The 60948-nt window shown below is 35.1% G+C and overlaps 5 protein-coding genes across 7 annotated transcripts; 1 reads left to right on the forward strand and 4 right to left on the reverse strand.

Annotated features, from left to right (window-relative positions):
- Positions 1-13425: 13425 nt before the first annotated feature.
- LOC123702269 (zinc finger protein 26-like) lies at positions 13426-18694 on the reverse strand. The gene is made up of 5 exons (XM_045649962.1): positions 18474-18694; positions 16996-17140; positions 16124-16231; positions 15575-15715; positions 13426-14533 (listed from the first exon to the last, which is right to left on the reverse strand). The coding sequence occupies exons 1-5, from the start codon at positions 18627-18629 to the stop codon at positions 13440-13442; spliced, it is 1644 nt and encodes a 547-aa protein (XP_045505918.1). The 5' UTR covers positions 18630-18694; the 3' UTR covers positions 13426-13439.
- Positions 18695-19689: 995 nt separating this feature from the next.
- LOC123702382 (zinc finger protein 431-like) lies at positions 19690-24734 on the reverse strand. Of its 3 annotated transcripts, XM_045650122.1 has the most exons (7): positions 24718-24734; positions 24497-24596; positions 23688-23814; positions 22985-23122; positions 21691-21852; positions 21042-21107; positions 19690-20807 (listed from the first exon to the last, which is right to left on the reverse strand). In XM_045650122.1, the coding sequence occupies exons 2-7, from the start codon at positions 24521-24523 to the stop codon at positions 19708-19710; spliced, it is 1620 nt and encodes a 539-aa protein (XP_045506078.1). In that variant the 5' UTR covers positions 24524-24596; positions 24718-24734; the 3' UTR covers positions 19690-19707. The 3 variants fall into 3 exon arrangements, with proteins under 3 accessions (XP_045506078.1, XP_045506077.1, XP_045506079.1); XM_045650121.1 differs by lacking the exon at positions 24718-24734 and having other exon boundaries at positions 24497-24709; XM_045650123.1 differs by lacking the exons at positions 21691-21852; positions 24718-24734 and having other exon boundaries at positions 24497-24709.
- Positions 24735-24943: 209 nt separating this feature from the next.
- Positions 24944-31265, forward strand: LOC123702381 (zinc finger protein 25-like). The gene is made up of 5 exons (XM_045650120.1): positions 24944-25247; positions 25943-26084; positions 27272-27403; positions 28616-28864; positions 29890-31265. Exons 1-5 carry the CDS (start codon positions 25092-25094, stop codon positions 30993-30995), a joined length of 1785 nt encoding a protein of 594 aa, XP_045506076.1. The 5' UTR covers positions 24944-25091; the 3' UTR covers positions 30996-31265.
- Positions 31266-39771: 8506 nt separating this feature from the next.
- On the reverse strand, positions 39772-44905 carry LOC123702251 (zinc finger protein 155-like). The gene is made up of 5 exons (XM_045649944.1): positions 44682-44905; positions 44242-44386; positions 42944-43072; positions 41859-42020; positions 39772-41477 (listed from the first exon to the last, which is right to left on the reverse strand). Exons 1-5 carry the CDS (start codon positions 44823-44825, stop codon positions 40348-40350), a joined length of 1710 nt encoding a protein of 569 aa, XP_045505900.1. The 5' UTR covers positions 44826-44905; the 3' UTR covers positions 39772-40347.
- Positions 44906-47338: 2433 nt separating this feature from the next.
- On the reverse strand, positions 47339-60738 carry LOC123702253. The gene is made up of 13 exons (XM_045649945.1): positions 60528-60738; positions 59492-59651; positions 57467-58860; positions 56392-56510; positions 55585-55715; positions 55053-55160; positions 54307-54424; positions 53768-53903; positions 52968-53127; positions 51911-52013; positions 50599-50718; positions 49820-50031; positions 47339-48938 (listed from the first exon to the last, which is right to left on the reverse strand). Exons 1-13 carry the CDS (start codon positions 60695-60697, stop codon positions 47706-47708), a joined length of 4164 nt encoding a protein of 1387 aa, XP_045505901.1. The 5' UTR covers positions 60698-60738; the 3' UTR covers positions 47339-47705.
- Between the last annotated feature and the right edge of the window lie 210 nt (positions 60739-60948).

The following is a 60948-nucleotide window of genomic DNA, read 5'->3' on the forward strand; positions in this document are numbered from 1 at the left end:
TGTTAAATGCAATGACATGTGATACAAGCAGCGAAAAATGTATGCTGAAAGATGACAGCCCAGACTGCTTTGACGTCACTTATATATTGCCTGTTAATTTGGTCACAGACATAGAAGTTGACTGGAAGAAATGAGAGAAGTCTGAATCCCAGTATACCCCAGTGTCTCGTCAAGGCTCATTAGATGAATTGATTCAAGAGATGAAGAATCAAACGCCAACGTTCAAGAGACACGTTTTTGTAAACAGACAGCAGTCTAACCATTTTGAGTCCAAGAAGAAAAACAGTACTGCATCAGAAATTGTACTGCAGGTTGACTTTGCAGAAAATTTTTCTATTTTGTGCCAAGACGAGATTCAAAGTGCACATTGGTCTCACCCTCAGGCAACAATGTTCACTGGATGCGCTTGGGGAAATGCTGGAAATTCTAAACATTCATATGTTATAATGAGCAATGAATTAAACCACGACAAATACGCGGTGTGGGCTTTTATGCGCCAAAGCGCTGTTTTTGTGCAGCATTTTGCTGAGGCTGTGTCCGTTTGCTAATCTTAAGATAAATTTAGTTATGTTGTTGGCTGTGTTTTTTGCAATAAATTTATTTTCTTTCTTTCTTTCTTTCAAATAATTCAAGACCTGAAGCAAAAGTATCCAGAGTTGAAGAAAGTGTCTGTTTTTTCGGATGGTTACGCTGCGCAATTCAAGAATAGATACACATTGCTCAACCTTTGCTACAGTGAGTCTGACTGGGGTGTAGAATTGGAATGGTGCTTTTTTGCGTCCAGTCATGGAAAAGGGGCTGTCGACGGAATTGATGCAACAGCCAAGAGGCTATTGTGGTCAGCCATCATGACCAGGCGTGCAGTCATTTTTCACAGCTACGACTGCTATTCCTACCTCAAGTCCAAAAACATTAGTATTTGTAAATGTTGCAAGTGCAAGTTTGAAGTCGGTTGTTTTTAAAGCAGTTATTGACTTGTTAAATCGACTGCCGACATTTGGTTCTTCTCGCTCTACCTTCTACGTTTGGTTCTTAAGAGGATAAGATACTAGCATTTTGAGAATATCCATAGACTATATAAAATCAAATCAAATCTCATACTTTCTAAAAATTATTAAATGAAATAAAAAATTCTTCACAATATTTTAAAGTATTCAGCTTTTACATTTAATACGAAAATATTGGTGTTAAACAACTATGAAGTGAGCCTCGTTCAGCGGTGTGGCGGCAACACCGGTGGCACCGGCGGCAACTTCACGTTAATGTGAAACAAATTTGCTTAATCATGTAACCTAACGTCATTCCTTTTTGTAATCTTGTAACGGCACACACAATGTAATCGTTTTAATTAAACCTAATATTTTTCACTGCAAGTCAGTATTCTCGTTTCATTTAATCACATCAAATTAAAAGGAAGAATCAACAATCAACCGCATAATATCAAACAATAGGTATTACAAATATAACTTTTAAGCTACTCCTAAAGTCAAATAGATCAGTAGGTATCCAATTAATTAATTTTAATCAAAAAATAATAATATGTCAAATTTCAAAACAATCGTTATGTAGGTACCTACAAAATTGAATTCGAATTTATTTTAAAATCAACTGTGTTCTAAGTTGCGACGAATAAATTATATTATAAATATATGCAATTATATACAATTATGTACTATTGGTCAAAATAAATTCACTAGAATGTGGTCGACGTGATTATTTAATGTTCTAAATTTCTATTTTAAGTGTTTATTTATAAGTAATCAAAATGGATAAGAGTAAGTGATATCCATATGCGCTTGTTTCCCTGAATAAATAAATAATAAAATATTCTCGATACAAAGGCAATGCTATAAATGATGACAGCTCTGACGACTATTCATCAAAAGATGAATATGATCATGGCATACATGTAATGCTATGGGGTAAAACCTGTTAATTACTTGTTATGAAATAAATAAATGGCGGGTATAAACTATCCAAAAACTAGAATGTATTGAGAGACAAGGTATCGTGTCGATGTGATTGCTGAAAACATGACACGAACCAGATTATTTGAAAGATACTTTGAAAAGTGCGTCCTTTACTCAAAAAAAATTGATTGGCGTCTAGTTTCCGCCGCAGTAAGGTTATCTACAACCTTGGTGCTATTAAGTATTAAGTATTGCACATAGCAAGTACTAAAAGTGTATTCCGTCGGTATTTTAATAATAATACTTGAAAATATGAGTAACTCTTTTAAATCAACGGTATAACCGTTGCACTTAATTTCAAATACTGCTGCTGCTCAACAAAATTGGTGGGTGCAAAAAATAGCACAAAAAAGAAGATCTCTCAATTGATGAAATGATAATAATTAATCTAGTTTTATATTCATTACATGTTGATGCAGGAAAGAAGTTGAACATGCAAAATTCATCAGCAATACGACATCTGAAGGTACTCCAATGAAAGAACGGAAGCCTGTTGAAGTAAACGTTCATATGGCATTACGAATTACGATGCTCCTACGGGATCCGCGGAAATAATTGGCTAGTGCAGCAAAAAAGTGCTATTCCGTGGAGTAAAAATAAATATTTATTTATTTATTTATTTATTTAAATATTGCACGATATGTTCGAGATCTTGCTACAACGGAATTAAGGCACCTGCGCATACATGTTTTAAGAACTTCACCGATCCTTCAAATGCAATGCAAGCTGCAATTATTATCGAAGTGTTCATAAGTTAATTATCTTGGACTTATTGACTCTCATTTAATTCCTGGTGGAGATGCTAATACCTCTGCATTCATTATAAATGCTCGGAGAAGAGTAATAGAGATCACGTTGGGGTGTGTACTCTTCTATATACTAGTCTAAGCAAAACATTCCCTTCGCAGAAAAGACCGACAATATAAAAACAAACAATTTAGTTGAAAGTTTTAATGCCACATTTGCCAAATAACGAGGACGCAAAAGAATAAATTATTAATGAAAATGTTCTTATAGTAGAAGATGCACGGCTGCCGTCATATCTTTCAACACTACAATCATTTGTGCGTAAATTTATTTTCAAATGATCATGAGGCTTAAAAAAAGCGCAAAAATAATAATTTGAATCGGAAAAACGAAAAATCACCTAAAAGTGTTTCCGGAAAAAACGCCCAATATGGTGTGAACTGCCAAAAACCCGTTATGGATGCAACAACATACTATGAAACAAAACAACAATTTTTAAAAAGCTTAGTACTCTCTACAGACGAGAGAAATTATTTAGGAAGAAGCGCTGTCTTACAAAATGCAATTCCAATGGAACTCGTAGTATGTATTTTTTTTTTACTTCATTAAAAATATTAGAAAGATTTTTTTTTTTTTCGAATCTGTGACTGTCAAGAACTTATTTCGTGCCAAACATTGTAACCGTACAAACAATCCGCTGATCCGGTGATCCGCATCGAGTGGTACTCAATCTCATCTCATCTCACACAATTAGTTGGTTTTAGTAAAAATAACCTATCAGGCTCCTGAGACACAGTTTTAAACTAGTTCGGGAGCCAAAGGATTCATTATCTAGACCTGTATAATTATTATGTCAATAAAGATTTTAATTATATTATTTTTTATCAATCTCAAACTCATATTATCTCCAAAATCCACCTATTAGTCTATGTAGGACAGAAGCAATTCCAGCATACTATCACAGCATCTACGATTCACTTACTTGTATTGATGGTTCTGAAGATCATGTACATGATTAAGACGACGATGATCAGGAAGACTGATTTTATTCATGTATTGTGTTTCTTTAAATAAAATAATCGTTTATTACTCTAATATTGTTTTATTAAATATCCCAGAATAAACGTTCACGGTTCTATTACCGAATATTGCACGTTCAATATTAACGAGATTAAAATTGTAATCGATTATGTTTTTCGTATATTTGGCCCAAACTATCTGTTGAATATTATTGCAATGCACTAAAGCATTATTTACGGTATTATAAAAGTAACGAGAATTAAATGATAAGTGTATATTAGGCAATTTAGACATTAGTCAAATGCTACCAAATTTTTAAATTTTAATTATCTTCAATTTGGATAAAGTTGAAACTGATGAATTTCTTTCAAAATGCAAAGTACAATTTTTGAAAGACTTGCATAAAACTAACAAAAAATTACAGGCAATCGAACGAAACACCGTACTGCAGCGCGACTCAAGCGAGTGTTTATAGGTACGACGCGACGTAAGTAATCTAATCACTGCTTCTAATTTTGCCAAAGTGGTCAAAAAGAAAACGGTCTTCGAGTGCCAAAAATCTTGTTAAACAAATAATATATCGACGAGATATTAGCCATGTTGACGCACTAAACCAGTCTCTAAAACTCAAATGGAAGTGGGCGGGACATGTAGCGCGACTTCAAGACCAGAGATGGACAAGGAGAGTAACGTCATGGACCGGCCCTCTGGGCAAGCGCTGTAGAGGAAGGCCGCTTACGAGATGGCAAGACGAGATTGTCAAGACGGCTGGCCATGACTAGATTCATAAAGCCCTGAATAGGGAAAAATGGAAAACGTTGGAGGAGACCTTCACCCGAGGAGGGGTTCTGGAAAACAAACCAAAATACTGAACAAAACATTAAAAACTACAAATATATTTAAATTAATATAATCAAGACAAGTATAGGTTAAGTTTAGTAAAAAAACAAATGTTATTTAAGTTTCTTGTTTCCTGGAAATATAAGGTTTTTTTTATTTTTATTTATTTTATTATTAGCCATGTTGCATCAGTGCAACATGGTATCGTCTATGAAAAAATTGCTCTTCAGCAACTAGAGCGACAAATTGGTCAACAAATCAGACCTTGTGGCCTGTTTATCGATCCATAAATTCCATTTTTGGGTGCAACGCCTGACGGCTTGATAGGGGACGATACCATAGTGGAAATAAAATGCCCGTTTTCAGCGTTCAAATCTAGCTAAGAGGAAGCAATTGCCAGTGGAAAAGTGAATTTTTGGAAAAAAAAAACTAAACTCTCACGATTTAAACGTAGCGATGCTCTAATTATGAAACAAAATCATCTGCTGTTCATACAAATTCAGAGTCAGATGCACGTGACACGTAAAGCAAAATGTATCTTTGCAGTGTGGTCTGGAGTCGAACAAAACTTAAAAAGTCGAAATAATATGTCGTGACGATACATTTTGGGAAACAAAAATGAAGGATAAACAGGTGTCATTCTATAAAAATCATTTATAACTATGTGACCCTCGACATACCAGGAACATGCCTAATTGTTGATCGAAAAATATGAGATAGAATATTTTTATCCTAGAAGTGTCCTCAGTCCATCAGGATCCTCTAGAGTCTAGACACTAGACTTTTAAACTTTCTAATAATTAGAAAGTTTTTGTTTTTTTTTTTCGAATCTGTGACTGTCGACAACTTATTTCTTGCAAAGCGTGCAAGGTGAGTTTCCCTGGTAACTATGCTTATAGGAGAAGATGATGAATGGATGAGTCAATACAGAAATGAACCAAACAACGACGAACATCATATCGCTCTTGCAATAAAATTGACTAAGATGATTGTTTAACTTTACAAAACATTTTGCACTTTTGAAATAATATTTTTTCATGAAACCATTGATTTAAAAAAAAACTTCCTAAAATCTGAAAATACACACACCGGCACAATTAGCGGAACGGAAACCGATGCGCGAGAACTTCTTCTGGGATTTGAACGAATGGCAGCAGATTCTCTTTACTGATGAGTGCAGAGTTCTTTTAAAATAGATCGATGGGATACAGCGAATATGGAGACGCAAAGGAGAACTCCACATACAGTCTAATTTTGAATACACAGTGGCCTATGGTCGCGGCTCGATTATGGTTTGGGGAGGAATATGTTTGGGAGCTCGCACGGAGTTAGTGATAGTCACAGGAGGGACCATGACAGCAGATCGATACATCAGAGACATTTAAGAATAACATGATATACCATTTGCCCCATTTATTGGCGACGACTTTATTCTAATGCAAGATAATGCTCGTGCTCATAGTGCACAATCGGTACAGGCATATCTGAGCCACGTAGGTATACCGGTGATGCAGTGGCCAGCAAATTCCCCCGATATGAATCCGATAAAGCATGTCTGGGACTTAATAAAAAGAAGGGTTAAATCCAGAATGCCACCCCCCAACAATGTGAATGATCTTGGAAACGCATTACTTGAGGTGTGGGAGCGGTTGCCTCAAGAAATCATCGATAACATAATCTGTAGCATGCCCAGACGAATGGAAACCGTAATCAGAGCAAGAAGGGGAAACACTCGTTATTAATTTTGCTTTAATTTTATTGTTAAATCATTTAAATGCTTACTTTTTTATTTTTTGTGATGGTTCAGAATCATCTAAAAATTTCACTTATTTTAAAAATTTCTTTATTTTTCAATAAAAAATAACGAAGACTTTTCAAAGTCGTTGTTAAAAGATGTTAATCAATTTGTTATTTTGTGTCTAATTACATTTTCGTCAAATATATGCGTTATTATCTCATAGTCTCACTTTTTTTCTGTTCCGCTAATTGTGCCGGTGTGTATATATTTAATTGTCATTAATTACTTTTATTTAAAATATTAATATTAAACATACTGAACATTTGATTGATGTAAAATTTTACTTTATTTTTTTTTAATTACAGGTATTCTGCCAAAAGACCGCCGGATATAAATGATATTAAAATAAACACATAAAAAAATAGGTAAGCTTAAATGCAACCATTTAAATCCGCAAGATATAAGAAAATTTCATCAAGCATTTTTTGCCAAGCCGGATAAAATGTATCAAGACAATTTCATTTAAAATTCATGAAGGTCAGTACACCACAGAGACGCAGACGTAAAGTAAAAAACCGTGCTGAAGCTCAATTTTTTACGACATACCATATTCGTACATTCACAAAACCGTACAAATGAGTGAATTGTCAAAAATCTTTTGAAAAAATATTAGGTGTTGGTACCCATAGACTCCGAAGGATAGCAAAGAATTTTTTAGTATCAGGTCAAATGCCACAAGATCGTCGAGGCGGAGATAGAATATCTAGCAAAAATTTAGCTAAAAAAGAAAATGTGATGAGATTCATCGAGACATTTCAATGTATAGAATCGCACTACTGCAACCCTCTGCATCGGGTTGCATCAGCCACGTCAACAAGAATATATGTATCTTTTTTTATACGATATTACTTGACAAGAGTCAAAAATAAGCCGGGGCGGTTTTTACTAAGAGGCGAAACAAACTACAACAAGGCCAGGTTGCATGAAACCAAAACCGCCTCTATTTGTATTGTCGATAAAATTGGCAATTCGAGCAATTTTTCGATGAAGAAGTTATAATGTTACAAACAAATAAATACGCAGATCAACTAAATGCACGAAACTGGAAAACTGTAACCGTAACTGAATTGAAGGCATTTCTTGGCATCGTAATACAGATGGGTATTCATGTACTTCCCGCCACCGAGGACTGAGAAGTGAGCCACTATTACATGTAGTAGAGATAGCTGAAACTATGACATTGCAAAGGTTCCAAAAAATATTGTGTCAATGACAACATGACAATGCCGTGCCGTAACGATGAAAACTACGATAAATTATATAAGTTGCGCCGCTTATCGATCGGTTGAACAATCTATGTCAACGGAATGCGACGACATCAAACTCACAGTCCATAGATGAGTGCATGGTAAAATTCAAAGGTCGCTCTAGCCTAAAACAGACCAGTAGTGGCAAGAATATTGCCACCATGTTTTTTTCTTACTGTGGATATGTTTAATTTTTTTTTTTTAACAAAAGTTATTAAACTGCCCATAATGGTTCTATAAAATCAATTTTTATTTCTGTAACATAAAAAAATGTATCTACCAGTTAAAGGGTTGGTCTATGTAGGACAGAAGCAATTCCAGCATACTATCACAGCATCTACGATACATTTACTTGTATCGATGGTTCTGAAGATCTTGTACATGAGTATGACCACGATGATCAGGAAGCCTGATTTTATTCATGTATTGCAGGGTTTCTTAAAGTGGTGTCCTCGGACCCCTAAGGGGTCCGTAGCATGTATACCAGGGGTCCGCAGTAGTAAGGTGGTGACGGGCGCGGGCGCGACCCGGACAGGTTCACGGAATTGTCCGCGGAAACATTAATGAAGCCTTGCGCACTGGATATTGTATAACTTGTGTGTGGTAAGAATGAAAGAAAGAAGGCTGAAGCTGTTCCCTTAACAAACGATATTATTCATTCTAGAATTGTTGAAATGTCGTCAAATGTTTTAAAGCAGGTTATTGAAGAATTGAATGCTTCACCGTTTCCGTTCAGTATGCAATTGGATGAAAGCACCGATGAATCACAATGCAGCCAGCTCTTGGTGTTTGTCCGTTATGTAAAACGTGATACGCGTAGTATCAAAGAGGAGTTTCTTTTTTGCGACTCACTTTTAGAAACAACGAAGGCTTCAGATGTCTGAGAAATGATTAAAAGATTTTTCATCGAACAAAATGTAGACTGGAAATCTAAACTTACTGTAGGGTTGTCTACAACCTTGGTGCTATTAAGTATTAAGTATTGCATATAGCAAGTGCTGCTGCGCGGCTGCCATTATACTTACTGGAGGGTGGTTTAACAATAATTCTTGTCGGTAGTTATCATTGATTGAATAAACCAGTCAGACTCCACACCCGGTGTTTTATTGACGTTACATTGGCGACGAGTAAGAACTACGCGTTACGTGAAGTACTAAAGAGAAGTATTAAAGTATTGTCAACATGCCTATCGGGAAATTAGAACCTTTTGATATAAATTCCAAACAATGGCCGGCATATAATCGCCGCGTCAAACAATTCATATTATCAAACGAAATTAAGCAGGAATTGCAAGTGCCATTACTAATTACTATAGTTGGAGATACAACATATACACTAATGTGCGATTTGTGTCGCCGGAGCATTCAGAATCGAAATCACTCGAAGAGCTTGTTCACCTCGAAACACAACATCTCGAACTAAAGCGTTCTGAGATAGCTGAGCGCCATGTTTTTCGCTTACATCGACAACTCGTCGGCGAGCCGCTCACATAATATTTACATAATTTAAAACATTTGGCGACTACGTGCAATTTCGGCAGCAATTGCAATTGCAAGAGAATTTACGTGATCAGTTCGTCTCTGGATTGGCGAGTGAGGTGATGCGATACAGACTCCACACCCGGTGTTTTATTGACTTTACACTTACGATGAGTTACATATTTCCAACCAGCCAGAACGCCTTTATAACATAGATGAGAAGGGCTGTCGCCGAACACTGCACCACCAACGGAAAGTCCTTACAGCAAAAGGAACTAAAAGAGTTCACTTCTTCAGTCAAGAACACTCAGAAAATGTCACAATTGATATGTGTGTTAATGCAACCGGAAACACCTCCATTAATCTTGTTTAAACGCACTCCACGTTCCTTTTGCGGTAGTGTGGAATGAAACTGTATCGGGCAGGAACCAGGAAGATATTATTTCTACATTTCAAGCATTTCTAATTCATAAACGTGACGCAAAAAATTTTACCCTTTGGCTAGACAATTGCGCTGCACAAAACAAGAACTGGGCGCTTCTATCTTCCCTAGTACAAATTGTCAATAGTGATTTGATTGCAGCAGAAATTATCGCCTTGAAGTATTTTGAAACAGGGCACACTTTTATGTCAGCAGATTCATTCTACCACCAGGTTGAGATGGCCCTAAAACGAATGAAAAAAGTACATGATTTTCACGACTTTGTTTATTGCGTTCGGTCCGCAAACTCAAACTGTGTTAAAATATTCATCGATAAGCATCGACGCGACTGGTGGTTTAGTAAAAAGACTAACTGAATCTGGTGGTAAAAAAAATGGTTACATTTTGATGGGACAACCATTCAGTGTCAACGAGTCAGCATTATTAGCTAGCTACAAAGTCGCATATCGAGTTGCTAAAGCAGGGAAACCACTTACAATTGCCGAAAATCTTATTTTGCCAGCAGCACTTGATATGGTTGAAATTATGGTCAGTAAGCAGGAAGCAAACAAATTAAAAAATTGGTTGTCTGTAAAGTCGGTTTACTGACGATAGTTGAACGTGACAATGTCCGATTGTGCTTCTTTGTCGCTCGTTCTGCGCTCTCGCTTGCACTTCACTTTGCGTATAAATTAAGCGCGGCAGCCGCGCGAGCCAATGTTCGACCAGAGTTGACGATCATTTGCTGCGCGAGCCAATATGTAGATATATTTTAAGTTGAACGTAGTTGCCGCGCGCGGCAGGCGATCCATCACGAACATCTCTTCTGTAGGACGCCAAAAGTATAGTCATTTTCTTTTTCAAGTCAGGAATAGGTATATCTATTTTTTTACTGATTTCTACCCACGCATCATACCTTACCGATTTATTGTGGTATTGGGAGGAAATCTGTTCCACAAAAATTCATCAGCGCCATACAATTGTATTAGTAAACGGCATTTTTCGTTGTCTATTTTTACGTATACGCCGCGCGAGCCGAATCACCAAAATTACAAAACGTCCACACGGCGCGCGAGCGAACGACTGAAGCTCCTTTGATGCGGTCTCAAAAACCGACAGAGAGCGGATCGCCCCGCGGCACGTTCGAGCGCGGCAATGTTCGGGTCGCCGCGCGCGGCGATCCCGTCTACATAGTGCGCGGCCGCCGCGCGCGCCTATGTTCGATGGTTTGCCGCGCTTAATCTATACGCGGCTTTACATGGAACGCCTCAGAGCGAGGTAACGCCGCATGAGTCGTTTTTTCGTGCGTGCAGCCGGCTCTATCGAATTATAAGACGTTGTCACGTCAAAAACATACCACTTTTTTACAATACTATTTCACGAAGAATAAACGATATGGCCAAGGATATTCAAGAACAAGTAGTCGAAAAATTATAGAACAGCCAACATTTTGCTTTGCAGTTTGACGAATCTACAGATGTTTCCGACTGTGCACAGTTTGTCGTATTTGTGCGCTTTGCGGCAGATGACAGTATCACGGAAGAAATCATATTTTGCAAAGCACTTCCTGCCATCACTTCTGGCCAGTGTTTGTACGATATGTTTTTAGAAAGCACTTGCGACTACGATATTGATTGGAAAAAATGTATCGCTATTTGTAGCGATGGCGCTAAAGCTATGACTGGCAAAAATAGCGGACTCATTGCAAAATTAAAAACGATAATGCCAAACATATCCTCGACACACTGTTTTCTTCATCGACAGGCTCTAGCTGCTAAGGTAGTACCTTCTGATTTAAATGACGTGCTCAAGGAGGCTATAAAAATTGTGAATTCTATCAAAGGTAAAGCTTTGCAAACCCAGCTATTCAGAATCGTTTGTGAAGATATGGGCTCGCTTCATCAAAATCTCCTTTATCACACAGAGGTCAGGTGGCTATCCAAACGAAAGGTATTGACAAGAGTTCTGGAATTGAGAGCTGAATTGTTAATGATGCAAAATCTGAACATGCTTATCGTTTTTCTGAGCCTATTTGGCTCTTGAAATTAGCATTTTTGGCAGATCTTTTTAGCCACCTTAACAATTTGAACAAGAACCTTCAAGGAAGAGAAGAAAATATTTTAACAGCTAAAGATAAAGTAAAAGCATTTCACGCAAAACTTCATTTGTGGTCAACCTCTCTACAAAACAAAATGTTTGAGCCTTTTCCATGTGTTCAGAAGATTATTGAAGATAATGCAACAGACCAAAGTTTTGCAGTATCGGCTCACATTCCTTACATGATACAGAGCTTGCATAATTTACAAGAGAAACTTTTGACATACTTTTCAGTCTTGCACTCTGAAGCTGACAATGGGCGTAGATGGATTTTAAACCCTTTTTTGGACAAATCAATAGACCTGGCTGATATCACCACAAAAATGAAAGAATGTCTTCTAGATTTAGCTGCTGATGGCATGCTTAAAATGGAATTTTATTCGCAAAGTGTCGACGTATTTTGGATGAAAAGAAAACACGAATATCCAGCGCTGGCAAGGGAAGCTCTTAAATTATTAGTGCCATTCGCCACTTCATACTTGTGTGAACTAACATTTTCTTCAATGGTAGACATTAAAACTAAAATGAGAAATAGGCTGCAATTAGAAAATGATTTGATTATTAACGTTTCAAAAATAGCACCACAGTTTGATAAACTTTTGAAAAATAAACAAGCACATCCTTCTCCTTAAAATTGTTTTAGTTGTGTAAGAACCTCGACTTTTCCTTTCAGCTGGCGACCCCCCGATTAAGGCTTTTGGACCCATAGATTGAAAAACCCCTGATATGTCATAAAGTTAATACAATATTTTTTATTAGTACAAAGCTGAATACTCACTACGTTCCAGATTTGTACGGTAAAGTTGTTGATAATATGAAAGATTTCCCACTTTGGTACAATGTGTGCACACCTCAGACTATGGTACGACCTACCTCTTGTTACGTAGAAACAGATTTTAAAGATCAAAAAATGTGTTGTGATCGCAAATTCATTCGAAGACTAATTTCAATGTAATTTCACTACTTTGCTTATCTTTCTTAATAATAATCAATAACTTTTAAACTGCTCGCATTCGTTTTGTTTCAAAATTGCACGCGAGCCCTGCTGTTTAAAAAATTCAATTACTTACCATATTCATTATTAAGCTAATTAACGGGGGGCTAAATTAATTATAGGGAGGGGGGGGGGGGGGAGATTTCATTCAAGTATGAGGAGGGCGTGACTATAAAAACGTTGGGAACCTCTGTTCCAGAAGAAGTCTAATTGAATAAATAAATGTTTGAGTTTGAGTCGCAATGAAAAAAAATGTATTGCTTCTTATTGTTGTTCTAAAATTTCTGATTATAAAAGTAACGTTTTGTAGTAATATTATTAGGATTATCGATTGTATTTCTTATGTGGTAAATAAAGTAATCACTTAAAAACATTTTTTTTTTATTCAGTATTCGGCCGTATAGTATTAAACCCGCTGGATAAGCCAGATATCTAATAGTTGCCGGGTATCCGTTTCATCTCTATTCTAAACATACTGTCAGTTGAACATTTCATAATAGTACCCTCAAAAATTTCAAATAATACATTCTTTTTATAATTTTTTTATAATCTAATTAGCTTCGATAGCATTCTCATGGCAATATCATGAAAATATCTCCATGGTATTGCCACATGGAATGAAAGGATTTGATACTTTAAAGAAAAAGCGTATGTGCAGAGTACACGTGTCAGAAGTGAAACTTCTTTGGCAAGATTCAAAGATACCAAATTCGTCGCCCTCCATGACGTGACAGTATTGCCAAGACGCGACTTAAAATTTTACTCTCAACGCGCAAAAGAAGTTACACTTCAAAATTGATTTCCAAACACAAATGTTGTTTAACAATTTAATTACACTCTTGATAACCCTCACTGACATCTAACCCTTGGTGTTGCCGCTTGATGTGATTTTTCAAATTAACATTCTGCGTAAAGGCCGCGTTACACATAACACATTTAAATTTCTTATCACTATTATGCGACTGCATGTGCACTTTTAACCCTCGCAATCTCGGATAACTCTTACCACAGAATTCGCAACGAAAATTCCGTTCCCCAGTATGACTAGCCAAGTGTTCTTTCAAACGAGACGGCAAATAAAACCGTTTATCGCACAAATGACACTCGTGTTTCAGTATTTTCAAGTGAAACCGCCTGTTATGTTCCCGTAACGACTTCCTACTATCGTATGTCCGGTCACATTGATCACATTTGAACAATCTCTCTTCCCCATGATAGTCTATCATATGCCGATACCGGAGGGTATACGAGAAAAACACTTCGTCACATTTACTACACTGATACGCCGCTTCTTTTTTATGATTCCGCGCAATGTGTATATACCTAGTGTATTTCGATTTAAAATTCTTCCCGCACTCTTTACAATTGAAAACTTCGTCCACCGGTTTATGTGTTTTTTGGTGCAAAACAAGCATTCGCTCTTCGAAATAATGCGCGCCGCAAACATCGCAAATGCAAGTACCGAAATGTTCCGCCATGTGCTTTTTGAGCGCGTGAAAAAAACTGAACGTGTTGCCGCATTCTAAGCAATACAACGTTCCCGAAGTTAGTTTGAATTTTAGAAAATCGTTCGGCGCCTCGTGCACTTCCTTCCCGTGTAACGTCACGTGACGTTTGAAAACGTCAATGTCACTTATCACTTCCGGGCATAGACGACAGTCTATCCTGTCAATGTCAATTTGAATTTTTTTATTGTTCGTGTAGTTTGACAGGACCTCTTTGAACGTGTTCGGATCGTGTGTTAGTGTGTGTTCTCTTAACTTAATAGGGTCTGTGAAAACGCGTCTACAGTATATACAGAAATAATCACTGAAAGAGGTATCGAAGGGACAGACATACGAATTTTCTACTATTGTTATGACGTTCGCGAACGCTTTGATGTCCTCGCTGGATTTCTTCTCCGGCTTCTGTGGTGCTGGTTCTGTAACAAATGTCACAATTATTATTAACGCCGTAAGTACACCGACGCATTCGCTAGCGGCAGCGAAACAACGAAAAATCTTTTTCGCATATGATATGTCTCACTCTAGCACATGGATAGATGAAATAGTTGCGTCCTTGTCAGTATTGTTTCGCAAGGAACTGCGAAATGGCCATTACACAGACGCAAAAAGAAAAAGTTGCGAAAACATTGCTGTGTACTAACGTTCCGCAGATATTTCGCTACGCAGTAGTTTCGCAGGGATTCGCTGCCGCACGCGAATGCGTCGGTGTACTAACAGCGTAAAGTGATTAATTTTGGTTTTATTGACGTAAACAACAATGTATATGTCACCGTCATCTGGTTGAATCTGCTATTTGATTGAATGGCTACATTCAGTAATATTCTTTATTTGCTATGTATATATGTATTAATATTTGTATTTATGTATCTATTTCCTGCTTTTATTTGCACCTTTTATAATGCTTCGCTACGCTCCTTCTACTATCCAATTGTTCATTTTCTTCAAACTTTTCCTATATCCTAAGGTTGCCTGGAAGATATCGCTTCTTAGCGATAAGGCCGCCTATTTGTACCGCTCCAGTGTGTATTATTATTGTTTGATTTTGTTTTGTTTTGTGTGTGCAAATAAAGTGTTTTTTTTTTATTTACTAGCTTCTGACCGCGACTCCGTCCGCGCGGAAAAATTAAGAAAAATGAAGATTTATTTTTTTTCTACGTATTTTTCCGGGATAAAAAGTATCCTATTTTATGCCCAGGATAATAAGGTATAATTATACTAAGTTTCATCAAAATCGAACCGTTAGTTTTTACGTGATGCCTTCACATACAGACAGACAGATAGACAGACGGACAGACAGACAGACAAAAAAATTTTTAATCACATATTTGGGTTTGGTATCGATCCAGTAACACCCCATGCTATTTATTTTTTCAATATTTTCAATGTACAGAATTGCCCCTTCTACAGATTTATTATATGTATAGATTTATTTAATACTGGCTAATACTCCAACTTACCAACATACTGCATCTCTTCCAGTTTCTCGCTCATCCGCTGCATCTCGGCCAACATCTCATCAGTCACATCTAGTTTCTCTCGCTTGCGTTTGCGCAGTTTCTTTAGCTTTCTCTTCTTCCTTGTTATTAGTGGTTTTTCATCTGTAATGTTGTAAGATAAATAATTTACATTTAAGAAAAAAATAACGAAAAACAGTTTTACAGTCCTATTTTATTTGAGATATTATAATTTACGGTATAACTACTTGGTTGTATGCATTCATGAAGATTAAAAAAACATTCAAATAAAAATTATAAGTAAGTTAATACGAAAAAAATAATTTCACACTGCATTTGAAATTATGGATCATTTTAATAATAAAATTATGTACTATGAGTGCGCAAATCTCAGGAACTACTGGTCTGATTTGAAAAAAATTTTCGGTGTTAGATAGCCCATTTATCGAGGGGGGCTATTGGGCATAGGCTATATAAAATCACGCTAAGACCAACAGGAGCGGAGCAACGCGGGTTTAACCGCGGGACAGCTAGTAACTTATATTTTCTTACCATCTGAATGGTGGTCATCCATTGGCTCCGCGTCATATTCAGGTTCAATCAATATATTCACCTCTTCTTTGATAACTGTATCACATTTTATTTCTTTTCCTTGATCATCTGTAATGCAAAATATAAAAATGTCATATTTTTTGTCTATGGTCAATAAATAAATACTGTTATTATAATGCTGAAGAGTTCATTTGCTTGAATGTGCTAATCTCTTTGGAAAATTCTTTCGGTGTTAGATAGCCCATTTATCGAGGAAGACTATAGGCCATATATCATCACACGTGAAACCATGAAGCGCAGCTAGTAAATATTATATGATTTATATAATACTAGCTTACCGCCCGCGGCTTCGCCCGCTTTGTCTAAAACCTAATAAAATATATACTAAATCCTTCCTCTTGAATCGCTCTATCTATTAAAAAAAACCGCATCAAAATCCGTTACATAGTTTTACAGATTTAAGCATACAAAGGGACATAGGGACAGAGAAAGCGACTTTGTTTTATACTATGTAGTGATATGATTTATGTAATAGATTTTAATACTTTTACTATAAACCTGCAGTTTTGAAATTAACATTTATATGTTGATCCTATAAACATCATACCATAGAACTCAGTTGGCATTTATGTTTTGTTAACCGCTTTTATACATGTGCTTTATTATAAGAAACAAATAAAACGGAATTTACAATAAAACCTTAGTTCATAGAGTTCACAATAATACAAATATTTGTATATTGGGCCTTGATTTATTCAACTTAAGCCTTAAAGTATAGCCAAGACATATTAAACATCATATGAAAGCAGCTTTCAAATGCATTTAAAAATATCCATAGTAAACTAACACACTACCATAAAACACAATCATACCGTTATCAAAACCATTAACTCTCGTCGTCAGCAGCTTCTCTTCACACTGTAGCACTTGCAATCTAAAACAGTTGGCCTCCCGCAGTCTTGTAACACATGTAGCGCATATCAGCCGTTCTGTTGGCTCTCCGTCAAGTTGAGATAGCTGGAATTAGTGTAAAGAAATAAGGACTAGCTTCACTTAAGTTTAAAAAAAAGTCCTGGTCTGGCAGGACACAGAAGGCTGATCACCTACTTGTCCCTAAAGAAAATCGATCAGTAAAACAGATTTATAATGCATAAAACTCAAAACTCAAACATTTATTTATTCAATTAGACTTCTTCGAGAAGCACTTTTGTAACGTCACATTTTTTACATTTACCACCGATTTGGAAAGCAGTATCTATGGAGAAGAACCGGCAAGAAACTCCATAGTTGCTCTTTTTAATCATGTCAGTATTACAATTTAATTACAAAATATTCATCTGCCCCTTACCCCACACTAGGGGTACTAAAGTACACTTGTTTTTCACTAAAGCGGGCTATTTACACACCAGTCGCAGGGACAATCTTGGTTGCATGATGAATGGTGCAATTTCAGCTGTTCTAAATTGCCCCAGCTTGCGTATACACATCAAAATTATAGCCAATTAAGGGTGCAATACCAATATTGCCCCTGCTGCAGGAATATGCATAGCCCTCATTAGCAATAATGTCATTGATAGCATATTCAACACTTTTAAATGTAAATTGGGGATACATTATCACTACCTAGCATAAGAGAGTCGCTTTTTACTGTCTGTGTGTATGATGCTGAGATCTTAAAAATAACACAACAGATTTTGATGTATTTTTTTCTAATAGACAGAGTTATTCAAGAGGAAGGTTTTAGTAACTTGTTAAGTCTTAACTTGCACAAAACCACAGGCAATAAACTAATTTGTTGTAACTGAAAAATAAGTCAAACAAATAAGGTTACAATTTTTATCTATAGAGAGGGCTTCATAATATGTATTATGTGATAAAATGCAGTATTTATAACCGTAAAACTATTAAGATAGACATGTCTACAACTTGTGAAATATATCAGTTTTGCTCATTATATTGATAAAGTATTGAGCCTTGACACCTATACATAATTTATTAAGCTATTTACGACTAGCTTTCTGCCAGCGGCTTCGCCCGCGTAGTCAAAATCGTAGATTCAACCTATCATCATTCCTCAGATCTATCTAATTATAAACCAAATTTGAAGTGTACGTACTGTATTATATATTATTATAATAGTTTTGAGATTATTAGTAGGACATACATACAGACAAACAGACAAAAATTCTAAAAACTATATTTTGGCTTCGGTTTCTATCGTAGATCGCGCCACAAGTAGGTATTCTTTAAAAAAATATTCAATGTACAATTTTGACTTTCCTACGATTTTATTTTATTAATAACGTATAGCTGATGCTGATTATAATTCAATTTTTCGCAATTGACTTACCAGTAAACCAAAACAATCGACAAACAGATCAGAATATATCTCTTTTTGACCATGATGCGTGTATTCAACGTTTAAAATGCGACATTTTTTTATATTACCACAGCATCTACAGAGCCCAGGATCGTATAAGGGCCCCTGGGTTTTAGTAACACTCATTTTTATTTAATTTGAGGATTTTTCAATTTTATTATCACTAAATTTAACCGTTAACGTGATTTTATCTCAACATGATAATGTCAAAACATTAAATGTCAATTATTGTCAGTATACTTTTACCACAGAGCAAGTAGGTATTAAAGTTCAATAGTTTTGACTTTAAAAAGCTTTTTTTTTTTTAGACGCAATACATCTATGACCGTATCCATAAACGATTAATCCACGTACCTGTGCCACGAACAAAATAAATACGAATTGTAATTTATTTTTTCTCGAAATGAAACTAAATGTAATCATATTTTAAACCACCTAATACAATGGCGACGACGGCCATACTCGCATGGTCGCACCCGGCCTAAACGAACATTCTAATGGTTCACTTACACATTTGCGTTCGCAATTCACGGTCCCATGAAACATTCTTATATGAAAGTAGTCACGAACTACATCTTCTTAATATATATAAATCTCGTGTCACAATGTTTGTCCTCAATGGACTCCTAAACCACTTAACCGATTATAATAAAATTCGCACACCATGTGCAGTTTGATCCAACTTGAGAGATAGGATAGTTTAAATCTCAAATCGTTTAAAGCGGGCGAAGCCGCGGGCGGTAAGCTAGTATTGTTCATATAATATGTTCGTGGTCGTCCGAAAAACGAGTGAAATTAAATAACAAATTCTATTAAAATATCAATCAATCGAAAGTATGATGTATGAAGCCCATTGAATATAATATGCAAACTACTAAGTGTTACCATGTAGCTAATTTTATACTTGCTTTTGCACCTATTGCTCCGCTCCTATTGGTCTTGGCGTGATGATATATTGCCTCTAGCCTTCTTCGATAAATGGACTATTTAACAGTGAAATCATTTTTCAAATCAGGCCCTGAAGAGGACACGTGTCAGAAGTGAAGCTTCTTTGGCAAGATTCAGATACCAATATCGTCGCCTTATCTGTGACGTGACGGTACCTGAAAATTTTACTCTCCACGCGCCTAAAGAAGATTCACTTCAATAAACTATATTCATTGGGGCTTCGAAATAAAACACCAAGAAACCGAACAGCATATATTTAAACTTCAACATGGGGATGTTTCGACGCAATATGGTTCCTCAAACTGCACTTCTGAATAAACGCACTATCACACAATTCACATTTAAACCGTCTATCGTTCATGTGTATTCGCATGTGTTCAACTAATGTATAGCGCCTGCTGAAGCCCTTGTTACACACTTTGCATATAAAATCCCTCGCTCTTGTGTGCTTAACCATGTGTTCCCGCAAAGCTAGGGGCGTGACAAAACTCTGCTCACATACACTACACTTATGATTTTTTATCATCAAATGATACTCCTTTATATGACAAGCAAGCGATTTCTGACTTTGAAACTGCCGTTCACAGGCCTGACATGTAAACGTCTGCTTCTTCGCGCCATGTACATCACACTCATGTTTTTTCTTCTTCGCTAAATCGTTAAATTTCTCATCGCAGTACGCGCACTTATTCCGTTTCACTTTAAAGTGCACTTGGTTTTGGTGATCTCTCACTCGCGTTTTCGTAAAGAACACTTTAGAGCAGTAACTGCATGTGTATTCTCCGTTGCCATGACGACGGATATGGGCGCTCAAAGTCCGCCGTGTTATAAACCCTTGCCCGCACAATTCACACTCAAAATTCCGTATGTGTTTCTTCATGTGTTCGTACACGAGTTTAAAATATAGGAACGTTTCCTCACAAATAGCACATTTCAACTCGTCTGTATTAAATTTGAACGGCACCAGATAATTCACTATTGTTTCATTGAACATTTTCTTGTGTTGTTTTTTCAAATGTTCGCTGAGATCTGTGATCAAGTTGAGTTCTGTATGACAGATGAGACATGTCAAATCGGTGACGTCCATTTTGGCGCCAGCTGTCAAAACGTCGAGCGCTTGAAGTTTGGATTTCTTGTGCGCTTTTCTTGTATGTGCTTTCAAATCTGCCGGGTGTTCGTATTGGTTATCGCAAAAGTTGCATTCGTACGCTCTGCCGTTGTAGCCTTTTAGTGGTGTCGCGTTGGAATATGTGTTCATGTAGTTTAGGAATGTTTGCTCTTCTGTCAAATCCCCAATTGGGTCGGAAAGGATGCGATTTGTCAATTTTTTGGCGGTTTTGGTGTCTTTTGGCTTATCTGAAAATAACAAATTCATTGCCGTATTGGTTAATGCAGAATCCTACTATAAATTATTAATGCGAAATTTTGTGAGGATGGGTGTATGTGTATGTATGTTTGTTACTCTTTCACGAAATATCAAAAACTACTAAACCGATTACAATGAAAATGAGGGTATTGGATTAACACATAGACAACAAACTGAGAAACAATCAAATTTTCCTTTACAATATTAGTTTAGATTACACTTACCATCTATATCCATATCTGAAAATATACGCCTTGATTTCTTCGCGCTAGACTCAGTATATGAATTATCTGAAAATAAAATAATTAAGTTTTTTTTCTCCTAAAAAAATTAATACATAGAGTATTAAACATATTCACAAATGTAGATTATTAGTTCAATTTTTTAAATGATTTACGAAAATGTATACATAACTACTAACGATACATCTTAAAGCATCTACTCACGAACCTGCTACAGGTGCAGTATTGGAATTTGGAACAATCTCGGTTGGTCGGCGGTGGGAGTAATTTCAGATGTTTTTTAAATTGTCCCTGCTTGCCTATACACATAACAATTAAGGAGCCAATTAAGGGTGCAATCCCAATATTGCCCCTGCAGCAGGTGGGTGAGTAGCCTGTAGCCGGTTTTAAAATAAAATCCATACGGCCGTTTAAGATACAGAGCATGAATATAATACTACTACAACTACCCTCAATCTGGCGCAATAAAAAAATTACCAAAAATTCAAGTGTGACAGTTAACAAAGTTCGAATTTCAAAGCAAGTAACTAAAAAAAAATGAAAATGTTGGTAATTGAAACAACTACTATATTACTTTCGCTACTTTAAACTACTGCTACCACTACTACTATAACTACTGAAAACTACATACTTTTCAATTCATTCTTCACAGCATGCACTGGCATATTATACAAAGACGCAGTATCATCAACTATAGCTTGATTTCCCTGAATATCGTTTATACAACTATCCAAGTCTTTTTGTATGTATGTACATGGCTTTTTGGATGCGTCTAGTTTCGTTTCCATTTCCACTGAAATTTATAAGTTCTATTGTAATTCATGATACGTCATTTATAAATTAACTTGGTGTTGGTAATTTCTATATATTGTGTGTGTCATTTGTTTTTTGTTGTAGATATCTGCGCTTGACTGATACATTCGAGTTTCTTAAAAATCTATGAGATGTAAAACTATCCACAACGTGACATTGGCAAAATTGTGGCAACGCAGCACTGCCATTCATAAAATAAAATTGAATACGTGAGTTATTCAAGAAGGGCAAGATAAAATAAACATCATGGCATCATGGTACTTTTATACATTAGTGTTCGCTATTCGCTTCTTGACTAAACCATTCTGCGAAACATTCGTATATGAGTGTCAACACTATCAAGTGTTCACACAATCGTATTGGAAAGACGAATTTGTTCACATTCGCGCGAACGTGTAAATGCACTATTAAGTAATTTAGAAAATAATTGTAATATTTCGAAAATTGAGCAAATTAATCTTATAAACACAACATCGATGCACAGGTGAGAACTGGTTGCTTATAAAGTACACAGTACGTACAGTACGATTAAAACTTATTGGCGGCTCGGAAAATCGTACGATCCGATGCCCAGAAAACTATTTTAGATATCAGTGGGATGTTCAGGGACGGGTATCTGTGCGAACGTACACTCGGAGCTAACTTCCGAACCGCCATTAAGTTTGAATCGAACTATACATTAGTATGCATATACAACTATTAAACGGGCATACTAATCAACTTATACATTGTACCCAAAAAATATATATCGGCCAAATTATGAACCTCCACCTTTTTTTTGAAGTTGGTTAGAAACTTAATAATTATTTCAGTACATAACTACAGTTATTAACCTTTAATCCCTTGACAACAACAAATCCGTTCACCCCTATAACTACTACTTAAAAAATTGGTTGTCTGTAAAGTCGGCTTACTGACGATAGCTGAACGTGACAACGTTTGTGCTTCTTTGTCGCTCGTTCCGCGCTCTCGCTTGCACTTCAAGCCTTACGGAACGACTCAGAGCGAGGTAACGCCGCATGAGTCATGTTTTTTCGTGCGCGCAGCCGGCTCTATCGAATTATAAGACATTGTCACGTCAAAAAAATATCATCCTAGCGTGATTAACTCACCATTATCTTCATCATCGCTGAACACAGCATCACATATGTCTTTACAATCATCATCTAGCAGATACTCAATGTCCAGATATTCTGTTTTTATCTCAACGTCTGATTCTGTTTCTTGTTTCAATTGTGGTTCTGTTATTTCTGTAAAGGAATGAGTTAGGTTTAATTTTATGAATGAAGTGATTACTATCTGACTGCGCAAAGGTGTATATTGTATTAAGAATTTATGCATAAATAAATAAATAAATATTTCAGGAAAATTTTCACACACGGCATGATCTGATCCCATACTAAGTTTTCGCTTGTGTTAGGGTAACCAGATGGCTGATAAATATACATGTAAAGTCTGCCTTCAAAATTGTGATGGTTAAATAGCTTTTAAGTATTTATGACAATTTGTATATACATCATCATTGAATAGAATAGATGAATGAATTGCAAGTTCATTTTACGTGAAATGAATCATCAAATTTAACACTGCCAAAACTATAAATATGCATAACAAAAACAAGATGGAGTAACTTTCTATATTAATTTTCTGGTTTTGAAAAATTCATAACTCTAATACTAAGTTTCCATCAACTGAAGTTTCAGATTTAGGTTTCATAGCTAAACAGTAAAATTTTGCCTCTTAACTCGACGTCCTATAAATTAGAGTTCAGCCTTTGAATGAGTCATGAATAATTTTCTTTTACATTTTACTCACCTTTATTCAAAGTCTTCAATAATATATCAGAAGATAGTATTTCCTTCTTAAAATTACTTGCATCTGTGAGCCGACTGATGCAGGATTCACAGATATATTCTTGTTCATTTTTCATAGGTTTTTCTATCTAAAAAGTAATAATTGCTTATGATGATGAATGGAAATCAACTGGGCTTATTTGGATGAAATTTATTGTGTAAGTAGTTTTTAGCTTTACTAATATTATGAAGCTCAAGAGTTTGTTTGTTTTAACACGCTAATCTCAGGAACTACTGGTCTGATTTGAAAAATTCTTTCGGTGTTGGATAGCCCATTTATCGAGAAAGGCTATAAGCTATATATCATCACGCTAAGACCAACAGGAGCAGAGCACTGCGGGTAAAACCGCGGAGTGCAGCTATTGTTTGAGATGGCTAAGTTAGGGCATGAGTTAGAGCTGTGAAAATCATCTGACGTGAAATGGGTGTTGATCTATACATTTCAATAATCTGCCATACATTACACGTTTCTGAAATTCTGTCATGGATAGTTCTGGAAAATGTTTGTTTTTCTAGAAGTTGTTCAAAGACCTGCCCCCCTAGTCAAGTGGCTTTCTGTTAGCGTAGCGTTCAATAGAATAGACTACGAATGTATGAGATTGACGTAAGCTGTAGACAAACGTATCTACAGCTTCGTATTCTACAGCGTAGTCTATTCTATTGAACGCTACGCTAACAGAAAGCCACTTGGCTAGGGGGGCTGACCCGATCAGTCGTTATATATTTTGGCGAAGTAAGAATCGATATATACACTATATTCTTTATACTTACAGGTAAAGAGAAACATTCTTTTAACATATCTCCATAAATGATACTCTCTCCATAGCTTTTATATTCTTCCCATAAATTCAATAACCCGTCTTCGTCTAAACAACATTTACACTTTTTCATTGTATCTTTATCCATTGCTTACATAAAATAATAGTATTATAATTTATAATTATATAAATACCTAAAATAATCAATAGAAAATAAAATAGTAGGTAATTAAATTTCAAAAAACACCACTTCAATCAACAATCATGTCAATATATTTTGACAAGTGTGAAGTGACAACGAATTACGAAAAAAAAAATTAAAAAAAAATACAGATTACCTATGATTTATGGCATGTGATCACAGATAAACTTTATAAATTTACTATGTTATCTGTTGATTTGATGCCCTATCGATAAATATATTCGTTTATCTATGGCCGCCCATCCGTCAAGTGAAGCGAGCTTTGTTTATGGGAGCCGGGGACTCAGAAAAAATATTTTTTAAAAGCTTTTTTTCGCGCAATACTGATAAAAGCAATAATATTTATCTAAGAAATAATGTTGAGTTGAATCTTGTGCCCTTGTTTTGTTAAGTAAATGTGTTTAATATGGCGCTAATAAAAAATAACGGCCCATTAATTGACCCAGCGCTTTGTCGGTGTTGTAGGGCTATAAAAAAATGTAGAATATTAACAGCTGAATATACTTGGATGGAAAAGAAAGAGGTCTACGCGGATATGGTTATGGATTGCTTCGGTATTTTAGTAAGTATTAAATGTAGAAGTGTATTTGGGTTTGTAATCATTTTGATTTACAATCAATTTGTTTACGATTTTTTATGTACTTTTACTTTGTTTTTATTTATGTTTTTAATTTTAACAGAATTATACAGAGTAACTAAGGCTACTTGAAATGAATTCTAAATGTTAATTTTATACAGAAATAATAAGAAGGAAATAAATTATGTCCTTCACTCAGAAACTATAAAATTTCTTACCAATTTATAAGAAAAGCCATTAGAAATTCCTGTAGTTAAACATTTCATGTATTATAGCAGGAAAATAGAATATTAATAATTGCAGAAAAACACTAATTTTATTTATCAAAAAAGGGCCTATATTTATTTTTAAGAAAAGGCTCTTACTAGGCCCTATGAGATTTTTAAAGAAATTATCATGATTATCTTATAACTAGCTTACCGCCCGTGGCTTCGCCCGCTTTGTCTAAAACCTAATAAATTATATACTAAAACCTTCCTCTTGAATCACTCTATGTATTAAAAAAACCGCATCAAAATCCGTTGCGTAGTTTTAAAGATTTAAGCACACAAAGGGACATAGGGACAGAGAAAGCGACTTTGTTTTATATTATGTAGTGATGTAGTGAAGAAAAAAACTTTTGTGGTCATAACAATCCTCATAGTTGTTTTAAGATGTTGATATGTTTCAATCACTTGCAGCTATCACATGTAGACGGTGAGGACAAAGACTCTGGTGTGTGTGCGACCTGCGTGGTGCGGCTACGAGACGCGTGTGCGTTCAGACAGCAAGTGTTGCAGTGCGAAGAGCTGTTCTTGAGCGCTAAATTGGAGGATAAGGAAGGTGAGATATAGAAAAGAAGATAGAACGAGTAGAATAAATTTGCTTGCCCTGGTGGGTGGCCGAATTGGTCAGGCCTGGATTTAAAATTGAATTTTTTCTATTGTTTAAAAAATGATGAGTTCAGATAATTTTGTTTGTGTGTACAGTAGACCTGCATAACACTGGCCCCTGGCCTATCCATCGCCCCTGTAATCTGACATATCTATAATAATTAAGTAAATGAAGTGAAGTCCTATGTCCCCTAGTGGGGTAAGGGGCAGATGCATTATACATCTGTTTCACTGATCAATTTTCTTTAGGGACAAGTAGGTGATCAGCCTTCTGTGTCCTACCAGACCGAGACATTTTTTTTCTTCGTCTCCACCGGGAATCGAACCCAGGACTCCTCGGTGCTACGCTCACGCGTCAACCACTGTACCGAGGAGGCGGTCATATCCATAATTGATGGACATAAAAATATAAAAATTTATATTTTTATGTCGATGATGCATGATTGAACAGTGTACACTGTACAACCTATACAAAAAAGTTCCACCACTATATTGTGCTTATAGATATTGTTTTAATTTCAAATACACAATGAAGCATGATTTGTACCTACTTCTGAATCAGAACTGCCTTTAACATCTTATATTATTATTAGGTCCGTTATTTGTCGAATTACAAGGTACTCTTGAGTGAAAACATCCGGACTATAGAGGGATCCCTAGGCAGCACCCTATAATCTGACAAATTCGATACTTCGACAAGGCCTTGCAAAACGATTGTCGAAATACCGCGGGTCTACTGTATAATCAAATCAAATATCTTTATTTTGCTTGTCTCTCTATAGTATCTATAGTAAATGTCACAATTTCGTTTATTTTGTGATACTATTGTATTTGTTTATACAAAAACAGTTTTCATGAAGACAACAATATTTTCACTGCTTCTTTTTAACGAATCTAATTGTTTTATGCATTTTTTGAAGTAAAACTTCTTTAGGCGCGTTGAGAGTAAAATTTGAAGGTCGCGTCATGGCAATACCATCACGTCACGAAGTAAAGCGACGATTTCGGTATTTTTGAATCTTTCCAAAGCAGTTTCACATCTGACACATGAGCTCGGCACACACTCTCTTCTTTTGTTTCAAGCAAAATTGTGACGTATTTGCAATAAATGGAATATTCCTTCTTATCCCCTCATAGAATTAAAGAAAACCGACGGTGCCGTGGAGTTTGAGCTGAAAACGGAGCCAAAGGACGACTGCAGCGAGCACAATTCAGATGTTGAACAGGATATTATACGGTTACCGCCTTTGCCAAGTGATATACCAGAAGGTAAGTAGCTTAGCTAAGTAATGTAGCTTTTTGATAGGATCTTTTACTATACCGGGTGAAATCATTAAGTGTGCACAGGCGATTATTCCGTAACTATTGCAGATATCAAAAAACTTTAAACTGATATTGAAAGTATATAGTACTTGCAGCAGGGGCAATATTGGAATTGAACCCTTAATTGACTCCTTAATTGTGATGTGTATAGGCAAGCAGGGGCAATTTAGAGAACATCTGAAATTGCTCCGACCGCCGCGGCGCCGACCAACCGAGATTGTTCCAATATTGCCCCTGCAGCAGGTACGTGAGTAACCAGCCTTAGTGAGATTTTCAATGAATGGAATTTTGTATATGTATAGGTTTTGCTCAATAACAAATTGACTTAAAGGGATGAGAAATTGATATTTTTGGTTTTTATGACATTCAAATGCTTTATAAATATTGGAATTGGGTGAAAGGATGCGGGTTCGAGTCCTGCCTCATGATCGAAATTTTTCTATTCTTTATAATTATAAATTTATATATAGGGATGAGAAATGTTATTATTTTTAATATATAAAATTCACGCGTCGTCGTGTTTGTAGTTAAACACTTCCGAAACGGTTTGACCGATTCTCATGAAGATTTTTGTGCATATCGGGTAGGTCTGAGAATCGGATAACATCTATTTTTCATTTCCGTAAATGATTAAAGTAAGAATGTTTTTCCACCAATAACATGCGAGGATTTGTAGCGAGGAATGTGTTTGTAAATTACCAATAGTATCGCATAAAACTTAAACGCTTCAAACTTCAAACTAAATGAAGCAATATGATTGGTTGTTACAAACACATTTCCTCGCTACACAATCCTCGCACGTTATTGGTGGAAAAGCACCCTAAGACCCGGCACTGATATGGCGAAGCGCAGCGCAGCGCATTTTTCATTTTAAAACTCACGGGTCAAACTATTATCGACATTGTCCTCATTAAAATAACGTTCAAAAAAGCGCAGCGCGCTACCTTTCGCCTGTGACGCTTCGATGCTCCCCAAAATAATTGTTGTTAATTGATTTATAATTTTATTTTAATGAAAACGGTGTCGAACATAGTTTGACAATGAAAAATGTGCTGCGCTGCTCTTCGCCATTCTACGCCGGGCCTTAGGCAGAAAAAAAGTTTTCTTGAAAAGCTAGCAATAAATTAAATCTTACGCTAAATGTTATTAAAATTACAGAAGTGAAACCGCCAAAGAAAGAAGACGAAGATAAAGCGAAAGCGGAAAACAACGATATAGCTAAAATTAACGATTCCCTCGACGATGATTATAACGACGCAGACTACAATGATGATGCCAACTTTACCGATTCGTCGTCAAATTCCGATAAACCGATAAAGAGGCCGAAGAAAATGGCGCGTAAGACGAAAACCAGTAAGTCAGGGACGAAGAAAAAAGTGCAAAAGAAAATGAAGGTTAAAAAGAAAGGTGAGTTGATAAAAATCTTTAATCCATACTAATATTATAAATGCGAAAGTATGTCTGTCTGTCTGTCTGTTACTCAATCACGCCTTAACTACTGAACCAATTTGCATGAAATTTTGTATAGAGATATTTTGATACCCGAGAAAGGACATAGGATAGGTTTTATCCCGGAAATTCCACGGGATCGGGAACTATGCGAGTTTTCTTTGACAGCGCGGGCGATGCCGCGGGTGGAAAGCTAGTATGTAATAAAAATGTATCGCCTAATGTGTTGGTAAGCGCAGAACTCAAGAACGGCTGAACCAATTTTGGTAAATCTTTTTTTATAATATTCTTTGAAGTACGAGGGTGGCTCTTATGGAGAGAAAACGTAAATATGTACCACGGGTGAAGCCGGGGCGGACCGGCATTTATACATAAATACGCTTTACTCCCGTGCCTTCGCCCGTGTTTAAAAACTTAAAAAATTATATTGTTTAACCTTCCTATATTTGATTGTAGTTTCAGACATTAATGAGAAAGAATAATCTGAAATATTATAAGGAACAAATGTTAGTCGCGTATAAACAAACGTAACATAAATTTTCATGAAAATTGGTCACAGATAGTAAATTGGTTTGATTGGTATCTCGCTTTTTATTATGAAGCTTGATAAAAATACTATCAGCCTAAGGCCGCGTTTCCAGCACTTGCTATACTTGCAAGCTGGTTTAGACTTGCAAGCTGCTGTCGGCTTGAGGAAGTTTTCTTGCAGATGGAAACGCGGTCTAAGAGATCATTGAGTTTGAAGTTAAAGGCGTTTAGCGTTTGAAGCGATACTATTGGTTATTTACAAACACATTCCTCGCTACACATCTTAGCACGTTATTGGTGGAATAGCACCCTTACGATACCTTACTTACCTGTGTGTTGTTAAGATTAATTTACAATTGTTTTTATTTTTATCATTCAGTCTTAGAGCAAGAACCTGCCATTTATTTTTACACACAAAATTTACGTCTTTTCTTATAAATATTTCATATTCGCAGAATCAAAGAAGCTGGAACAGAAGAAACCGCCAATAGAGAAGAAAAACACGCACGACCGAGACCTCGACTGTATGTCCGAAGAAAATCTCCTCACGATCATACAATATTCCTACGTTTGCCCCTTCAAGAACAGACGAAACAACTACTACTGCTTCTATTGCAAAGATTACTACCCAAAACCGGAGGATTTACGAGATCATACAGTCTCCCATGACACAAAACCGTTCCAACTCCTTATGGGATACAAGAAAATGCCGAAAATTGACATAACAAGAATCGACTGTCGACTCTGTCCAGCGAAAATCAACGATTTGGAAACATTCAAGCGACATATTGACCAAGATCACGGGAAGAAGATATACTTTGAAGCCCCGGATAAAATGTTGTTATACAGACTGACGTGGAACGATCTAGTTTGTGTTATGTGCAGTGATGTGTTCGAAGACTTTAATACCCTAAATACGCATATGGTCGAACATTTTAGTAACTTCACGTGTGATATCTGCGGTATGTGCTTTCTAGAAAAAGCTAGATTGGACGCTCATCTCAAACGGCATAAAGACGATGAGAGGCATACTTGTGAAGTCTGCGGTAAAGTGTTCAAGTCGAATCACTATAAGGACATGCACGTGGACATAGTGCATAAGAAGATTGCTATAATTCGATGTCCGCGTTGCGACGAATGCTTCATGTCGTACGCGCTGAAGAATAAACATTTAACAGAAGCGCACGGCCAGAAAAGAACGTATCCGTGCAATTTGTGTGATAAAGTGTATAATAGACAGAAAACGTTAACGGAACATCAAAGGAGGAATCATCAAAAAGTGTTAAAACATCAGTGCGAATATTGTGATCAGAGGTTTTATTTGCCATCTCGGTTAAAAGAGCACATGGCAACACATACAGGGGAGAGGAATTTTAGATGTGAATATTGTGATAAGAGTTATCCAAGATTGAAGAGTCTGCAGTATCATATAAGGACGCATACAAATGATAGGAGGTATAGATGCCATATATGCGGACAGGCGTTCATACAAAATGCTAGTTTGAAGTCACATATAAAGAGTCATCATCCGGAGTGTGATATTGAGGGGTGTTATTTTTGAAGTGATTCAGGTTTTTGACGGATTTTAAACGCGATTTATTTGAGAGACATTTATTTATATTAGACATTATTGACTATGTTCTGTTCATGTTCACTCTGGCAAGTCTAGTGTTCAAATATATCATATAGTGCATTGGGGGAATTTCGGATGAGGTTTAATTTCAGAAAATTGTGAATACCACTTCAGAGCATCCCATTATCGTATCGCGAAGGAAGGGCATGAAGATATACAGTGTGTAATCGTTAAGTGTGCACAGGCGATTTTTCCGTAACTATTACAGATAACAAAAAACTTTAAACTGTTATCGAAAGTACTTAACCTAATGAGTAAAATGGCCGTAATAATTTTTTAAATAAAACGAGTCATATCAAAAAAAAATATCTTTAAACCCTCCCATACATTTAGTATGAGATATGTATCACATGTACATTTAATATGAAAGATTTTAGTTTTCTCTTTCTTTTTTTGGTTTTCTGATTTAATTACTTCGCAAATTTGAAGGGAAGTTCATTTAGAAACTTTAAATAGAGCTCCTCATTGTATTGCACAATGAGGACGTCATTTCGAAAATCTGCTATGAATACAAAATGTATGGGAAATCAAATGTATGGGAGCATTTAATGTAACATTTTTGGATATTACTCGTTTTTTTTTAATTTATTATGGCCATTTTACTCATTAGGTTAAGTACTTTCAATATCAGTTTAAAGTTTTTTGGTATCTGCAATAGTTACGGAATAATCGCTCGTGCACACTTGACGATTACACCCTGTATATAGGTTTGATATTATTAGCATACATATTTGCTTAATCTATCGATAGTTACGTATTCATATATCGACTTTACCCTCTTATTAATTACTTAACTTAATTACCCCAATGCACTTACATCAAGTATTTCTAAAATAATATTTGGCATATTTTCAACCGACTTAAATAAGGAGGTTTTCAATTAGAATGTACCTTTTTGGTATGTTACTAACTTTTGATTGATTTTTATATTTTTTTTATTATTAGATAGGTTCCGGCAAGGTTGACCCCATTAATATATTATTTACATCTGACATCTTGAAGGAGTTTTATATTTTTTTAGCTATGGCAAGAACACTTTTCGTGTTTAAATTAAGCGCAAAGCTCTTTTTATTTCAATACTAGCTGCTCCGCGCGGTTTCACCCCCGTGGCTCCACTTCTGTTGCCCGTAGCGTGATGAAATATAGCCTATAACTTTCCTCAATAAATGGGCTATCTAATACCGAAAGAATTTTTCAAATCGGACCAGTAGTTCCCGAGATTAGTGCGTTCAAACAAACAAACAAACAAACTCTTCAGCTTTATAATATTAGTATAGATTTATCGACTAACATTGTCGATAATACAGAACCGAATTATAAAAACATACGCCAAATCTGTCTTCAAATTAGGTGGAAATTGAAAAGCTCTTTTGTTTCGTATATCGAGGCTTTTTTTTTATAAATACACTACTTCTTTCCTATATTTTAAACTGACTGACTTAGTTGCATACATATACGGACTTACTAATAAAATGTTACCCATTCGCTTTGCAATGGATTAGTTATTGCAATAACCTGTCTTGTTTTTATGATTGACGTTTCACGTGAGCAAGAGCAGGACACAGCTATGGTAGAAAATGGTAGAAATTTATCCATTGTTTAACTTTTTATTAGTAAGGCCGATAGTGTAAACTGCATATTAAAGCCATATTTCTGCTAGCATTACGTATATAATTAAGTAAATGAATTATCAAATGCATTCATATTGTCAAGCATTTAATAAAATTTCCAAGTCACACTACGGAAAATTGATAAGTCTTTTACAAGGCCGCGTTTCTAGTATTCGAAATATCTACTTTAATTATAAATAAAGAACTTTTTTCAATAGCAATGGAACCGCCTCATTTATACATATTAATTTAAGCATAATTAAAAAAAAAACGACGTGTGTCACTCGGGGACTGCCGCGGTAAAGCTATTGCATGCTATGCCTTCAAGCCACACCTCCGCCCGTCGGAGTGGGGAGCGTGAGGTTTTTTCGTTATGGAATTTCTCGATTCGGTCCCCGCGATAGAAGCTATGCAGTAGCTTAAAAATTAAATTTATTCTGGCAGCACTGCAATTTTGAAATTTGAATCTAATCACAATTATTGTAGGCTGTAGGCATAATTTGAAAGTATTTAAATATGTTTTATTTATTTTATATTAAGTATATAATATGATGAGATTATACATGTATTTAGTGCTCTTTTTTTACAATTTACTAATATTTTTTGATTTATTTTATTTTACACGTGTAGGTACATTTTCAGATTATGATGATATTTTTTTGAGATTTACGTCAATTCTTCAATCATTTATACTGAGATTGTCTCTAAAGAGCCGTATTATAAGTTACTTTGATGGAAGATCCTTTAATAGTCAATAACTATGTATTCGTTTTGAAATAAAATATGAGTGAACTTTTGACTGATATATTTTAATTTTAAGCAATGAGAAAAAAACCGGAAATAACTGGCACACACACTAACTTCCATACTTTTGTTATTATTTTAAACGTAACGGTGCATTTACATCAAACGAGCGAGTGCTCATTCTAATGCAACTATGTCAAATTCTTTAAGTGTAAACAGGCGTAGAGCATTCTTTCGTTGTTCTTAGTGCGTTCGAAAAGATTCAATGCAATGTTCTAATACTGAACAACACTGAATACGAGTTTTCCTTTACACTAAAATATTACGAAAGAGTGCTCTAGCACTGGCTCTATGTTCGTTTTATGTAAATGCACCGTTACAGAATGAAATGGCAATGTCGAACGTAGGATAATCTGTGGAAAGTATTTTGTTTCAGTCTGGAGCTTCCGATCCGTCTATTTAATGGCTTCCACACCGCTATTAATAAATTAATTTTGTATAATATTAATATAGTATTAGTAAAATTGTAAGCAATATTTGTAGATAGTGCGAACATATTTTGTAACTAATTTTAGTAATTTAAAAAAAATATTTTAGTAATTTGACATCACATTGTAAAGGTTCCCGCCAAATTTTATGTCAATATTTTTTATTACTTTTTATTATTTTTAATTTTATTTAAAAGAATCTCTATATTGTATAAGGCTGGTTGCAGAGCTTGACCGACCATCAGTGCGTACCGTCGGTCCTGACGATACGCATCAATAATTGTATGACTATGACACTAATGCGCATGACAATACGCGTGCGTATGGTCGGTCTAGCTATGAACGGTTTTATGAATTTCCATACATATGACAAGCGCGACTGACGTACGCACTGATGGTCGGTCAAGCTCTGCAACCAGCCAATGTAAAAACTGTTTAGCTACTAATCAGGCAAGAATGGAAATGTATAAGCTGTTTTTTCACGTTTCTCAACGTGGAATAGTTTGCAAATCGTAAAATTCTATGAATTTGCTTTATCTATGCTAACTATAATGTAATAATAATTTAATTTAAATCTAGTTTTTTAATACTGATAGATGTATAATAAGCATTTAATTTATCGAAATCTAATATAAAATATTCTTTAAAAATATCTGGTTTTATTATCCGTATTTCCTATCCCATAACTATCTATCCAAAAATTTTAGTTAACCTGTCATAATTTATAACCCAAGAAGTTGTTATATCTTTTTATTTTATATAAAATCTATATTTTTGAAAACACCGAACGGACTTTTATTATACTTGTCAGTGCTGTAGTTTAAACTAGATTTCCGCCCGCGGCTTCGCCCGCGCTTTCAAAGGAAAACCCGCATAGTTCCCGTTCCTGTGGGATTTCCGGCATAAAACCTTTCCTATGTGTTAATCCAAGTCAACCTCTATATGTGTGCTAAATTTCATTGTAATCGGTTCAGTAGAATTTGCGTGGAAGAGTAACAAACACATACACAGACACACATCCTCACAAATTTCGCATCACTACCTACATAGTATAAAACAAAGTCGCTTTCTCTGTCCCTATGTATGCTTAAATTTTTAAAACTACGCAACGGATTTCGATGCGGTTTTTTTTAATAAATAGAGCGGTTCTTGAGGAAAGTTTTAGTATATTAGTTATTAGGTTTTAGACAAAGCGAGCGAAGCCGCGGGCGGAATGCTAGTATATGATATTAGTAGGATATAACAAACTCTTTAAGAAATACTTACTTGCCTTAGCGTTAGCACACGGTCCACGGATACAACCGCGCGATAGCTATATTATACCTAAGTAAGGGTCGGTAGAATGTGAAGTCGATACTGCTATATGGTTGTGAGACTTGGAAAGTAACACAAGCTATCTCCAACAGACTCCAGGTATGCCTGAACAAATGCTTAAGAAGTATATATTACGAATTTTTTGGCCTGATACAATTTCCAATGAAGAACTCTGGAAAATAACCAACCAGCAACCTATAGACCAACAAATCTGCTACAGGAAGTGGGGGTGGATAGGACACTGCCTTAGGAGGCCGGAACAAAATATAGCAAAAACAGCTTTAGACTGGACGCCCCTGAACGGTCGTAGAAGAAAAGGTCGTCCCCCTGCATCGTGGAAGAGATCTGTGGTTGCTGAACTAAATAAAACCGGCCTGTCGTGCAAGCGCGGATCCAGGGGGGGGGGTCATGGGGTCATGACCCCCCCCTGGGCTAGGTCCACGACCTAAGTGGACCACTAATTTAATATTATCTTTTTTAAATTTACAACTTAATACTGTTCAACATGATGTTTTTATTGACTTTTGAGACATAAAAGTAATATAAAACAAATAGGTAAATCAATTACAAACGGAAGAGAATATAACAAAAATTAGAGGAAAAGTTAATTAGGGTCGACCTGTGGTCGTGATTCAAGGGCAAAAAACAGGTTTATCGATTTTTGAAAAAACCTATAACTGCGGAATAAAGTTATACTTAGTAGGTTATTAATTTTTTTACTACAACTTTTGCACACTTCACACAAAACCTCAAATATCGAAATATCCCAGTTCGTGGATAAGACATAAAATAGCAATTTTTTTAATAAACAATAGAAAATTACGACAAAAAATCGGCCAAGTGTGAGTCGGACTCGCGCACCGAGGGCTCCGAGCAAACCTATTTTTTTTAATAGGTTGTATCTTACAATTTTATTTAAAGGAATTTTTTCTTTATCTTGTGCTATAAGTCGTTGCTTTTAACCAAATTTCAAGACTGTGTTCACGGGAAGTAGGTACCTTGTAGGTTTTGATTCCCTTGCAAGTAGTTGCGAGTTACAGAATATGAGGCTCTATTTGCTTTTTCTTCAGATTGCGTTGACATAGAATTTGAATTAAATAACAGATTTAAGTTATTATAGACCTGAGTTCTGATGTGAATATCAATTTAATACATGTAGAAGTTCATGAGTAAAGGGATTGTAAGTTAAAAATTATTTGAAAAAATATATTTTTATTTAATTTAATTAAATAATTAGGGTTTTTGCAGTTATTCCTACATCTGTACTATAAGACGATACTTTTTAACTCAATTTCAAGACTTTGTGCTTACGGGACAGGGTGCTCCCTGCAGGTATTGATTCCTTTGCTAATGTCGAAATCCTACGGTCTACGGTCCCTTGATGCTGTGAAAAATTCAAACGTATAAGCCAATGCAATCAAAATATGCAGCTGTAAATGCTGAAATTTTTGCAAAATTCGACACTCCCTAGGAAATCAAAGCCTACAGGGTAGTTCCCGAGTACACAGAGTCATGAAATGTAGTACAATGTAACATCTTATAACGCAAACTAGCTAGCCCGCGGCTTCGCCCGCTTTGTCTAAAACCTTATAAATTATACATAATATACTATTCCTCTTGAATCACTCTATCTTTAAAAAAACCGCATAAAAATTCGTTGCGTAGTTTTAAAGATTTAATCATACAAAGGGACATAGGCACAGAGGAAACGACTTTGTTTACTAATTGCGAAAAACATGAATTTTTACTTAGATTATTATAAAAAAAATATTTAAAAAAAAATTTAAACTTACAACCCTGTTACTCATGAACGCTTACATATTGTATTAAATTGATATTCATGCCAAAAACTCAAGTCTATGATACCTTGCTATGATAAAATCAAACTTCTATGTCAACGAATCAGAAGATACAGCCGTAAATGTCGACATTCGCAAGGGTATCAAAACTCAAAACCTACAGGGTACTTTCCGTAAACTCAGAATCTTGAAATTCGGTACGAAGTAACATCTTATAGTACAGATACTAATTGCAAAAAATATATATTTTTTAATTAAATATATCTTGAACAATTTTCAAGTTTGTCTGCCTGTCAAGACCCTTTTTCTCAGGAACGCGTGGAGGTATCAATCTGAAATTTATACCGAATAATCAAATCTACGGTTCCTTAAAGCTGTGAAAAAATCAAACTTATAAACCAACGCAATCAAAAGATGCAGCCGTTTATGCTGAAAATTATCGCAAATTTCGACATTATCGGCAAGGGAATCAAAACCTATATTGTACTACTTCCCGTGAACACGAGTCTTGAAATTTGGTTAAAAGCAATGTCAGCACAGATGGATGAAAAATTGCTAAAACATACATTTCATGCTTATCAACATTCTCAAGTGTCGCCAGGAATCAAAACCTACAGGGTACTTTCCGTGAACACAGAATCTTGATATTTTGTAGAAAGTTACGTCTTATAACACAGATAAAGGAAAATTTGCAAAAAGCATAAATTTAAAATTAAAAATGTTTGTACGGAACTCTTGGTTCGCGAATCCGACTCTACGTATCAATTAAATTATCAAAATATAGCTTTTGTAAATTGACCACGACTATGTGACCCCCCCCTGGCACTAAAGCTGGATCCGCCCTTGCTGTCGTGGCAAGAAGTCAAAGCAAAAGCCCAAAATCGAAGTGACTGGAAAAAGTTTACTGAGGCCCTATGCTCCACGAGGAGTTAAAGGAACAATCATCATCATCAAGGGTCGGTAGAGAGGAAGGTGTACCTACCTACTTCTGAGTTCTGACGATTTACGATCAATAGGCGCGTTTTACGATCACCCTGTATGATTAGGGCTGTTTATACGGCGTGTACCGTGTAATCATTAAGTGCGTACAGGCGATTATTGCGATATCGAAATAACTTTATCTAAAGAGAATGAGAAAAAAGACAATAATAACTTTTTAAAAATAAAACTCCATATATGAAATGGAATGATATCTAAAAATATTAACATTAAATTATTTAAATATTCCCGTTTAATAGTTACGGTATAATCGCCTGTGCACCCAAAGTTTACACCCCGTTTATGTATTATCTAGCTGTGCCCCGCGATTTTACCCGCGGTGCTCTGCTCCTGTTGGTCCTAGCGTGATGATAACATTTATATTCACATTATAGCCTTTCTCGAAAATTGGGCAATCTTACACCGAAATAAATTTTTCAAATTTGACCAGTTGTTGCTGAGATTAGCGCGTTCAAACAAACAAACTCTTCAGCTTTATAATATTAAGTATAGGTAGTTTAGAATATAGTCTATGGCCGTTACGGTTACTTTCGAAATCTGTTTTGAGGCACATATAGGTACGTGCTCATCTGCGCATTTAAAATGTGTGAAACAGGTAGTAGATATAGTAGTCATGTATTGTTCAACTTTTTTCTGAATCTCTGTTTATTTTAGTACATAATTTATATTATTATATTAGCTGTTCACCGCGTTTTCACTTGCATTGCTCCGCTTCTGTTGGTGTTAACGAGATGAGATATATAGCCTTCCTCGATGAATGGGCTATCTAAGACCGAAATAATTTTTCAAATCGGACCAGTAGTTCCCGAGATTAGCGCGTTCAATCAAACAAACTCTTCAGCATTATAATATTAAGTGTAGATTAAAATGAACATAATATTGTATTTATTTTATTGAAATCATTATAACAATGTACCACATAGTTTGAGATGTGACTTTGCCAACTTGCACTTTGCCAGCGCGATGGATTGTAGAACCCTCATGTAATGTGTCTGTACTCTATAGTAGTGGAAAAATGTAAAATGTATGTATATTTATGGGATTAAAATCAATAAAACAAAATATATAATAAGCAACAATTTATTTAAAATACGTTATTCACATGTCGTATTCACATTAAAATTATCAAAACAATTTCTTAAGGACCAGTAACAACTAACTTCTTAATTAATTATGTACAATTAAAAAAATATTAAAGAATGTATACAAAAATCGTTGCCTGGGAGAGATCGCTTATAAGTTATAAGGCCTATAAGTTCTAAGTTTACAAAAAAATATGATACAATCTATACAATTACTATCTTTTCAAACTTGAAATTAAGCATTAAATTATTAAACAGTCAATATTCTTATTATCTATGGCACAATGGTAAGGGTGCTTTTCCACCAATAATGTGGGATGATGTGTAGCAAGGAATCTATACTAATACTAATATATTTATATAAATGCGAAAGTAACTCTGTCTGTCTGTCTGTTACTCAATCACGCCTAAACTACTGAACCAATTTTCATGAAATTTGGTATGGAGATATTTTGATACCCGAGAAAGGACATAGGCTACTTTTAATCCCGGGAAAATGACGCAATCCCGGAAATCCCACGAGAACCGGAATTATGCGGGTTTTTCTTTAACTGCGGGGGCGAAGCTGCGGGCGGAAACCTAGTATGTTTATAAATAACCAATGGTATCGCTTCAAACTTCAAACTAAATGAAGCGATATGATTGGTTATTTAAAAACACATTCCTCGCTACCCATCCTCGCACATTATTGGTGGAAAAGCACCCTTATATCGTAATCGTTGAGAACTTCGTACTTAAGTAATATATTCGAATTAGTGAAGTGAGACTTCTTTAGGCGCGTTGAGAGTAAAATTTCAAGGTGGCGTCATGGCAATACCGTCACGTCATGGATTAAGGGGGCGATTTTGATATTTTTGAATCTTGTCAAAGAAGTTTCACTTCTGACAAATGATTGTCGATGTTGGCCGCCATTTCGGCGATTATGAGAAAACATCTACAACGACGGCCGATCATAGTTCATAGACATTAACCTCTACACTATCGTGGTTGCATCTTCTCGCCCGACGGTGCCCATTGTGTAGAGGGTCCATAAAGTATACAGGGTGTCCCAAGAAGAAGTGATATTCTGAAGCTGGGAGGTAGAGGCCCTAGAGGGCTATCCGAATCACCCCCATATTTGTTAAGCCAATTTTTGGATTTTCGGAGTTTAGTTTTTTTTCCATTCTACAGTATATCACTACTTCTTGGGACACCATGTAGGTATGTGCGGTACGACAAACTTGAGAAAAATCGCGAAAAAACATTCAAATTTTCTCTACATCAGCATGATGCGCCCGCATATGTCCTTTCAAACTACAATTCTGCACAAACCCCTGTCCACACAACGCGCAAACATACCGCCTATCATTCGCATGTATCCTCATATGTTCCTTTAAAGTTTTCTTCCTAGCATACGATTTTTTACAAACACTACACTGATACGTCCTCTCCCCGACATGTTTTATCATGTGCACTTTTAATTCCGTCCCCGTATAACACTTATACGCACACATTTCACACTGAACGTCACGTACTTCAAGATGGCGTCGCTTGACATGTGACGACAAAGCGTATCGCCGCCTAAATACCGCGTCACAAACATTGCACTTATATTGCAATGGCGGCTCACCGTGCACTTCGACCATATGTTTGTGCTTGTTAAAATAATCCGCGAAACGTAACGGACACTTTGTACACTTATTTTTCTTGACAGATCGATGCACTATACTGTTATGGCAGTTGAACTTGTGTTGGGAGGGGAACACTTTTTTGCACAAATCACAAGGAAACGAACCGTTTTCGTGCGAGTATCTCCAATGGACTTTTAGCCGCTTTTTCGTCATATAACCCGCGCCACATTGTTCGCAAACAAAGTTTCTATAATGAACGTTCATATGACGTTCTATGGATCCGAAGGTTTCGAAGTTAAACCCGCAGATTTGGCATTGAAATTCGTTGCCCTTTATGAGCTTGAAAGGTACGATTCTGTCGCTGTATTGCGTGAATATTTTCTTCTTATGCGCGCTGCTCAAGTGGGTTTTTAAACCGTTTAAATTCTCCACATTTTCGTTACATATTGTACATTTTAAATCCGACACATGAGCATAGACAACGAAGCTCTCCGCGGAGAATTTGGTTAGAATTTTCTTCATGAGACCCTTGCAGTTTTCTGAGTCTTGGTGATTTTGGAGTTTCTCAAAGCTATCGATTTCTTTTCTACAATAATAGCAGAGTATACCAGATCTTCTTTTCGGTTTGAACGGCGCCATGTTGGAATGTTCCAGCAATATTGTTATATTGTTGACGAGCGCCATCTTTTCCGTCAAATACATGGACGAACTTTTCCGCTGTCGTTCTAAGAGGTTTTTGATCGTGTTCGCATTTATTAGTTTTCCTGGAAAATTATTAATAATGTTATATTTTTGCAATAATTAGTTCAATTAAAAATTTGCGTTTAGTCTGCTTGTGGATTAGAAAATAGAATTTAGATTTTAGGAGATTTTTTTTAAGTATGCATATCTGTTTAATTTTTGGACACGTCGAGACTCAAGATCATAAAAAAAGAGCGTGTGTGCCGTGCACACGTGTCTGAAGTGAAACTTCTTCTGCAAAATTCAAAGATACCAAAATCGTAGCCTTACTCCATTACGGTATTGCCATGACGCGACCTTGAAATTTTAATCTCCATGGTCCTAAAGAAGTTTAACTTAAAAAAAAAAACATTTAAACAACCATTTATAAATTTCTAAAACTACCTTCAATTTTATCAATTTACCTTTCAAAGAATCCAAATGTTTGACATAATTGTCACAAGTATGGAAGAGGGTAGCTCTAGTTGGCAAAGGTTTTAAACTGTTCTTGGGAAATCTAGATAATAGTTCCGCTTCCCCTGGCACCATATTATCATCATTATTTTGCAATAGTGTACTGGAGGTAGCTGAAAAATAAAAAAAAATATTGTTTATTTGTGTTGTTTTAATAGCATCTTTATTAGGAATGCTAGGGGTAAAGCAGATTGAAAAATTCCTCGATTTGGAGCCATACAACCAGAAAAAGTGTGGATTTTTCTTATTTTTTGAAAAATAACTTAACACAAAATTCATTTTTCTGAACTGCCAAAACATCCTATCTCCAGTTACTAGGTTATCCGTTCATTTCGCTACACATTGTATTATTAAACTAGCTGTGCTCCGTAGTTTCACCCTTATTGCTCCGCTCCTGTTGGTCTTAGCGTGATGGTGTATAGCCTATAGGATTCCTCGATAAATGGGCTATCTAACACCGAAATCGGACCAGTAGTTCCTGAGATTAGCGCGTTCAAACAAACAAACAAACAAACTCTTCAGCTTTATTTATCGAGGAAGGCTAGAGGCTATATATCATCACGCTAAGATCAACAGGAGCAGCAGCGGAGCAATGCGTAACATACAGCTAGTAAATTATAATAGTATCATAACTAACATTGTAACAGTAGAATATTATATAAATAACTAGCAGTCCGCCCCTGCTTCGCCCGTGGTACATATTTACGTTTTCTCTACATAAGAACCATCCTCGTACTTCAAGGAATATAATAAAAAAAGAATTAACGAAATCGGTTCAGCCGTTCTCAAGTTATGCGCTTACCAACACATTTTGGGATTCATTTTTATATTATACCTACATTTATACTTTGTATTGTTACCTCTTGATGGAACTGCATTTAATAGTAAAGAAACACACAATTCGCTAGTTTTTAATAACAAAAAACTATGACCGGCTTCGAAACATACCTGTACAATATAAGTACCTGTTATTTTAATTTTTAGTATATCTGCAAATAAAAATTATATTTAAACAATTATGTTTCTAATTACTCACTAATATCATCATCTTGAATATAATCATCATCATCATCACCATCATCAGAGTCCTCGCCTTCCAATTTAACTTTAACCTCTGGTTTCACATCTTGATTTTGTTTCTTCCAGTCACTATCATTGTCGTTCACTGAAATTTTAGAAATTATATCCAACTAATATAATAAATGCGAAAGTTTGTGAGGATGGACGTTTGTTACTCTTTCACGCAAATACTACTGAACTGATCACAATGAAATTTGGTATGTACGTAGCTGAAGACCCAGAAACGGGAACTATGCAGTTTTTCTTTGAAAACGCGGGAGAAGCCGCGGGCGGAAATCTTGTAAGTCTTCAACAATGTTTTAACTGTAAAAAGCCTGATTTATAATCGCCAAGTGTCATCAAAAAATTGTTTGCTAAATTGTTCTATGTCACGTACTTATGTGTATGTTATGGGATAACAGATAGTTGTGACTGTTAAAAAAAATGTTTGCGTGTACTAGTGTACACACGTAAGAAGTGAAACTTCTTTATGACCCTTTTTTAAAAAAAAATAATTTACTAAGTATATGCAACTTTACAGAAATACATCGAATCACGCGTGGTAGGGATAAGAAAAAGATGGCGCGTAACGGAAAAATGTCACGCGTAAAAAAAATGTTACACTAAATTTTTTTCCAACCCTGATGTTCTTTATTGTAGGTATTTCACTTCAATAATTTCCAAAAAAATAATATTGAAACAATAAACTGAGATGTAACCTATCCTATCTTTCAAGATAGATCAAACTGCCCAAGGGGTGCAAATCAAATTTATAAAATTTATCAGTAAAATCGGTTCAGTAGTTTTAGAGTCCATCGTGGACTAACAATGTGACACAAACTTATTTTATATAAAACTAGCTTACCGCCCACGGCTTCACAAGCTTTGTCTAAAACCTAATAAATCATATACTAAAACCTTCCTCTTGAATCACTCTATCTATTAAAAAAAACCGCATCAAAATCCGTTTCGTATTTTTAAAGATTTAAGCATACAAAGGGACATAGGGACAGAGAAAGCGACTTTGTTTTATACTACGTAGTGATATATGTATATTGATAATCCTTTGACCATGTGAATAAAGCCATAGGTAAATTAATATACTATATTATTACTAGCTTACCACCAGCGGCTTCGCCCGCTTTCTGCAAAACGATTTGAGATTTAAACTATCCTATCTCTCAAGTTGGATATACTGTACTATAATCGGTTAAGTGGTTGTCCATTGAGGACAAACATTGTGACACGAGATTTATATATATTAAGATTACTTACTACTTATAAACACTGGCTCCTTGCTCATCGCTGCTACTAGATCCTGCTCTGCTCTTATGACCATGGTTCGGAAGGTATTGGCTTCCCGCAGATGTTTCACGCATGTTGCACATATTAATCTACTCTGTTTTGATACTATGCATAGCTGAAATGTTTTATGGCATTCTGACTATAGTGTAGTTCAAACTCAAACATTTATTTATTCAATTAGACTTCTTCTAGCACTTTTGAATCGCCATAACAGTTTTAACATTTAACACCGATCCGGAAAGCAGCTATGGAGAAGAACCGCCAATAAACTCCATAGTTAAAATAAAAATAAAATTACATTAGGCATTTTAAAATTACTTGTTAAAAACGACAACGATGTATTATCTCGCACAAAGACTCATTATTTGTTTTATTTAATATCATACTTAAATAAAATATTGAGAACTTACGTATAAATTGAAACATTCTTGAAAAATATCGGAATAAACTTCGCGATACCCATTTTGGATGTATTCTTTCATAAGGTCTCTGTGGCTGCCTTCAATGTTACAAAATCTACATTTCCCGTAAATATTAAATGTTTCTGTTTCCATTTTAATAGAAAAGCATCTATTTTAATAACAAATTGAAATCTACTGAAATCTACATCAACAAAAACAATTCTTGAATTTCGAAATTGACACTTGTGACTTGACAAGAATAATCAACGTCAAGTTTGAATAAAATGTACGTTCGGAAATTTGAAATAAAATTAAAGAGATACACTATATAAAAAATAAGCAATATTTATTTATTCATTCTTACCCAGAATAATTCATTGTACTTACTTAATAAATCTACGTGTATTTGTTACAAGACTTAGGTCATAGATTGATAGTCTTATAATTTCCTATCCAGCACAGCGGCCGCGTTCGATTCAGGTTTATTAAAAAAAAAAAAAAAATATTGGTTTTATGAATGTATACATATTTAAAACGTTACCGGTTGACCTGGGTGGACCTATATTTTGTGGAAAATCCTCTCTACCAGTCTGGGACTCAATATCTTCATTTTCAGGATTAAGAAGAATATTATTACCAATTTGTTATTGGTTAACTTTGATTTTTTGGGAAAATATAATATATACAGTTACCAGCAGTTTTATTTAATTATAATCAATCATCGGGGCTGACTTTTTCTTGCCACCTGACGGTGCATTTACATTAAACGAGCGAATGCTCATTATACACCCATTAAGTCAAATTCTTTTAGTGTAAACTTGGTGTAAACCACAGGTGTAAACAGATGTAGAGCATTATTTGTGATGTTCGTAGTGTTTGAAAAGATTCTATGCAATGTTCTAATACTGAACAACACTGAATACGAGTTTTCGTTCACACTAAAAGATCACGAAGAAATTCTCTTGCCCCCTAGCTTTATGTTCGTTTGATGTAAATGCGCCGTGTACGAATAACTTCCCTTTTTTCTTAAATAAGCACAAATATTCGTATAATAGATTGTATGAATGCTCTTCCATCTAAATATAAATAATAATCTTAATTTTGTTTCATATTACATAATAAACGGGTCAGTGTTTTGGTATTAATAAAATGGGACCTCACATTTTCGTTATGGTAATAATTTAAATAGGCCTCTTTTAGATTTAATTTATGATAAATTACTCACAATGTTATACCGAATTTAACTGAAAGGTAATAAAACGCCAAATATAATAAAATTATTTATTTTTAATACAGTTTCATCGAAAACATTACAATATGAACAATATAAAAATAATTCTAAGAGTCAGTTTCACCACAAACATTAAAAATATTTATTTCGTACATTATTAGTTATTTTAACTGAAATATAAGATAAACTTAATATATCTCGAAGTTCTGATTATTGAAGTAAAACTTCTTCAGGCGCGTTGAGGGTAAAATTTCAAGATCTCGTCATGGCAATACCGTCACATCTGCGACGATTTTGATCTTACCAAAGAAGTTTCACTTCTGTCACGTGTGCTCGGCACACGCTCTTTAATATTAAGAACACTTTACATGGTGCTTTGGGTTTACAATTTTGGTCCCTTATTATTAAAATATAATGAAATATTACGTTAGTTTACTTAGCTGTCTATTTCGTTGATTATAATAAGAAAAGAAGACAGAAAAACAAGAAAGTATTTGTCTTACCACAAAACAATTTAAACACAGTTTAACTTTAAACCAGGGATCTGTCACTTTAATAGTTGTCTATGTGAAATGCGACAAAACCAGATTAAAGAGAACCCGCGCTTAAAGTTAAACCCTGTCTAAAGTTTTTTGGGGTAATACAGTTTATTTTTAATTCTTAAGACAAGAAATATATTATTTTTGTTAAATATGTTGGTATGTCTGTCTGTAGTATCGGAACTCAAGCAGATAAACAATTTGTGACCAAGTTAGATTAGAATAGAAAAGCGGAAAATAAAATAGTTTTTGTTTTGTAAGATTTTTAAAGAATCACCTTGTCGATAATATAAGAAAATATTATTAAGGATTATTACATAAGTTTCATAGCTCATATATTTTATATTAAAGAAATTTCATACAATGTCATCCTTCATACAATGTCATTCTACTAATATTATAAATGCGAAAGTTATAGACCTATGTGTTTGTATGTTTGTTACTCTTTCACGAAAAAACTACTGAACCGATTACAATGAAATTTAGCACACATATAGAGGGTAACTTGGATTAACATATAGAGAGGTTCATATAGAGAGGTTTTATCTCGGAAATTCCACGGGGACGGGAACTATGCGGGTTTTTCTTTGACTACACGGGCAAAGCCGCTGGCGGAAAGCTAGTCATCTCATATAATCATAACCTTTCACATTTTTATATAGCAATTCATGACAAGTCTATTATTTTAAAATTTAGTCGAACTGAAAGAGATTTAAATTTTAAATTACATTAACTTTTTTTGACGTGACAACGTCTTATAATTCGATAAAGCCGGCTGCACGCACGAAAAAACATGACTCATGCGGCGTTACCTCGCTCTGACTCATCTGAGGCGTTCCATGTAAGGCTTGAAGTGCGAGCGAGAGCGCGGAACGAGCGACAAAGAAGCACAATCGGACGTTGTCACGTTCTACTATCGTCAGTAAACCGACTTTACAGACAACCAATTTTTTTTTGTCAATAAACAACATTTTTACATATCTATAAAACTTTTTCTTTCGAAAAAAGCAAGAAGCGAGGCCTTTATATTAATGTTATGATATATTAAAACTATTCAAACAACATTCTGTTCGTTCTTTTTTTATCTTTTTAAAATAACAAGTCATTTGCAAAATCACGCATAAAAATAAATATTTAAAATACGATATTTGTTTTTGCAAAATCACGCTCAAAAAGCAAAATTTTCGAGCTTCCCGCCAAATTTAGGCATAGACAATGACGCTGTCATTGTGACATTTAACTCATTGTATAATCTATGGTTTCTTATTTATCGAATACAGGCTGTTTCACCCTTCTAGTCCGAGTCACAGGTTTATCCTTATCTTCCAACTTCCCAGGGCTCGTTGCCCTTAGCAACGTCTTTTTTCTTAGACTTTTCGTGTCTTTTTTCTTTGTGATTTCAGATGGAGTTTCTATGGGAGTTAAAAATTCGGCTTCTAGGTTTTTAACGATCTTTCTTGAATACGTTTTGTGTGAAGTTTGCGGGGTGAAAAAAGCTTCGTTTGGCGTTGATTTTGGGGTGAAAAATTTCTCTGTTTTTGGAGTATCTGCTTGCGTTATTACTATGTTAGGTCTCGATCTAGTCGGTCTAGGCGTTATTATTTCTAAACTAGGTTTAGATATCACCGGTTCAGGAATTTTAAACTTCAATTTAGGTTTCTCTATTTTCGGCTCTTCCTCCGGATCGTCCAAATTGATTTTTTTGGCGACTTTTCGTTTGATTGGTATTTCTTCTTTTTGCACTATCTTTACCGTGTCTATGGGCAGAGTTTTGCTTTCTGGCGTTTTTGCTTCTTGGATCGTGCTTATTTTGAGCGAATCGAAGTCTATGTCTAATTCTTTTGGTATTTCTGGACGTTTTTCTCTTAAAAGAGCTGAAGATACTAACAAGTTAGATATCTCATTTCGTAGATAAACGTCAATATCATTTTCTGAAAGAATCTCTTGTATCCTAACTATACAATCGTCAGCTTTCTCAAAATTCTTTTCGGACAGTTCAAAAAAGGCCATCTCAATCAAAAATTCGACTTCCAATTCACGAAATTCCTTAAAGCAACTATCCTTCACTAAATTAACTATATATTTCTCGAATTTTTTAGCATTATCCACAAAAATAGACTTCAATTTCGTCTCAGCTAGCGCAAAACTTTTTAACGCACCATTGAAATAATTCCTAGCTATCACATCTTCCTTCGATTTAAAGTACATAGATGCTTCTAGGCTTGCTATCTGGCTTGAGAGAATTGCGCAAGCCGGCATGACGCATGCATAGCATGAGCATGCGTCATGCTTTAAGAACTCCGGTATTACAAACGCGGGTACCGAAATACAAGGCAAGGAGGGGCTTAATTGTGTTCTTATCATACTATCTCTCATAGTTTCTACGTGTTCGTGTTTTGGGGTGAACGATTGGATCTTTTTATTTAAATCTATGTTCGTTATGTGTATGTCGGTTGTGTAGTCTAGTATGTTTTTGAGTGCGTTGTTGATTTTCACCTGGAAAAAATAAATTAATAATTTTAATAATAGTCGTCTAGGATTTGAAAATTTAATTTATCGAGTATGGTGAAAAAAAATTGAAAATACAAATCTTTATTTGCATACAAAAACTAATGTAAAAATATATTATTTTTAACTGCAATTACTTTTAGGGCTGATTTTTCAATCCTTGGTTAAAAATTATTCATCGAATAACGTATTAAACTACCATTTCAAAAATATATTATATTTGTCTGTATTTAACAGTTTACAGGTGACATTTTAAAATGTTCGTGTAATACTTTATTGGACGGATAAATTTTAACCAACGATTGAAAAATCTGCCCTTATTAGAATAGTAAGAAATAAAGGAACGTGTAGACTGTAGATGGTCCGTAAATTACGAAATTTTTTCATGTCGGTCGGAATCACAACCCCACATTTAACTTAAATATAATATATTTTTTTTGTTTGAACTCGCTAATCTCGGGAACTCTGGAACCGATTTGATAAATTCTTTCAACATCGGATATGTGCCAAGTGCGATAATATATACAACTTCCCTTTTTCATGTTTTTATCATTATTTTTATTGTTTTTGTTTATACAAATAACTAGAGCATTCTTTTATTGTTTTTTTTTTCTTACTTGAGCATCCTCAGGCCAGCAAGTCTGTATAAATACCCCATATATTACCCCCTGCCCCTTGCCCCCGCTTACTCATACCTACTCCTAGTTATTTACTTCCAACTACCCTCATTATACTTACCTATATATCATTATACTTTACTACTTATACAAAGCTCCACAGTTTGTCTGTTTGAACGCGCTTATCTCAGGAACTACTGAGCCAATTTTAAAAATTCTTTATTTTTATATTTTTTTCGCATTTTCACTTACTTGGGCATCCTCAGGCCAGCAAGTTTGTGTGTTTGCACTATATATAACCCCCTGCCCCTTGCCCCCGCTTGCCCCTAACCCTGCCCCACCCGCTGTTTTTGCCCGACGCCACAATTTCAGATATTTACACAGTTTTACACATTTCTCCGTTGATAAACATGTATTGTATTTTAGGAGGAGGTTGTTTCTACGTCTGGTTGTCCATACTGTGCCTGAAAAATGTAATAATATTGTAAAAAAAGTGTGTATGTCACGTGTCAGAAGTGAAACTTCTTTGGAAAGATTCTAAGGTACTAAAATCGTCACCTTACTCCATGACGCGACCTTGAAATTTTTACTCTCAACGCGCCTAAAGAAGTTTCACTTCGAAAGATAAGTATACGACTTACATATTTACCATAATAACAAAGTTATAAAATAAATGAAGGAATAGCATGAAAATGTAGTATATCAATATTATCAACGTGATGGTAACTCAGTCTGGCTTTGTCAAGCCACAACCACTGAACCGATTTGGATGAAATCTGGTACAGAGATAGCTGAGACCTGAGATAGGTCAGAGGATAAGTTCTACTCGGGAAATTATACGGAAACGGGAACTTTGCGGGATATCTTTTGACTACGCAGACGAAGCCGCCGGCGGAAAGCTAGTTCAAAATATAAATGGTAATAAGTTATAAAAATAGGGCATGATAGTTTTCCCCGTGGTTTTCCCTAAACATATAAAAAAACTTAATTTCATCACATATAAAACTAAAAATATAAAAAAATAAACTCACCCACAGTAGCAGTAGCCAAATAATGTCTTTGTATAGTGTTCATTGCTAACAGTGAATTCAAACCAGAATCGGGACACAACAATACTTGCGCCTCCATCAATCTGCCGAGCGCTAAGTCCACTGAAAATAAAACAATATAAAAAAAATAATGATGTGATTAAAAAAAAATGTTGTGTGGTTTTAGGAAACCACGGTAAAAGTGAAACATTCTTTCACACTATAGACATTTAACTAAAAATTATCGTGTTTGTACGATAATTATCGTACGTATCGTGCGTCACGCGACATGCGCTACACAGACCAAAAAGTTTGAGACGATGTAATAAAAGTTTCACTTTAATAATTCAGAACAAAATATGAAATAGTCGTTGTCAAAGGTAAAATAAATAAATTAAATAAATATTTCAGGACAATTTTCACACACGGCACGATCTGATCCCATACTAAGCTTTCGCTTGTGTTATGGACACCAGATGGCTGATAAACATACATATATATGTAATTTTAAACAAATACTTAAATAGATAATTAACACCCAGACACAGAGCAAACGTCTATGTTCATCACACAAATATTTGCCCTGGGTGGGAATCGAATCCATGACTTCTGGCTTGGATGGCAGGGCCACGAAAAACCAAGCCAAGGTCAGTCCTATTATAATACTACTAGATTTCCGCCCGCGGCTTCGCCCGCGTTTGCAAAGGAAAACCCGCATAGTTCCCGTTCCCGTGGGATTTCCGGGATAAAAAATATCCTATGTGTTTATCCAAGTTACCCTCTATATGTGTGCTAAATTTCATTGTAATCGGTTCAGTAGTTTTTACGTGAAAGAGTAACAAACATCCATACATCCATAAATCCATACTTACAAACTTTCGCCTTTATAATATATATTAGATAAATGCGAAAGTTAGCGAGGATGGTGTGTGTGTGTTTGTTACTCTTTCACTTAAATACTACTGAAACGATTACAATTAAATTAATGTGCGCACATATAGAGGGTAACTTGGATCAACACGTAGGATAGGTTTTATCCCGGAAATCCTACGGGAACGGGAACTATGCGGCTTTTCTTTGAAAACGCGGGCGAAGCCGCGGGCGGAATGCTAGTTATCATATAAAGATATGCAAGGAAATTACAATAATTTTATCAAAATCGGTCAAGCATAACTAACAACTTCCTCTAGCTTCAAACTACATTCAAAACTACCCACATACAAAACTTCATACAAAACTACCATACCAAATCCGTTTCGAACATAGCAACAGACAAATACACAAACATTTTCATAGAAATATTTATAAAACTCACATTGCATATCCGGATATAACTTGAAAGCGTTCACGATATGCGCTTGCGCAGTTCTTAACAAAATGGCTGCCGCTGTGTGTCGCTTGCTTTTGACGTAATATATCTGTAATTAAAATAATAAAAGAAGCTAATAAAAATATTTATGGAATTAAAATAATAAATGTTTAATTTTTTTTGGTAATACAAAAACTATTCTTTCTTTTCATACTAATAGGATAATTTTGAAGCTAATCAAATTTATGTCAGACACAAGTGATAACTGCGTTAAAAACAACCGACTTCAAACTTGCACTTGCAAAAATGCCCATAAAATAAAAATCCGAAGGCCTATCCGAAGAAAATTTTTATGGGACCAATTCGACACCATCCCGCATCGAACAAAAAAAAGAATCACGTAAATCGGTTCAGAAACCTCGGAGTAATCGGTGTACATACATAAAAAAAAAACATACCGGCCGAATTGATAACCTCCTCCTTTTTTTGAAGTCGGTTAAAAAATATGTATCTAAATATTACATAGCTATTGCATAGCTTCTATCGCGGGCCTTGAGCGCGGGGACCGATTCGAGAAATTCCGTAACGAAAAAACCTCACGCTCCCCACTCCGACGGGCGGAGGTGTGGCTTGAAGGCATGCAATAGCTTTACCACGGCAGTCCCCGAGTGCCACACGTCTTTTTTTCTTTAGATGTTATATAAAGATTCAAGATATCATAAAATTTATGTCAGTAACATTTTAAAACTGGAAAAAATATATAGTTACATCCCTGCTAATATTATAAATGCGAAAGTATCTTTGTCTGTCTGTTACGCTTTCCCGCTTAAACCTCTCAACCAATTTTGATTAAATTTGGCACAGACAATCTTTAGACCCTGAGAAAGAACATAAGCTACCTTTTATTGCGAAATATGTACCTCGGGCAAAGCCGGGGCGGACCGCTAGTACCTAATAAATTCCTTTTATAAAAGTTCAAGTAATACAGTTTCCTTCAACTAAGCCATTAATATAATTAGATCATTAAAAATTAAAATAACATTTACAAAAAAAAAAAACTTACCGCAACTTCACAAATGAAAACCAACGCAGTCTCCATAGATTCCTTTGTTCCCAGCACACCGGTCCACAGTTGAACAGCATTTGCTGAGATGCTATCAATTTCTGGATACTGTCTCTCAGCGTGATATACTATGATACCAACGTTTCGTATGTAGGAAACCCTAAAATGTAATTTTTTTAATAATATTAAGAGTTCAGCATTTGCTGATAACTACATAGTGTAACAAAGTCGCTTTTTCTGATCCTATGATGATTAAATCTTTTAAACTCCGCAGCGGATTTTGATGGGTTTTTTTTAAATAGATTCCAGATCACTCTGATTCTCGAGGAAAATTTATTTTTTCCTTAGTCAGTAAATAGATATATCAAATAAAATTTTAATGTTTATCCTTCTATATAATTACTAGCGGTCCGCCCCGGCTCCGCCCGTGGTACATGTTTACGTTTTCTCTCCATAAGAATCATTCTCGTATTTCAAGGAATATTATAAAAAAAATAACGAAATTGGTTCAGCCGTTCTCGAGTATTGCGCTTAGCAACACATTTGGTGATTCATTTTTATTATATAGACAAGCTTACCACCCGCGGCTTCGCCCGCTTTGTCTAAAACCTAATAAATTATATACCAAACCTTCCTCATGAATAACTCTATCTATTAAAAAAACCGCATCAAAATCCGTTGCGTAGTTTTAAAGATTTAAGGATACAATGGGACATAGGGACAGAGAAAGCGACTTTGTTTTATAGTATGTAGTGATGTTGTATTGATAAAAACTTATAGTTTAGTTAATAATAACTTACTTATCGCCCAAAAACTTGCTCAATCTAAGGCACATGTTCGCCAACTGTAAAGCATGTACTGTTCTATGTACATGTAACAATTGTTGAACTATCACTTCGCAAATTCGTTGGAAATGGGCCAGCCGGTGGTGAGGTACTGAAAACAAGTTGAATTATATATTTTAGGAGTTTGAAGAAGAGAAAAGCTTGAATGACATAATAAATCTAGTATTTTTATTATTACAAATGTGTAATTGCTTCTTTTATTTATTTCTTTTTATTTTATTGTAAAGTTAATCTGTAATTTTTAAATAAACAGTCACCTTCAATAATTCATATGATTATTGTATTTAAACGAAATCTATTGCGGTCATAAGTGCCTATTCATAATAGCTTTTCTTTGAGACATATATAATTTTGAATTTTTGTTTATTTGACATTTTAAACCCTTAAATCAAATTTTGACTTTCACTTTACACATTGAGTTGCACTTAACACAATTACCTACACTTTACACACTAACTTACACTTCACACTTTCACTTCATACATTATACATACCATCACCCAAGTCCCGTATGAAGCTCGCCAACAATTCGACGCCACGAATCGAGTCCTTCGTCGCTGTGTGTTCTTGAGATAGTGTTCTAAGCACTACACTTTTGTCTAAGTCGAGTAACTGAAATTTTAGATAAAATGGTAAAAAAAGGTATTTTTTTTACATTTTGAATATGTAATGTTATACGAAAAAATAATCTTCTATTGCTTGTTGAAGTGAAACTTCTTTAAGCGAGTTGAGAGTAAAATTTCAAGGTCGCGTCATGTGCAATACCGTCACGTCATGGATTACTTGCCGAGCCTTACGGCTACGATTTTGGTATCTCTAATTCGCACCAAAAAAGTTTCACTTCTGACTCGTGTGCTCGGCACACACGCTTTTTTTAAACAGAAAATTTTTTTTTCAAGGTGTATGCGAAAAAAACCCTAAAATACGTCATATTTAAACCTCGACTTACACTTTACAACTTTAAAATTTAGAATTATGACGATTCAAAAATACTTCACTATCACTACAAAATATAAAACAAAGTCGCTTTCTCTGTCCCTATGTCCCTCTGTATGCTTAAATCTTTAAAACTACGCAACGGATTTTGATGCGGTTTTTTTTAATAGATAGAGTGATTCAAGAGAAAGGTTCGAGTATATAATTTATTAGGTTTTAGACAAAGCGGGCGAAGCCGCGGGCGGTAGCTAGTCAAATATAAAATTGAGTTTTTAATTGAGTATGAGTTTGAGTTCCAACTCACTTGTTCCGTAGGTTTCCATCCATACTTTTCGCTCGCATCGAGCAAATCTTGTTCCGATTTTATGAACAGCAATGCTACATACACCATCTTATCTTCTAATGTTAGTTTCTGAAAACGAGAAATTTGTCAATTTTAGTAAGTAATTAGTTATTTTAAAGAATAAAAAATTTCGATCACGTGGCGGGATTTGAACCCGCGTCCTCTAGGGATGTTAGCGATTTTTTGGTTGTATAAATAAATATAAATATTTCGGGACAATTTTCACACATGGCACGATCTGATCCCGTACTAAGCTTTCGCTTGTGTTATGAAAATCAGATGGCTGATAAACATACTTATATAATTTTAAATAAACTTATATAGATAATTAACACCCAGACACAGAGCAAACATCTATGTTCATCACACAAATATTTGCCCCGGGTGGGAATCAAACCCACAACCTCGGGCTTGGAAGGCAGGGCCACTACCGACCAAGCCAACCGGTCACTCGAATATAACAGTACTGTATTTTTTCTGGGTCTTTACTCACCTTCCAATCCATGTCATTTATTATTTCTTTGACAATTTGTTTGTATCTATCATTCTGTATCCATCTCACTATGCTCGGAGTTTTTAGAATGATGTCGTAAAATGTATCCTTTATTACTTTTTTGTCTTCAGCTGTAAATTTAATAGAAAAATTGAAATAATAACATGCAAGTAATTTTAGTATTTTATTGTAGCGACACCTCGCTCTGAATCGCGCAAGCGAAATGTTTTCGCTACAGAGCATATATACAACTTTCAGACATCATCCATCGGGGCCTTACCGGCCCATTTTCCGATGGAAGAATTCCACCTTCCTTCCTCCACATATAATATTGTTTTTTTAGAGCACATATAAATTAAATTTCAATATATTAAATGCGAAAGTTTGTGAGGATGGATGTATATTTGTTACTGTTTCGTGCAAATACTACTGAACCGATTACAATGAAATTTGGTATGTAGGTAGCTGAAGACATAGGCAAGATTAGGCTACTTTTTACCCGGAAATCCCACAGGATCGGGAACTAAGCGGGGTTTTCTTTGAAAACGCGAGCGAAGCTGCGAGCCGAAATCTAGTATTTCTTAAATTTGTTGTTCTATAATCACTTAAGAAATGGCTAGAACCTTTTTAACGGGACTTGCGCTTCTAACTCTATAATTTATGAAAGATCTGACAAACAGTACAGAAAACACAAAGTTTAACAAAACTATCACTGTAACACCAAAAATTTAGCAAAATCTGTTTAGCAGGTTATACATATTAAACTGACCAACTAGCTAACTTTTTCATACATTTTAAATTACTTACCGCAACCCAAAAAACTATTAGAATTGACCATTTTGTACAAAGACAGTATAACACCTGTTATTGGTGCTAACGATGGCCACAGTTTCTCGTATATAGCAAATTCATGCTTTAATAGTTCACTGAAAATAAAATATATTATTTATTTGTTGTAAGTAAAACTGAAAATAAAATATATATTATTTACTAGCGGTCCGCCCCGGCTTCGCCCGTGGTACATGTTTACGTTTTCTCTACATAAGATCCATTCTCGTACTTCAAGGAATATAATAAAAAAAGAATTATCGAAATCGGTTAAGCCGTTCTCGAGTTATGCGCTTACCAACACATTTTGCGATTCATCTAATATATAAAAATCAATGCCACTTTTCGTTGTAATTCCATAACTCGAGAACGGCTGAACCGATTTCGATAATTCTTTTTTTATTATATTCCTTGAAGTACGAGGATGGTTCTTATGTAGAGAAAACGTTAATATGTACCACGGGCGAAGCCGGGGCGGACCGCTAGTTTTTATATATAAGAAGATTTATTTATTTCGATTGTATAAGCTTATAGTTTTTAATTATAAGTGTAGGTAAATTTACAATAATTACAAATTATTTTGAGACTACAAGGTACCTTACTATTAAAACACAAATTTATTACAAATTTATGTTGAGAATTCAGAATAGGCCTTAACTACAAGGTAGCTTACTTACTATTAAAACACAAATTATTATTTATCAAAAATATAAAAAAACGTATTAAATAAATAAAACCTTTTAAAAAATCATGGATACATTCTATCTTTGCTATGCATCAAAGAGTCAAGAAGGGACAGACAGACAGACAATACAGACAGGCATTTATAATATTATATTGAGTTAGAAAGAGATAGAAGACTGTATAGTACTTTCTCTCTCTACTTACGCAAGCGCATTTAGCGCGATAAGGCAGAGATCAACGCTTTATTTCTTTCAACAGAGATGACATAAGGACACTGCAGTATTTTCTTTCAAAATGTTTTTCTTTCTCATATTTCCTCCATATTGTATTTTAAAATTGAACATCATTGTTAAATAATAAAAAAACTTACCTAAACTTAATATGCTTCAAAAACGGTTTAATATCAACACCACCCTCCATAGTTTCGCACGCGCTCAGCACGGATAAAAACTGCAAATCTTGATTATCATTGTCCTCAACTTTCGCCGCTTTTCCTTTCATATCGACCACCAAACTCATATATTTCTCATTATTCACATCTTGCGAGAAGGCCAAACTCAAAAACGCGTCGCGAATACCTCTTTCGTACATTTTATTGTCCAATTCACAAATACTTTTATTATACAGCCCGCGGCTGACGTTTTTAAAATCACCCGCCTTTAAATTCTCCAACTCTTTTGACAGATAAATGTCAAAAAGCGTTATGGAAAACTCGTAGTTTCCCGCCTTGTGCAACAAGATGGCGGCGTTGTGAACATCTGTTTGCAATTTTACGTGATATTTACTAATATTAACACAACCAGCTGCTTTCAATTCGTCCAAAATCGAATACTGTTGTTCTCTTATCGCGTGAAATACTTCCGATTTCGATGAAAAAGAATTATCATTTACGGCTTTATTTATTAAGTTTTTCACCAAAAAGCTTAGTCGTAGAGCGTCGTGTAGACCAGTTTTTATATTACAATTTTCGCATTTGACTAACTGGCTGCACTTTTTCGCTTTACCCATTAAAAATAAAACGAAATTCAAGCAACTGCTTTCCATATTTGAAACATTCATTTCATACGATTCAATCCAGAGTCGGAGCATTTGATTTAAAAATGGATATGTAGCGTACATTAAGCTCTTATATCCCAATTTCTCTGTTGTTTCACACGAAACTATCAAGTTTTTGAACACATTATCTATATTGTTGGCACGTTTACTAAATATATACAAAAACGAGTTCAAATAAAACGTTTGGAAGCAGTGAAATATATCCGCACGATGGCCCAGTAAAGATATACATGTTCTTATAATATCTTCCAAAGGAGAGTTTTTAAAGTCAATCTTACTCGAGTTTTCCGTTACAACATAGATGCAATCATTGAATCTCACATATAATTCCGTTAATTGTTTATCATTACTCTCTTTAATAGCATCCGCGTGTGTAGCAATCGCATCGAATATCTTACGAAAACTCTCGTTCAAGTCAGTTGTAGCATCACCAAAGATGTAATACATTTTTTTAACAATAATCGGTAATAAATTAGTGCAGAAATCGTTAATATCTTTGTATATCGTTATCACTTTGGCCAAGTCGTCATTGAATTTTGGTAATAGTTTCTTTATGGCCAGCTTTGTTTTTAGTTTTTCGATGTACGTTAGTCGATCGGCAAGTATGCTCCAATACGTTTTGTGGTAATCGTTGAGAAGGTTGTTTACTTCACATTCAAAAGGCATGAAGGATAATTTGAGAATGAGTTCTGGTGGTACAGATGTGCTCTGAAAATACGAAATAATATTTAGACGAAACAATAAAATATCACGGTAATTTTATTCTGACATTGTATGTTTTAATTTTACTTATAATAATCGAATTATATTATGTAAGCATGTTTTATTTTAGTACATGAGCTGCATTACTGCTAAGTATCAACAAAATCTATTCATTGGTTTTTGTGTAAAACACAAACAAACTAAAAGAGTATATCTATCCATCCTCACAAACTTTTACATCTATACTTATATTATAAAGCTGAAGAGTTTGTTTGTTTGAACGCGCTAATCTCGGGAACTACTGGTCCGATTTGAAAAATTATTTCGGTGTTAGATAGATTATGACCAACAGGAGTGGAGCCACAGGGGTGAAACCGCGCGGAGCAGCTAGTTTATAATATAAGTATTGAGTCTGATATTCTCTTTTCTGTTAATAAAAAAGTGTGTAGATAAAATATTCGCAACGGATTTTGATGCGGTTTTTAATAGATGAGTGATTCAAGAGGAAGGTTTTGATATATAATTTACTAGGTTTTAGACAAAGCGAGCGATGCCGCGGGCGGTAAGCTAGTTTTATTATTAAGGAAAAACATATGCAACGAAAAAGTAGCAACTCAAACAGAAAACTCAACCTCACCTGTCTGACGATATATTTATGTACATGATAAATACACGCAAGGCTCTTCACTCGCTGCTCTCCCTCCAAACCTCTGTTTTGTCTCACGCACTCTATACATAGTTTTATTAGTTCTGTGTTGTTTATTCTTTGCCTCCATGATGGTACCTTTTCTAAGTTCCTGTAATTTAGGATTTTATAGATACATTATACAATATTAAATTATGTTTTTCACAATTAACAAGTGATAACTGCGTTAAAAACAACCATTTTCAAACTTGCACTTGCAACATTTACAAATACAGACAAAAATGCTCATAAAATAAAAACTACTGGGCCTATCCGAATAAAATTTTTATGGGACCAATTCGACACCATCGCGCATCGAACAAAAAAAGAATCACGTAAATCGGTTCAGAAACCTCAGAGTAATCGGTGTACATACATAAAAAAACATACCGGCCGAATTGATAACCTCCTCCTTTTTTTGAAGTTATAAAAAGCACTTCTGATAAAGTCTAAACTGATAAATTATTTTGTTTCGAGCTTAAAAATTATTCACTACAGATTCAAGCTCAGTATCTCTATTTTGCAATTATAAAAAAATATGGTTTCATTTTTTTACATATTTTCTAGTATGCTTATTATTGCTTACAGATGTAGTTACATCAGGTGATCATCAAAGAGATTTTTTTTTAACCTAAAATTAAACTATAGCACATTTTTAAAGGTCTAATACATATACAATAGTTTAATAGTCTCAGTTAATTCAAATTAGGTAATTTATCAAATTTACGCTAAGATATAAACTCCTTTACTAAAAAGAAGAAAACAATGTGTATCGCTAAATAATGAACTTTATCACTACATAGTATAAAACAAAGTCGCTTTCTCTATCCCTATGTATGCTAAAATCTTTAAAACTACGCAACGGATTGTGATGCGGTTTTTTTTAATAGAGTGATTCAAGAGGAAGGTTTTAGTGTATAGTATTTAATTATATTAGACAAAGCGGGCGAAGCCGCGGGCGGTAAGTTAGTATATAATGTAAACTCACCTGCATAATATACATAAAACATTCAACGAAAATGATTGTTTATCTTTGGTCGTCAGTTTCGTAAGCAAAACAATGAAATCCTTACACGCCGTTTCTAAGTTGTAATAGTCGTTTTCAGATCCATGCGCTTTCAGCTTCGTCACAAAGTTATTAGCTTCACTTACAGTCATCTTGAAGAATCATTAATACGATAGGTATTCTCTCTATATTAATATCGTTTTAGAAATTTTGTATTTTGTAAGCACTTTCAAGTTTCAAATAGTGCAACCGTTAGCTAAACTGTCAAATCATCAAATGTCAATTTGATTTTTTTTATTTAATGGCCTGGATACAAGACTTTTTAGCCGATTGTTGTCTGTAATGCCCGGTTTACATTATTCCAGTCCAGCGATCCAGCCTAGTACTGGAATGCTTACTAAAA

The sequence above is a fragment of the Colias croceus genome, chromosome 23 (genome assembly GCF_905220415.1).
Source record: "Colias croceus chromosome 23, ilColCroc2.1".
In the NCBI taxonomy this organism is placed as follows: domain Eukaryota; kingdom Metazoa; phylum Arthropoda; class Insecta; order Lepidoptera; family Pieridae; genus Colias; species Colias croceus.

Excerpts from the sequence above, each read along its gene's own strand:
- LOC123702253 (XM_045649945.1), bottom strand. The coding sequence starts at position 60,697 with ATGACTGTAAGTGAAGCTAATAACTTTGTGACGAAGCTGAAAGCGCAT. Across the intron at positions 53,128-53,767 it reads AGCAAGTTTTTGGGCGATAA|GGTTTCCTACATACGAAACG; the intron begins GTAAGTTATTAT and ends ATTACATTTTAG. Across the intron at positions 50,719-51,910 it reads GTTATATCCGGATATGCAAT|TGGACTTAGCGCTCGGCAGA; the intron begins GTGAGTTTTATA and ends TTTTATTTTCAG.
- LOC123702382 (XM_045650121.1), bottom strand. The coding sequence starts at position 24,631 with ATGGATAAAGATACAATGAAAAAGTGTAAATGTTGTTTAGACGAAGAC. Across the intron at positions 23,123-23,687 it reads ATTGAAGACTTTGAATAAAG|AAATAACAGAACCACAATTG; the intron begins GTGAGTAAAATG and ends ATTCCTTTACAG. Across the intron at positions 21,853-22,984 it reads CAGCGATGATGAAGATAATG|TGGAAATGGAAACGAAACTA; the intron begins GTGAGTTAATCA and ends TATAAATTTCAG.
- LOC123702381 (XM_045650120.1), top strand. The coding sequence starts at position 25,092 with ATGGCGCTAATAAAAAATAACGGCCCATTAATTGACCCAGCGCTTTGT. Across the intron at positions 26,085-27,271 it reads TAAATTGGAGGATAAGGAAG|AATTAAAGAAAACCGACGGT; the intron begins GTGAGATATAGA and ends ATCCCCTCATAG. Across the intron at positions 27,404-28,615 it reads GCCAAGTGATATACCAGAAG|AAGTGAAACCGCCAAAGAAA; the intron begins GTAAGTAGCTTA and ends TTAAAATTACAG.
- LOC123702269 (XM_045649962.1), bottom strand. The coding sequence starts at position 18,629 with ATGAGTGTTACTAAAACCCAGGGGCCCTTATACGATCCTGGGCTCTGT. Across the intron at positions 17,141-18,473 it reads TCGATTGTTTTGGTTTACTG|CTATCTCAACTTGACGGAGA; the intron begins GTAAGTCAATTG and ends CACTAATTCCAG. Across the intron at positions 15,716-16,123 it reads GGATGACCACCATTCAGATG|ATGAAAAACCACTAATAACA; the intron begins GTAAGAAAATAT and ends ACAACATTACAG.
- LOC123702251 (XM_045649944.1), bottom strand. The coding sequence starts at position 44,825 with ATGGAAACAGAAACATTTAATATTTACGGGAAATGTAGATTTTGTAAC. Across the intron at positions 44,387-44,681 it reads AAGAATGTTTCAATTTATAC|CTATGCATAGTATCAAAACA; the intron begins GTAAGTTCTCAA and ends AAAACATTTCAG. Across the intron at positions 41,478-41,858 it reads ACATTTGGATTCTTTGAAAG|GAAAACTAATAAATGCGAAC; the intron begins GTAAATTGATAA and ends ATAATTTTCCAG.